Source organism: Physcomitrium patens, chromosome 11 (genome assembly GCF_059467195.1).
Source record: "Physcomitrium patens ecotype Gransden chromosome 11, ASM5946719v1, whole genome shotgun sequence".
NCBI lineage: Eukaryota > Viridiplantae > Streptophyta > Bryopsida > Funariales > Funariaceae > Physcomitrium > Physcomitrium patens.
In genome coordinates, this window is record NC_143420.1 from 989,539 (window position 1) to 1,061,627 (window position 72,089).

The 72,089-nt window shown below is 29.1% G+C and overlaps 2 protein-coding genes across 4 annotated transcripts; both read left to right on the forward strand.

Annotated features, from left to right (window-relative positions):
• Positions 1-20,040: 20,040 nt before the first annotated feature.
• On the forward strand, positions 20,041-23,592 carry LOC112288934 (uncharacterized). 2 transcript variants are annotated; one of them, XM_024533696.3, is made up of 4 exons: positions 20,041-20,771; positions 20,929-21,790; positions 22,285-22,443; positions 22,575-23,592. In XM_024533696.3, exons 2-4 carry the CDS (start codon positions 21,129-21,131, stop codon positions 23,287-23,289), a joined length of 1,536 nt encoding a protein of 511 aa, XP_024389464.1. In that variant the 5' UTR covers positions 20,041-20,771; positions 20,929-21,128; the 3' UTR covers positions 23,290-23,592. The 2 variants fall into 2 exon arrangements, with proteins under 2 accessions (XP_024389464.1, XP_090110147.1); XM_090254021.1 differs by lacking the exon at positions 20,041-20,771 and having other exon boundaries at positions 20,992-21,790; positions 22,294-22,443.
• A 17,534-nt stretch (positions 23,593-41,126) lies between these two features.
• Positions 41,127-43,632, forward strand: LOC112288935 (uncharacterized). Of its 2 annotated transcripts, none has more exons than XM_024533697.3 (3): positions 41,127-41,972; positions 42,133-42,288; positions 42,720-43,632. In XM_024533697.3, exons 1-3 carry the CDS (start codon positions 41,395-41,397, stop codon positions 43,507-43,509), a joined length of 1,524 nt encoding a protein of 507 aa, XP_024389465.1. In that variant the 5' UTR covers positions 41,127-41,394; the 3' UTR covers positions 43,510-43,632. The 2 variants fall into 2 exon arrangements, with proteins under 2 accessions (XP_024389465.1, XP_024389466.1); XM_024533698.3 differs by having other exon boundaries at positions 42,136-42,288.
• The last annotated feature ends 28,457 nt before the right edge of the window (positions 43,633-72,089 follow it).

Consider the following 72,089-nt stretch of genomic DNA (forward strand, 5'->3'; position numbering starts at 1 on the left):
TCTATTTTTTTATTAATTCTATTTTTAATTTGTCTTTCAAAATAACAGACCAATCTATATGTTCATTGTTTAAGGGACTTTTCATATTTTTAATGAGATCTATAGATGCATCATTAGTTCTCTTTTGCAAATATAATGCTATACATAAGAAACAAATAAGCCATCTTGCAACTTCAAATTTATAAGTAGAGATGTTAATTATTGAAGCTTTATAGTTTTCCTTTCCAACAAATAGATAGAGTATAATTTTATGTTTAATGGATACTAAAATTTTATTCAATCCTCAAAAACGAAATATAATTTTGTACAAAGTATTATGGAAGTAGAAACAAAACTAAAATTCTTTCCTTCAATAATACAACCATAGTAATCTTCTCTTATATTTAATAAAACATCTTTTATAACATTTGTTTGTGCTTTCTTACTCCAATTAACTTTTGATACAAAATTCGTCAATTTTATTCTATTTAATGATTCTTCCTCTTTGTTAGTCCATTGATATTGTTTGACTATATTAAATTGAAATTCCATAGTTCTTTTTCTTTTTGCTATCCATCTACCTCAATATTTAGCCATTTTCTTGATAAAATAACAAAATTTCAAAAGACAATATAAAAATATTTCTATTTTCATATAAATATTAATAATTTATAATCCAAAAGTGAATATATTATTATTAATTATTTTAGTTATAGTTGATTTAGTTGTAACCAGTTTAGTTATAATCATTATAACCATTATGGTTGTAACTATTTTAGTTATGAAAATTATCTTATTATCTATTTTAATAAATACTTTGGTTATTATTTTTTATAATTTTACAAAATTATGGTGAAATAATTTAATATTGGTTGCCTTCAATATTTTGATTAATTTATTTGATAGACAAATATAATCAAAATATTTTAGTTTTTTTATATTTGTGTTGAGGTTATAAAAATATTAAATTATTTCGTCAAGTTTTAAAAAAATAACATAAAAATTTAATAAGTTAAAAAGAAATAATATTTAGCTTATTTTTTTTGACTAAATATGTTAACCATTGATAGTTTTGGTTGAATATGTTTATTTTCTTCAATCATTTTCTGGTCATTATTATCTTGTAAATTATTTTCTAAAAATAAATAAAACATGATTTTTCTCTTGTTTCATAGTATGGTTTGATTTTATTTATATTAGCCCTAAAAATTATATTTTTAGGTAACATTAAATCCACTATTCTATTGAAATATACAAAATTAGCCATATAAGGTCCTATCCATTTGTATTGGAATTTTCCTTTTTTCCTTGTTGAAGTTGTTTTCAACCATAAAATAAATTAATTTTATTTATATTGATTCAATTTTTAAAGATTATTTTAACTTTTTTATTGTAAATTATTCCACCATATGTGTTGATCAACATGGTTTGGTTTTCATTCCAAAATTTTTTGAATAATTTGATTACTATCTTTTCTAGGTCAAAAAAAATTTTCATGTCAGAATTTGCACTGTAATTGAATTCATAATATATTTTCTTCAACTTGTGCTTTTTATAAATCCATCTAACAAACTTGACAAAGTCTATTTTTCATTACAATTTGCACATTAAAAGCTTCAATTTCTTTTCTAATTCAATTTATATGTTCAATAGGCAAAAGTGCTTTTGTGCCACAAATTAAAAAAAAAAGGTGTATGTTTTGCTGTGACTTTGAATGCAATACAATATGCCCAAAGTACCAAATGAAGTTTAATATTCCAATCTATTTGATTTACATTAATTATTTTAGTAAATACGGCTTTAAGAACTTTATTAGTTAATTCAACTTGTCCATTTCCTTGAAGATAATAAGTGGTGGAATTTTGATGTTGAATAATAAATTTTATTATCAATAATCAATTGTTTCATTAATAGAATATATTCCTTGATCACTTGTCAATTCAATAGGACAACAATAACATGTAATGATTTTTTTATATAAGAATTTTGCTATTGATTTAGCTATATTATTCTTTAATGTTCTTGCTTCTATCTACTTGATTGCATAATCAGTTATGATTATAATATATTGATTTCTTATTAAACTAGCTAGTAGATCTGTTGATTCTACAAAATCAATATTCCATCTTTAAAATATTTCTAGTAGTAATATTGGATGTAAAGGATTTTTGTATTTATTTTTTTTAGTCATTGATTTTTGGCAAATATCACATTTTTTGCAATATTCATTTACATCTTGTCTCAACATTGGCTACCAAAATAAAGCATTGAGGATTTTGTATAATGTTATTGTTGCCAAAAAATGACCTCTAATAGGTCCTTCATATACTTCAATAATAATAGCTTTTATGATAGGTTCTACTAAAAACATTTATTCTATTTCATTTAAATAAGTTTTTAATAATTTTTTTATTTTGTCTAGATAAAAGTATTGACTTTGTATGGCAATTTGTTATCTGATATTAACTAAAGTAGTCGTAAGTTGTCTATTTTTCAAAAAGTCAATGAAAAGGTGTTATCCAATCAATAAAAGATAATAGATAGTGGTCCAAGTTAATTTATTTGGACCACAAATAAATTCGTGGTTGAAAAAATATCTATTGCATCCATTAGAACTTCTCTAGTGGTTATTTTGGACAAGCAATCTACCATGATATGTTGATGCTCTAGTTTCTAAATAATTTTAAAATCATACTCTTGCAATAATAACATCTATCTTGCTACTTGTTCCAAAACTATTAGTCTATTAATTAAATAAAATAATGCTTGGTAATTAACATAAAATATAAAATGATTTACTAGCAAATAATATATTTTTTTTGGAATTGAATAAATCATTCCAAATGCTTCTCTTTCTATTGTATTGTAAGTTCTTTCAACTTAATTTAGTAACAAATTTGTATATTAAATTATTGAGTCTAATTTTCTTGTAATGTTTTGAACCAAAACTCAACCAATTGCTTTATTTGAAGCATCACAATGTATATGAAATTTTTTTATCTCAATGTGGTGTGATTAAAATTGGAGTAGTTAATTTTTTTTTTAAAACTTCAAAAGCTTATTGATATTTTGTGGTCCATATATACTTTATATTGGATATTGTTAAGTTTTCCAATAGTTGTGCTATATTGGTAAAATTATATACAAGTCTTTAGTGATAATTAATAGAATTTATAAATTCTCATATCCTTTTAAGATTCTTTGATGGTGATAAAGGAATGATAGCTTATATCTTTGTTAAATCTATTAATAGTCCTTCTTTATAAAAAATATGATCTAATAATATACTTAAAGTAACTACAAAGATTTATTTTGTTTGGATTAAGGTTGATTCCATATTCTCAATATCTTTGAAGGCACTTTTATAAATGTTTCAAATTTTTGACTTGAGTTCTATATATGCTAAAATCATCAAGAAAAACTTACATGAAATTAATACTTAATTATAACCACTAAATCTATCTAATATAAAATGTAATTCATGTTTGGCCATTGTTTCAAATATTTCATTAATAAAAGGTAATAGAAAAGGATCTGTTTTTATAATTCTATCAAGTTTTCTATTATTAATACAAATTCAAAGTTTTTCAGTCTTTTTTGGAACAATGATCATTGGAGATAACCATTTTATTTAATCTAATAGATAAATAAATCTTATCTTGAATAATTTATCAATTTTTTCTTTTATTTTAACATCATATGTTGGATTCATTCAATAACTTACTTATTTAATTCGTCAAGCATTAAATTTAAGTTCAATTTGATGTTCAAAAATATAAGAATTCTTTTTAAATCTTCATAATTTCATAAAAAAATATCTTTGTATTCTCTTAATAATCTTATCAATTATTTTTTATAACCTTCATCATTTTTTTTTTTCTTATTTTCACTATTTTTGGTTGAGCTTTAGTCTCAAAATTCACTTCATTTATTTGGTTTTTCATTGATTATCCAACCTATGATAGATTTCTTTGCAGTTGCCACTATAGTTGGAGTTGTATAAAATTCTCTAACTTCCATCCTTGATTTATAAATAAATGATCAAGATAATTTATTAATTCTACCACTAATTCAATTGGTTTATGTGGTTTATTTTTTATTTATTTATTGGATTTTGTATCATTCTGTGATATCATTTCTACCATGTTATAATCATAATTGAATATTTCTATTAACCCAAATAATTTAATATCAGCTATAGAATATAATGAAGATATAGCTTGATAAATAATTTTTTTTCTTTATTAGTCATTCTCCTTCTCAATGATAATATTTCACGTGTATAGAATGTTTTGATGGTAAAAGATTTAGAATTTTTAAAGTATTTATTTTTTATTTCTATTTTTAGAAAAAAATTATTATAATATTTTTAGTCTAATCTTATTTAGACTTTTCTTGTTTAAGCCATGGTCAACCTAGTAACATGGAATAGCTTTGAATTTTCTTTTCTATTTTCAAAATTGTTATTTTAATGTTATAAGTAAATTTTCCTACTTGCATTTAAAAATCTTTGATAATTCCTATTGGATTCACTTTTTGTTGATTGGCCATTTTTATTGTAAAAGGTACTGATTCAATCATATTATAATCTAAATTTTTGTATAATTCACTTGTAATAATATTTACTTTTGAACCTCCATTCAATAATACATCTTGTATAATTTTATATTTAATTTTAATACTTATCATATGTATTATTGTATCATAATTTTAGCTTATAACATAAGCTTTTAATACACTTGGTTCAAAATTACTCTTAAAAAGAAGTACTTCCATCATTTTTTTTTTTTTTTTTTTTTTTTTTTGCAATATGGAGCTAATTCCAATAATTATCTAATAGATATATTTCCTTCTATTTGTTCATATTCTTTTTCTTTTCATATTATTTAATTAAATTTGTACTTGATGAATTGCTAAACTTCTATCTCTATATTGTCAATTATACGTATAATCATTAATTTGGTGTGTATATATATTGCAATTTGTACAAAATTTCATGTGACACTCAAAAAAAATTGTCATTTATTATTTCAATTCCTACAAACAACACGTATTCTAAATCCCTTTGATCCAATGCTTAATTGAGCCATCTCTTCTTTTCATTCCCTCAAGTTTTCTTTAGTAGTTTTTTTTTTTTTTTTTTTTTTTTTTTTCCTTCTACTTTTCTTTCTTTCTTCACCTGAATTTTCACTTGAATCTTTAGATTCTATATCATAAGATCTTTCTTCTCTATATATTCTCAGTTTAAATTTCTTTTCTGATTGTAGAGCTTCTTCCAAAAAATTAGTTGATAATAAGGCTACATATTTGCCTATTCTTCTTTTTAATCCATTTAAGAACCAATTTTTTTTAAATAGGACATAGAATTGAAGAACAAGTTTATTAGCTATCTGTGTTATACTTTCTAAGAGTTCTTCCACATCCTCATTCTTCTTTTGCTTGAAATATAAAAGATTATTGATAACTTCTCCATCACTCTTCTTTTCTTTGAAATAAATAATAACTCTAAGATTCTTCTATAAAATAAAATATTCTATAGGATAACAAATATATCACTCAAGTGCCTTTTATTTAAGTGTTATTGAAAAAAGTGCTAATTTATCTTCATCTATTATTTTTCTATTAACCTAACAAATATTATTAAATTCCTTGATGTAAATTTTTGGATCTCCTTAGCTCTTAAATTTAGACAATTTTTCTTCAATATATCTAGTAATTAATGCCATATTTATTTTTTCTTTTATTTATAATGATATGAATAAATTAAAAAAAAAAAAAAAAATGATTCTATACTTAAATTTAATTTTAAATTCTTGTATAATTGAAGAACCTCTTCTTTTCTCTTTTGTATTGTCTTCACCATTAAAACCTAAAGCTTCTATTAGGTTTTTCAACTTAAATTTTGGAGAAGTATTTTTTCTTCTATTATAATTTTTTTTTATAGTTCATAATACTTGTAGTAAAATTAATAAGATCTATTCAAGGACATCACTCATTTCTACTAAATCAATGTTATTAATTTTATATATTTTATAAACTTAATCATCAAAGATAGTAATGTATCTCCAAAATAGTCTTCAAATGAATACTTAGATTCTTACACATTGAAAATATTAATTATTTCTTCTATGTTTTTATATAGAAATTATTTCTATATTAATCTTAAATTTTTATGATTCTTGGATTTGCAATAGTCAATAATTCAACCTTAAAACTATCTTCAATTTATCTGTTGATTTTATTTTTTGATTTTATTTGCCAATTCTATCTTGTCTTCTTCAACCTAATCTTTATATATTTATATCTTCACTAACTTTATCTTGTCTTTATCTTCTTCAATCTAATATTCAACTTTATTTTATTAATTATAATTTTTAAGGTTAACAATTGTCTTTAGAACTCTCTCAATAATTTTGTTGCCTGAAGATCCTTCTTAGGTCTTTTGATCCACTCAAAAAATGACTTCTTTGTAATCCAATCACTATCTTTTAAGAAAAATTGATCCTTCAATGCTTGAAAAATTTCTCCTACGAACCTCCAAAATGTTTTATAATCGACTTTATTTGATTTCTTGTCTCTTGTACAAAAGCTAATTCAAATAATTGAACCATTTTCTTCTCAAAAACAAGCTTCAATTTTATTTCTTTTACATAACATCTTAAATTCTTTATAATATTCTTTCCTTAAAATTGACCAATCTTATCTACAACTACTTCTAATGCTTTTTTTGTCATGCATTTTTTAACATGTTATTGCATGAATAGAGCAAAAGCCTCAAATATGCTTGTAGAGTTGGAATCAAAATAAATACCTTGTCCTTTGCTTGTAGTTCTACTTCTAATTCCACTTGAAGCACCAATTGAAATACCATCCAAAGTCTTTCCTTTCATTCTCTCGCCTTCTTTTTTCATAATTTCAAAAAAAAAAAAAAAAAAAAAAATCCCAAATATCTTCCATATCAAGCTTTTATATCAAATTCATCAAATTATGTTATATTACGTGAAGTTTTCTTAAAACTGTATCAGACATCTTATTGTGAAAGGAAAAATAGAACTTGATAATCTAACAACTTAAATAAAATCTGAACCAAAATTTAATTAAATTATAAAAATGCTAATAAATCTTTAATTATATCCAAAATAAGTCTCAAAACTTAAAGAAATTATAAATTAATTTTAATAAAATATATATAATAAAAAATCTTTAAAAAATATCAAAAATAAAAATCTTAATTGAATCCTAATCAAATCTTGATATAATCTTCAACAATCCCTAATAAAATTTTAATTCAATTTCAATCAATTCCAAATGAAATCTTAAATCTTAAACAAATCTTAATCAAATTTTTAAAAAATATTAATCAAATTTTAAATAAATCCTAAAAAAATCCTAAAAAAATCCTAATCAAATCTTAAGAAAGTTCTAAGTCCTAATCCTAGGCCATATCCGAATAAATTCTTAAATCCTAATCTTAAACCAAATCTTAATAAAATCCTAAATCTTAAACAACTCCAAGAAAATCCTAAGTAAATTTCAATTAATTATTATAGTTATTTGAAACCTCGATAAATATCAATTGATTCATATATTTTAATTAAATTTTTATGCAAAATTTAATCAATAAGAAATTAATAAGCATACAAAATTTGAAAAGAATTAATTGCAAGAAAAGTTCTCAAAATCTCTCGGTCATTAGCTGCATTTCTTCTCTAATTTGAATATTGATCTTTCATCACCAATTTTTCTTTACTAAACTATTTAATTTTAAAAAAAAATGGATTATAAATAGATATTTAAGTATTAATTTCTCTCACTAAATTATGCTTCAATTCAATTAGCAAATATTGTTATATCTTGGAATAATTCATTGATCCTAAACCTCAAATTTTTGAGACCATAATCTATAAAAATCCTCATATACTTCAATCAAACTACTAGATTGTATATAATTTTTTCATACATATTTACAACAAGTAAAACAATAAATTTTCAAAATTTTACTTTTATTTATGTATAAAATTTTTAAAACCCTCAAATTTACAAACATATTTTTTATTATTCCAAATCTAAATCCATCAAATACAACACTAACTATAATAATCTCAATATTAATTCAAATGGCATAAAACCAACACTTAAAACTTTTTTCTTAAGTTCTCTCTCAAATTTTTCTCTTTGATTTGTGAAAGAATCTTAAAATTATTGTAAGTATTTAATTTTGTACCTTAGAATCTAATTTCGATCCAATTGGCAACTAGTCCTCTTTAAGTATTAATTATTATATTTTTTAGATAATTTTTATTAAAATAATTTTTTTTACTTCCTCCTACATATGTTTATATATTTTATTTTTTTAATCTATCTTATTTTGCCTTATTTATAGCTCTTATAAAGTAAATAGAATTTATTTTTATAAAAGATAATTCAAATACAAATATATTTTATTACTTGCTTATTATTTATTTATTTATTTATTTTTATTATATATTATTATTTACATTCTTCTATAATAAAATAATTTCTTGTTTCTTTTACTTAATGCATATATAACTATATGACAACATATCATATATGGCTAACTTCTTTGTTAAATTTTTAATCTATCAATCAACTTCAAACATGTATAAAGTCAAAGCCATGTCTGTAAGGATTTTTTAGGAAATTTTGTCAAATTAATCTACTTTAATTTATTTCTATTTATTCCTATTATTTAAGTAATCATAAGAATAAATATGTATGTCTATGATATTATTCCACCTTTTTTGAAAAGAATTTGACAAGGAGTAGTAATCACATGTTGATGAAGTTCAAGATACCATAAATTGTATTTGTCACATGCTCTAATCTTTATTCTCTTTGAAGATAGTTGATATGTCCCCTTAGCCATTGATAATGTCTCATTCTAGATCAAGAAGATAATTCTATTATTTAATTATTGTTGAGGCCTTTGTAACTTCTTTCAAATAAAACATTTGTAATACAATCTCAAGTTGTTCCTATCTCTACTAAAATCACCAAACATTGGAAATTTCTTCTAAAGTTATGATATCAAATACATTATATCTTGCCATCTATTTTTAAAAAATATATATTTTTCTTAAAGATCTTCATCTCTATTCCATCATCTTGAAGGTTGTGACAATTATAATTTTTTATTTGATAAGTCAACAAATGATAGCTCATAAGATGAATTTGCTAATTATTAGTTCTCTATCTTTTTAGCGCCATAAATATACAAAAATTATAAACAAGGATAGAAGGTAGAATGCTATCTTCTCAAGATCTTATTTCTTTTATAGCAAAGATTTGCTAGTCTTCATCTTAATTTTGATAGATGTTGTCAATGAAAAGCATCAACTTTCTTTGCTGCCTTTGTAAGATTCTTTATTAGCTCCAATGCACATTCACTAATATCTTATTAATGCCAATAAAGAAGAAATTTCAACCTATTTTGGCATTATGTTGAGTCTAAGACTTCTTCTACTTCAAACTTTTAATTATTATCTATTTTTATAGAAAGAGGTGCGATATATTTTCTTTCAATTATTGACTTTTTTATATAGCTTAAGAAGTAAAATATGAAATACATGATGGATCTTTGTAGAATCAGAGGAATATAATTGATAAGAAACTGAATTAATTTGTTTAAAAATAGAAAATGGTTCAAGTCTATGATAATCTAATTTGTCACAAAGGTAGGTAGTCTTCATATTACAACAAAGTAATCATACCTTGATGCTAACATGAAATTAAGATTGCTCCTTGCAATAGGCATCCACATTGATCTTTTGTTATTCTTGAGTTTTTTTAAATTATGCCTTTATTGTTGTATATAGATCAAATTAATAATTTACCAAATTTTCTAAATTATACAATTATTAACTTTTAAATAGTCAAAAATATCAAATCATAGATTATAATCATAATTAATAAAAAAAAAGTATTTGTTACATAGAAGAATGTACTATATTATTATAAGCAAAATCTACAATAGTAAAATAGTTGTTCAATCATCTTGTTGGTAGATAATAATAAACCTCAAATACTATTCTAAAACTTAATTTATTTGCTTTGATTATTTATTGATATGAAGATATAAAGCTAAAGATAGTTATATATCTATTTTTAGAATTATAAAAAATATTTTGTATAAATCTTGATACAAATTGAGCCACTATATCTAATATAATATCCTTAAGTAATTTATAATGGCAATAGATGTTGTCAAAGAAAAATTGATTTGTTTCTTTACGAGTAATAGTTTTTGTATATAATAAAAAATATACCATCTTATTATAACGAGCTACTATCACAAATATAGAATCATAAGAACATGAGATTAGAAGATCTATGACAAAATCCATAGAAATAAAAAGCCATGATTGCTTTGAAATAGGTAATAATTGAAAAAGTCCATAAAATTGATATGAGTCATCAAATCGACTCACTAGTTGTTTTAGAATAAAAAAATGTATTGAGAGTGCTTAGAACCACAATATATGGTGAATAGTATAGAAATCTTTATACAAATAGAAAATTAGAATGTTAGTTGTAGAATTAGAATCTTGATAAGTCTTAGAAGCAATTATTTTAGTTGATTTAGTATTTTTTTATTTATTATTGAATATTGATGGTTATTCATTGAGTTTAATATTTATATTGGCTTTTTATCTATACATATTACTTATAAAAAAAATTATAATTGTTAGTTAATAGTTAGAAGAAGCATGAAAAAGAACTTCATGTCTTTTTAGTTATTTATATAAAAAGTAGGATTTATAGTAGATTTAAATTGATTTTATTACTATAAAAAATCATCAAGATAGGAAATTATATTCTTAAACTGCTATTAGTATTATAGAACCATTATAAAAAAAATTAGAATGTATTTAGAATTTATTTAGAATTTTTTAGGAATTTTTAGGAATTTTTAGAGTAATTTCTAAGACTTTGATAAAAATAAATTTTATCACTTTGAAAGCCATTATGAAGAAATGGAGTAAGATTTGAAGGCCAAAATATGGTATTTAGCTAATTAGATATTTTTAAATACCATGTTGAAGTCAAAAATTTAAAATTATTGGTTTTACTAATAGAAAATAGGAAGACCAGTAGCTAATATAATCCTTGTAAGAAAGGAGGTGCACAAGTCCCATATGGATTATAGCACCTTGAAGGTAGTTAGGAGGATAAGACTAAGGCCTTGTGGCCTCTCTTAGACACCAATATATACTACTTGTGAGCCTTGGTGAAGCTCAAACTCTTAAATTATTAAACAAGTTATCATTGAGATAAAAATTATTTACTTATTTTTTTATTTACTTTTTATTTTTAAACCTTCATAATTTATTGATAGTAACTTGGATTTACATGTTTCTTATACTATTAATATGATAAAAAAATAATATTTTTAAAATATATTTTTTACTTTTATTTTTTATTTTTTATTAGATAAAAATTCAATGTACAAATTGTTATTAGATTTGTAGTATACAATTGCTTGATTACACTTGTTTCACTTGCTTTTATGTTTTGCTTCTTTTTTTCTTATTCTTATTACTTCCACTTTATACCACCAATTATAAGCAGCTTTTAATTGACACCATCTTATAATTGAGTTAAAGAGTGAATTTTATACTTACAATTGATAACAAAGATTTTTTTGATTTTGAACAAATATCACATGATTGTATAAATTCTTTAATTTCCTTCTATATTTGAAGCCACAAAAATATCAAGCTGTTGAAAAATCATGGCAATTATTTAGAAATTAGCTCAAAAAACTTGTTGTATCCAAAATATCAAGTTGTTGAAAAATCATGGCAAGCTTGAAGAACACATAATCATACTTTGTCTTTCAAAATAAATAATTATCTCTTGAAATAGAGTAGATTATTCTTCAATTTAAACTTAGAAGTATCATAAGACTTAAAAGAAGTATTCTTAATATTATAAACAAAAGAATCAATAGTCATATTTAATTAAATTTACTTCAAAAAAGTTAAAACAATAATTAATTTTGATTTCATTGCTTGAAGATGATAATTTTTTGACTTCAAAAAAATCATTCTTTGTTGATAAAAAGTTAAATTTCCTTCTTTGGATGTAAGATAAAAATGTCAAAAAATGATGTCTGATAAATCTTATTATTTTTTAAATCAATGAGTGATCTTGAAATCAAATCTTGATAAAGTCATGATTCAATAAGCTTAGCAATGATTCAAAATACATATTATCATGAAATATTCAAGATCATTGTGATTCTTATATATAAGAACTAGATTAAAAGTACTTTCTAAATAATGATACTATTTTTGAAATGAATCCACAATTACAAAAAATACTTTATTGTAGATCTCATGATTGATCTCAATTGTTGAAAATTTCTTAGAATAGAAGGCTATTTGATGGAGCTTGTTATTTTTTCTATTTGTAAGAACACGACACTCATAGTAAATTTTAATACATTTATTTTTATAAAAATTGCCTTAAAAAGTTGATGCAAAACTATATTGGTACATAAATAAATATCATCTTCAAAGCTTCAAAGTTATTCCAACTTCTTTTTTCCATTTAAGTTTGTCTTTACATGTTAAATATGTGAGAGGAGTCGCAACTTGAAACATTTCTTAATGAAGATCCAATAATAATTAGCAAATCTCAAAAAATATTATAAATTTTTTATTATTTTTAAAATCTTCTAATCTATAATAGTTTAGACCTTCTTAAGATCCATTATAAGGCCATTGTTTAAAATGATATATCTTAGAAAGTCAACTTGAATAGTGTAAAATACATACTTTTCCATCTTAGTATATAATCATGTATCTTTAAATTTTTATTACACATGACAAATATGAAGTTCATATTCTTTTATATTCATAGAATAGATTAAAATATTTTCTAGATAATAGACAACAAAGTCATTAAAAAGCTCACAAAAGACATCATTCATTAGATGTTGAAAAGCAACTAATGCATTTATAAATCCAAAAGATATCAAATTATATTCAAAATGCCTATACTTAATTTAAAATATATTTTTTCATTCATCTCCTTCTTTAATGCATACTAGATTGTATGTTCTTTATAAATCTATATTAATATAGATCTTTGTTTGATTCAATTTATAAAAAAAAGTTTTAAAATCAAAGATAAAAGATACTATTTTTTATGGTAATCTTATTGAATTCTTAACAGTCCACACACATCCACAAAGATTTGCCTTTTTTCTTTACAAATAAGATAAGAACTTCAGTTAGAAATTTAATATAGTATATGAAGTTCTTAGCTAAGTTCTTATTAATATATTTTTTGAGTGCAGCTAACTTGTTTTGTACCAAATAATAGATTGCTTAGAGTGGTGATTGAATTCTTTCTTAAAGATAGATAGAACACTCAAAGATATAATGCTCTAAAAGAATATTTGTATTCTGTTGTCAAAAATATTTTGATAACCTTCCTACTTGCTTAAAATACCACTTGAAGTCTTTTTCTATTGAAAATATATAAATCATATATAACAAAAGTTGACCTTTCTTTTGTAGCATTCATGAAAGCTCTTACATCAACTAATAAGATTGTATTTGACTTATGGATTTTTATTTGACTAGCAAAATCTTAGACTAAATTATGAAAAAACTTAAGATTATAAGACATTCAATCGAGTATAATACTTCTCTAGCCATAAAAATCCTAAAATGATTAGGTTGGAAGGAGATCTAATGACATTAAATTTAAGTAAATTATTAAAATCTTTAATTATTACATCTAAAGAAATTATCTTCTAAAGATAACATCTTTAGAAGACAACAAATGACCATCTATAATTTCTACATTCATGGATTTATTTTTTTTGATTAAAGATATTTTTTGTTTTTTTAATAAAGATTTTGTCTATAAAACAAGCTAAGATTCTTGAATCTAATAAAGCAAAGATTTTGTGATTTTTTGGTCCTAAATAAACTTCTATTATAAAATAAGGTGAAGGATTTGAAAAAAGAATATGAATTGTATTAAATTTTATATAAGATTCCAGCCACTCAGTTCTTACTATAGTTGGAGAAATTTGTTTTTTGATACATTGTCTTTTTTAGCAACTATGCTTTTCATTCTATGATTATATTGCTTCTTTCAAGAATTTCAAGTAGTGTGCTTAGGTTCTCCATAATATAAGCACAATCATTTTTAAGAATAATGAGTCTTTTCTTTTTCAATGAGAGGTTTGAAATATACCTTGTTAATTTGCATAGCTTGTGACCTTAATAACTATGCTTTTAAAAACTTAGAAGTTGTCTCTATGACTTGAGTTGTACTTTTCTAACCAAATCTTTGTTCTTGGCATCTTTCAAAGAGCCGATTGTCACATGCAATGGCTCAATCAATAACTCGTTTTAATAAATCTGCTATCAATATTATCGACATAAAAACTTTAACATTGTCTTTTAACCCATATTAAAATTAATTGATAAGAGTTTTGTCATTCAAATCTATATCATAAGCAAGATTTTAGAATTATACAACATATATGATGGCTGAACGTAATCTTTATTATAAACATATGGATTTGGTCTCTATTAATCCTTTCTTGATCACTTTCTCCAAATGTAACCATAAAGACTTGTAAGAATGAATTTAGTTTGTAAATTAATCATGAATATTTTTCTATCAAAGGTACAAACCAAAAGAAAGCACTCTCAAATAGAAGTACATCTATGAATTCAACTTGAGTAAATCTATCATGATATTGGGAAGGATTCAACCTTAGATAGAGCTTTACTTGCTATAAAAATCCTCAAAACTTTAATCTTGCTCTATCAAACTTCTTCGACATACTTATCCTTGCTTTACTCATACTTGTTTAAATAAAACTTCTTATATTCAATTATGAACTTAATCAATTTGCCTCTTTCAATTGTGCAACTTTTTAGCTTGGAGTTTGAACTTCATTGTTGACTTCTTTAATATGTATAGAATTAGTATTTCTATAATTATTATTAGAAATACATGAGATTTTGATTTTAAAAGTGTTGACAAGCTTGTAAAGATTTGTAATAGTTGCCAATCTATTCTCGCTTCTATTATGAGTGGCATCTATAATTTTTCTTTCTATAGTAAACTCAAATAAATTCACTAATTAAATTAGACAAGAATAATTTGCAACCTCTAATTCAAATAAAAATTTCCACAAAAAAGGATAGTCGACTCTTATTAAGGAAAAAATCAATGTTAGAAAATTAAATTATTAATTGAAAGGTAGATAGTTTGCAATCTTCAAAATATAACAATAAAAGTGGTATAATCTACTCACTTTCAAAAACAAAACAAGTACAAGAAGAATAAATTATCACTCTTATCAAATTGTCAAGAATATAAATTTCAAAGAACCAAAAGATCCATAAATTCTTGTGTCATTTCAAAAAGACTAGGCATCACTTGAAGATGTTATTATATTAAATTAAAATGACTAAAACAAGAGACAAAATGATTAAAGAGTCTTGAAACAAGATTTATGACTAAAAAGAGTTGACAAGACTATAGAAGACTTCACTCTTGTTTCCATATATATTATTGAACTTAGAGCTACATGGCAACGTTTTATAGGGCTTCCAACATGTGTCCAATGTACAAGACACATATGTTAACTTGTAAGGCAAGTTTCATATATGCATGCTATATCATTAGCTTGTACTATAATATATCCATACATGCAACACATGGCTAACTTATTGGCCAAGTTTCGAACCTACCAATCAATTATAAATATATATAAAATCAAATACGAATCTATGAAGCTTCTAAGAAGCTATGCCTTAAGATAATAACAAATCTACCTTTATTTCTCTACTATCTAGTATTTCTTATCTAAGTAAATATATATGTCTGTGACACATATTGAAACCTTAGTTTTGCAAATAGGATTAAAAAATAAAAATAAAAATAAAACATATTGAATTGATATTAGCCTTTTATTTAATTTGGGACTTGAAATCCTTCTCATTTCTTTACATTCATTTGAGTATCTTGTTTTAAAAATACACTCAACCTTTATTATTATTGTTGTTGTATATATATGATTTTATTTTATTTTTAAATATATGCAAATATTGGTTGATATTTTAGATATTAAAATATAATCCCAACATATAGTAACCAATATCTTTTACTTAAGAATCATATTTAAATTATTAAAAAAGATATTAAATTTAAAATAAATCACATTTCATATCACAAATCAAAATAAATCAATGATAAGTTGATCTTTGAATAATTGATAAGTAGTGGTTTAATGCTACACATGGTTGACATTTTGGTACAATTACTTTATTTATTAGTTGTATTTCATAACATTCAAATAAGTCGTCTTCTACTCAAAAGGTTGATAATAAATTCTACTAATTGGATCCTTGCCTCATTAAGTAATAATCATATTAAAAATAATAATAATAATAATAACATTAAAAAATAATAATAATAATAACATTAAAAAATAATAATAATAAATAAATAAAAACATTAAATATATATATATATATATATATATATCCACACACTTGTGTGTAGGAAGTTAAGGAGAGTGGAGCCCAAGTACAACATGCAAAGAATAATTCATTTATTGATGCAAGATTCCTTATTGCTTTGTGTGACAAGGCAAAGAAAACCCTAAAAGTTGACTTGGATCCACAAACGAGAGAATCTGAGGTGGACTAACTGCACCTCGCTGACTTACAAATTTCAGGTCCACGTCAGCAATGCCTGTGAGGGGGACGTGGCACAAATTATAGTGCCGTGGAAGCGGCCAGCGAGTGGACGCCAAGTGGACGACCGACCTCCCATTGCTCGCCCGACCTCGAGCATCGCACTCACTCAGAACTGGAAGCGGGAGTTTCGATATGGGACAATTCCATCTGTTCCCGAATCGATCGAGAGCTTCTCCATCGTTGTGGTCGTGTTCGGATTCTACCTCCACGACGCAAAGCGGGAAAAATTGGGTACCCAGGGGGATTCTACATTGGTGTAGTTGCTGCAATGTTGTTGTTTGAGAGATTGTTGGGCTTTGGGTCTTCTCAAGCCACCGTGATTGAGGGAGATTCCGAGTTTCATTGCGGAGATTCCTTGTACACGTTTGTTGATTTGTGACTCTTCGAGACTGACAGTTTCAGTCTGAGAGTGGATCGAATAGGAATTGAAGTTGGGGAATGAGCTGGAGAAATTTGATGTGTTGGGTGCTCGAAAGCGAGAACAATCTCAAAGAGCTGCACCGTTGCGTGGGTCCTTGTTGTGACCATGGAACTCTCTCCTCAACCGTTGCCTGCGTGGGTAGAGTCGGCGAACCTTGATGACTGTTGCTGGATAGACGTCGTGTAGATTCTGTCTGCCATGTTCTTATAAGGCAGGATCGTAAGTTCTCATATGAATTCTTGCGCGGATGGTTTTGAGTCAGTTTGTACTGACGAAGAGGCGTGTCGCTGAAGAAGCCGACGGGGCTGAGATGAATCCATCGAAAGCGTTTGAATGGATGGCACTCGATGAAGCGCGATATTGCCCTCAGTATCAAGACCCTGGTGCAGTTGCACAGGCAGCCGATCAGCAAACGATAATTCCTCGATTTCCATTACCTACAGTGTCCAGACCCTAGTGCAGTAGCACGGATAGCTAATCAGCAAACGACAATGACCGGATTTCTTCACATAGATCACACAATCATGTGAGCACAATGTCATGAAATCGAGGGGTGGGATTATGAATAATAGACGAATGGTGGTGAAGGGATCGAGACGAGATCAAGCAGAAGTGTGCATGTGTTAGGTGATCGAAGTCTAGCCAGAAGAGAATATACCCTTTTTGTTTGTCTTCATGGCATCCACGACATCAGAGATGAGATCTTCTTGACCCTGAATGTAGAGGACATGGGTTGGTCTGGCTATGGCTTGGAGGTATCATTGACTGCACTTTGACGAATGAGGAAAGAACGCGGCGTTATTGAGAAGTTGAGCATTGGAATCCAAGTTCTATGAGGGGAAGCAAAGAATACCTGGACCTCGTGTCCTTGTCCACGTTATAAGGATGTACTAGTGGTGGTACTGGGGGTGGCTAAAAGCAGATTGTGTATACTGATGGTGTAAAACTGTTGTGGGAGGGATATTATGCCGAAGAGACTGCCCCCAAATAGTGGCAATTTTATGAAAACGGTGAAAATCACACAATCCTGCAGTTGAACTGTCTGACGTGGGATAGAGGTCGTCGATCTGAAGGTGATGATGCCTGCAGCAATAATTGTTCACTATGTGAATCACGCTAATATAGATATTGCATCTCATGAGGGTTGTTTTGGTCCGTATTGGACCCGCTCGTTTGTCGACATGCTGTGCAGTATAGCCAAGGGTGATGCTCTAATCAGGTTTTGTGAAGTCATCGGAAGACTCACAGCTCGGGCCTCTGCGTAGCTTCATCAGTGAACAACTGGTTGGTAGCTTGCGGGTTGCGCAACCATCTTATGACTCATAAGGTGCGGGAAACTAACTTTTTCCGTTTCCTATGTAGTGTTCTGCATATACAAAATAAAAATAAAAATGGGCTATTTACTTCGACAGGTTTAGGTTGACGAAGTTAAGGTACAGTAATCTTGAGTGGTTTAAAGACCTTGTTTTTTGGCATTGAAAAAATGTATAAAAGATTTTATTCTATTTTTAAAATCATATTTTATCCACTTGTGTGCGTATAAAAAAATATATCAGTGTCCATTCTTCTACAGGTGTCTAATCATGTTCTTATATATATGTGTTTTAAAATCTAGAACGTGTGGCTCACTACGACTCCTCTAACTTCATTCGTGAACTTCATTGTCAGTAAAATAATTTGATTCCTTTGAATAGCCGATGAAAGGAGTTGTAGAGAATATTATAAATGCATTGCAAGGTTTTAGATGGTCTCCTTTCTCGATAAGAGGTCCTCGTCATTGATACGGGTTTTTCGGATCCTACAAGACAAGGCCGGTTTATATTTAACCAAGCCCACTAAATACCTGTGAGTTGGCTTCCTCAAGGTTGAGGCCTCAGAGTCCATGAACATAACAAGTCAGAAATCTGACTCGGAATCAAGAAATGCAGGAATTCGTCGCTGGGGATGACATGTAGCTTCCAAGTTCTGGTTGAATCCCTCGAGATTTGGACATTTTCAAGTTTTAGCGCTATTCAGATTACTGCGTATCACGGAATGAAGATTATTGGCTATTATTCCAGAGTATTACTTAGCTGACTAAGTCTTGACCCAGCTTTGTCAAAGGTCAACATGGGTCCACGTCGGTCAATTCCCTTCAATTCATTTGAAGCAAACGGAAAAATATATTCAATTGCAGGAGTCATTTGAAGCCGTATTTCGCGATGCACTGTTTGTTTTAAAATCAGCAACAGCAGTGAGTCTATGGAGTCTACGAAAGCAGTCCAACTTCGCAGTCTGAAGCAAAATCTATAAATAATATCGAAGAAGTTTTCCTGCTTGAGAGAATGAGATTCACGCCGTCCCGATGCAACTTTCGCAAACATGAAGTTACAGTAAACTTGTTCAAATTTGAGATAACTTGGCAGATGGTGGTGTCGGATGACGATGGTGAGGATAGGTAATTGATGCAGTGCGTTGCTCCTAGCTTCTTTGGTATTATTCCAAGAATTCTGAGGTGGTTCCAGGATTTCGCAAGCTTTGATCTCTCGAATGTAAATTCCCTTTCTGGCTCTGTACGCACAACGCCCAAAGTCGCAAGCATCCGACACGGCTGACCCTAGATCGCCACTTGGAACTAGGAGCTCCATTGGAATCGAGGATTACCTGGAATAGACAGTTGTCTGAGTGGAGCTAACAAAGATGGGCCCACAGGTGTTCAAAGTCAAGCATTGATAGGATCGCCGGCATGCCCATATTGGACTCATAACTCGTTGACTGTTGAGAACGTTTCCGCCATTTGACTTAACTTCATCACTGCTAGTGGAGTTCGACAAGGATTCCTTATCTCTGCTGGAATTTCTACGTGTAGAATTGAATGAACAGACCCAAGTAGTAAATAGGGTTCACCTATCAACTTGCCGCTGAAATTTAGGGTGCTCGTGTCGGTAGATCTTTCAGAGTGAATGGTGTGTCTGGATAACGAACTCTGCCGAGTAAAATGAAAGTTGAACAGAGTGTGTGAAGGTGATTTGAGGAAAATCTCGCCGCATGAGTCGTCGTTGAAGCGTTTTAGTCTGCATGGAGGAGAATTTCTTCGAAATTACGCTTACCATATCCGAAATGGTCACAAACCTCATAATTGGTATGGAGCTGAGGTTTGGAATACACTCAAACATGACGAGGGGGAAGATGCGTTTCAGAGATGCTGGCGCATTCGCAAGCCATCTGCGTTCATGCTGCAGTGCCACTTACAATACACGAAACAGATACCATGGATAATCTACAATTATAATACCGTGATGTCAATAGCTGGAAGATCTTTCTATGAAGTTTAAAGGATTTGTCGACACCTCTGGAGGTTTATCTACAGAAAAATAGGAGTATTTTCGTGGTGACCCGAAGGGTTCCTTACTTAACTTCAGAGATTTAATGGTTTTTTAATTGCATTTTGACAGCCGAGCTATTTTGTATAAAGAAAACACGTGGTTGGCACCTCCGCTGACTTGGTATACTAATTGGGGCTCGTTGACATACGGTCTGATTCGCAAGCATCCTTCTCCCCGACTTTCGCAAACACTGAGTGATGTTCGATGTCTCCTGACTCCCGAGCTGCGTTGTTGTGGTTTTTTGAGGTTAGTTATTTTTGTAAATGTTCTCATTAGCATTGCAAATGCCAGCTTCGGTGTGAAGATTGCATGAAAAATGAATCGCTCATCGCCATGTTTATGTTTTTAACATCGACAGCCGAGGTGAATGTTCTGAGATCAAACGCACTGTCTTGTTTTACAGGGAACCCTCGGGGCACCATCACGAGCCTTCGGCAATCTCGACTCTCTCTACACGTAACGAGCCTGCGGCACACTCGACTCTCCACACCATCACCGGTTCTCTTGACTGGGGAAGTCTAGCAACCCCTGACATCAAGACGTCTTGGTGAGGAAGTTGGATCTCTAGAGTAGAAATCTTCGTTCGGTTAGTTGGTCTTTAGTATGGATCCGGGTAATGGACCTAGCGGGTCCAGATCCAACGAACAATCTGGCCCAATTCCAGGTGTGCTTAAAATCGCTCCAGGAGCAGAATCATGGTCCATGCTAATCCAGTCTTCACCGCCACGTGCATCCTCGTCTTCATTAGCCTCTCCTAATCAAGATTCAGAGATGGATATGCGGTCTACTGCAACGATCATACCGTCAGCAGATACAGGGGGCCAACTGCAGGAAGACGATAAGTTCCGATCGTGTGTTAGTGAGCAGCATGACTGCCTAAAAGATACAGATGTTCGTAGTGCTGGTTTGAACGAGTCACAAACACGTAGTATATCTAGATTTCCTACGCAGGACGTACCTGATGTGTGCGAAATGGGGTGCCGAGATTTAATCGATGGCGAACCCAGCAATTACCGGCATCACGGATGCATAGAAGGGTTTGATGCGGAAGATCTGGAGCCATTTTCCCTCTGGGAGCTTATGACTACGCCAGTTGAAGGGTTACTAGATGAACGTTTTATTAAACCCTTCTGTTTTGATGACGGAATTAAGAATGAACTAGAGCCGCCTACCAGCGAATCCACGAACACTAAACGTCCCAAGCAGTCACTTACGAAGCGGAAGATCGACGACGTTGAGCCGGGAACTCGATCAACGTCTCCTGTGTAAGCCAAAAACTCGAAGCTCTTTTCGTGAAGTCTGTCAAGAAAATTGCAGTTGGGTTCACTGAAACCTAGAGCACCTTTGATTCGAGAATCTTAATATTAAAAAGAAGATAAAAAATAAAAATAAATAAATCTGTTGAATTTCACTTAAGTCTGCTGAACACAACTTTATGACATGAGAAGTTGCAGATTCCACAGATTTTACTAAAATTTCAGAGGACTGGACCCGAATTATCCGTCTCACAAATTAAATTAAATTGATTGTCAATCTCAAGTGTACACGTTTCTGGATATCACCAAGCATTTTTGTTTTAGGGTTTAGGCTGCTTCCAGATGTTGGACTTGTACGTTAGGTTTGTTTCCTTTTTGGAAGTTTCATGCCGGTTTGCGGTTTCAACAGGTTCATGAATTGAAGATTGTGAAGCCAGCAACGTTTTTATGTGATGCCGGACTGCAGTATAATGTACTAATGTTAAGCAGGAAATTGTGGGCAGGGACACCAGAGGACCTAAGTCGCCAAGTAGGCCATCAAACATCTCAGACAAGTCGGGGCGATACGTAATCCACACGAATTCTGATGTTGATATTATAGATGATGGTTATAGATGGCGCAAGTATGGTCAAAAGCCGGTGAAGAATAGTCATCATCCCAGGTCCGTTCTCATCTTGGACTCTCTGGCTCACTAACTGTGCAATACCAATAGTTCATCTCAATGATTAGACTAGGTTCTAGAAGTTGAGGTTCACTGATGCATCTATATAACCAGGTACCTAATTGCTGCAGGAATTACTATAAGTGCACCACGCCAAATTGTCTTGTAAAGAAGCAAGTGGAGCGCTGCACTGAGAATCCAAGCAACGTCATGACAACCTACTATGGCACACACAATCATCCTCAGATTAATTCAGCAGGTCAGCTTGAATGTGAGCCAACTCCCCATAGCAACATCAGCCTCGTACCTGGAGAATATGGGCCAAGGGTACCCCACAATTACTGTGTTCTGCCAGATCACGCGCTGAGGAGACGGCGGCTGAACCACCCACAGCAAGGTGGACCATTTCCTCAGAGACCAAACATCGATCTTAGGGGGCTCCAATTTTCCCCATTGAGCCCTCAATATTTTCTTTCCGAGGTGTTTCGCTCCATGAGCGGCAATTTGTATCCTCGGCCTCGTCCTCCTCTGGCTGACTCCAGGTTGGATCCTGGAATATTACTGGCTTTAGCTCAGATTTACAGCATGTGGCCAAGGGGACAAGTTCCAGGTTCGGCAGCGGCATACGATCTGCAGTCGAATAGCCAGTTGCCAGGGCCGAGTTCGCCTTTGAATGCAGGTCGGTTGCTAAGCATACAGCAACGGATTCTGTGGCTGCAAAACCTAATGGGAGAGGATTACTTGACCAACCGCATGGCTAGTCAGCAATCATCTGGAAGTGAAGAGAATCCAGAAGGCCCTCTGAATTCTGAACACGATTTGGGGAATCCTTCAAGTTCAATCTAACGCGCTTCAGCACTCAAATTGTAAATAAATGCCATTCTGTGACAAATATTTACTGGTAAATAATTGTTTTGCGATTCTACAGCACTGCTGATGGAGCTGGAGGTAGCTTAGCTGCAGGGTATAGTAATCCCCATGAGACGACTGTTTTGTTGAATATGTGCTCTCAGCTTCTTCGACTACTTTCATCTAGTTCATTACAGACTCACCCGAGGAACCAGATCTGTGACGTGGCGATTTATGAGTGGTCACAATATTGTATATATTTCAGCACCGTTGTGCAATAAGATATTCATTCTCAGTTAACGAGTTCATACCAACATGGTATTAGAGATGTGAGGCAGAGGGCAGTATGCTAGTGCGCTATGTTCCTAGTCTCAGAGTCTAGTGGATTAAGTGAGCACTGCTCCTTATCACCCATGTAGACAACAGTGTTGAGAGAAATCAGCAAACATGGCTGAACAGGGAGGTCATGGTAGTATGTCAGGAGATGCCAACAAACTTGTTTGTATTAGCAACTATTACATTTGGTAGATTAAGATGAAGGCTATACTAATGAGAGAAAATGTCTAGGATTTGATAGAAAACCATATTCAACCTCCAAACTTTCTAGCTTTAGTATTAGAAACACAACATACAGAACAGACAATGAAGAAAGCAAAGAATCTTGCCTTATCTGGAATTCACTTATCAATATGTGATAGTCTACTTAGATTTGTTGCTTTGTTCAATGATCCTTCTTTAGTTTAGGAAGGTCTATGCTAGAAATTTGCATTTAGCAATTAGTCATAGATACTAATATTGTCAAGTTAGGTATACATCCTTAAGATAGATAATGGCTCCATAAAGAAATATGTTAACAAAACAACAAATTTTGAAGTAGAAGATGTCTATAGGAGAAATGGTAACAAACAAATAGATATACTAATTCATACTAAATGGCTTGCCAAGAAGCTATAAAGGAATTGTTTACACCCTCAGTAATCTAGACATAGTACTAATATTTGAACAAATCTTATCTAAATTGCTTATAGAATCTACACAAAAAGCGTAGCAAAACATCTTACTTAGAGATGAGGAGAAACTAGCAATTTATTTCAACCCTACAGTACAGCTTCCATCTAGTACTACTCAAAATACTAGATTTAATATAAGACATTTATGTGGCCAATTTACAAAGAAAATTAGAGGAGTTTAATTAAGAAAGAATCAATTTTTTAGAAGAGGAAGAAGCTCTATTAGGAGAAGTTTTATACAACCAAATATCATCTACTACAATTGTGGCCAAGGTGGTTACATTATAGTTGAGTGCATGACATACTCATACTTTCAACAAAACATCAGTAGTGGTCTGTTTAATCAAATTGAATATGCCAATACTATAAAAAAATTGGATTTAGTTTTAACTCAGATTAATTCTCATTTTAATTATTTAAAGCCATAATATATGGATAGTAGACCTTTATATTATGTATCAAGGTCAATGGCCAATTTTACTTAGATTGGAGAAAGTAATTCAAGAAATAGTTATAGAATTAGAACCGCACATGGTGAAATTCATATTATTCACAGTGTAGGAACAACTAGTAAATATATGAGCTATGCAAATTCAAGTAAAAGAAATATAAATTTTTTTAATACATACTAAGTCTTATGAAGAGTCTTTTGTTTGTAATAGCCATTGGAGATACTAACAACACAGTTATCTTCACAAATTCACATTGCTAGATCCTTGATAGTCTAAGAAGTAAATAAATTATTATTGTAAGATATTAAGACTACATAGAAAAGATTAATAATATAAATACGTGGCACAAGAGATATAGATACCTTAGATGTTTTGGAATGAAGCACTTCCAGCAAAATAATAAAGTAATAGGCCTACCAAAAATTGAAGTTATCAAAACAGTCTATGAAAGTTGCTTTATTGGCAAGCAACATCATCAAAGATTTTGGAGATGGTTCAAAAATAGAACTACTATATTTGCATAACTTATACATTTAAATTTAATAAGGCATTTTCTACCAAATCATAAAGGAGATTTAGGTATTTTCTTATGTTCATAGATGATTTTTTTCTTTATGGCAAGCAAAGACAAAACCTTTTCAAAATTTAGAATATTTAAAGAAGAATAAAAAGAAAGACAAGGCACAAAATTTGTACCTTGAGAATAGAGAGATGTCAAAAATTTACTTCAAAAAAATTTAGTACATATTGCAACAATCATAGCATTCTATGCTACTTTACTCAACCACTAATTCTATACCAAAATGGAATAGCTAAGAGAAGAAATAGAACCATTAATGAGCAGTCAAAATCTATTACAGAAGATTGCAACTTATCAAGTTTTCTTAAGCCAGAAGAAGTAGCTACAAAAAACTATCTAATCAATAGAAGTCCCACCAAAGCAAATAGAAGAGTTATTGCAAAAGAAAAATACTCAAGTATTAAGCCCTACATCTCTCATCTTAAAACCTTTGATTATATTGCTTACATGTACATTTCAAAAGAATAATATAAAAAAAAAAATAGAAAAATTAAAATATGTCTATTTTTAAGATAAAATGAATAAAATAAAATATACATGATTAATAACCTAAAAAAGAAAAAAAAGTAGTCTTAACAAGAGATGTAGTTTGAAACAAAACAAAAATAGGGTACTATCATCTTCTACCAATAGCTCTAATATTTAAGGATATCTTTCCAACATTTGTACCTAATACTAGCACACAATCCAATCTTCTAAAGCTAGATCAATCAAACTCACCAAACCAACTTATAAGTCCAAGTTTATTTAAAGAAGAGTATATTCCAGATAATTTCTTCAGATCTTTCAAAAACCTTAATGAACTAGACTCATCATTTATATTTGATAGTTCAATAAGAGATGTATCCTTAAATGAATGCATAGGCCCAACTAATTGTTGATATTTTACTAGAAAAAGAGCATCCTTACAAAAATTAAAAGACTATTATTGAACCTTAGCAAAAGAAAATTTTGAACCTTCTTATTATGAAGAAGTAATAATCGATGAGCATTGGAAAAAAAAGAAATAATATAAGAAATTATGTCAATTCAGAGGAATTTTACTTGAAAAATAGTTGACCATTTGCTTAATAAAACACCTATTACAAAAAAATGGATTTACAAAATCAACCAAAAAAAAAAAAAAAAAAAAAAAATCTATAAAATCAAAGTTAGAATAGAAGCTCAAGGATTTCAGCAAATAAAGGAGATTGATTACTTTGATACCTTTGTATCCATTATGCGATAGTCAACCATTAAAATTATATTATTACTAGCAGCCAAAAAAAAATAGGCAGTTAACAAGATAGATGTAAAAACTACCTTTTTAAATGGAATCTTAAACAATTAGGTATTCATCAAAATTCCACCAAGTTTTAAAGGAGAAAGTAATTCAAACAAGGCATGTAGACTTTGGAGAGACTTATACAAATCCAAATAAGCTCATAAGGTGTAATATTCAAGGATTGATGAATAGCTAATTAAATAAGGTATGCAATGCAGCATAGCATATTCTAACTTATATTTTAAATATTAAAATAACAAAACTATCATCATCTTTCTATAGGTAGATGATCTGCTGATTATAGGTGATAAAAATAAAGAAATTAGACATAAACAAAAATTCTTGTCCTAAACTTTGAAATGACAAAATAAAAAATTACAAAAGTATATCTAAATATTGAGTTTGAATACGAACCTTTGAGAATCTGGCTGTACCAATAGACATACATAAAGAAAATCCTCAATAGGTTTGATTTGAGCAACTACATATTTAGTCAAATCCTTATAGACAGTGGATTACAATTATAACAGGAAATAGATATTAAGCTTGGAATCTCTCCAAAAAAAAAAAAATACCTTTGTACTACTATTGATTAGGGTCATTCCTACACAAGGTTATTTTGTATAATATAAGAGAAAGAAAGTCTTATTTTGGATGATATTCAACGAAGTATTCTTTCTTAAGACTATTTTTATTATATTTTTCTTTCTTATCTTAAATAAGAAGCACACTTTGGTAAGTATAATATCTTTAAAAAAAATACATAGTTATCTTATTAATGTGGCTTTTTTATTTTATTTTAATTCTTTAGAAATCACATTATAAACAATAGAATGTTAGAAAATTAATAAAAATTTAATTAGTGAACTTAATATAAATATACCAAAAAATTTAATAAAAGAATTTGACGACCTTTTTTTATATAACTTTGTAGAGGATGTTGTATAAATAAATATTGTTATACACAACACATCAAGTGCTACAAACCAATCACAAAATATATAATCTAAACCAAATACAAATATACATCCAATACAAATTCACGTGAAAGATTATAAATCTACATCAAATTAAGTAAAGCTACCTTTCACCACAAAAAGAGAATCTAAAAGTACAAGTGTGAAGATAAAGAAAATCTTAAAGCTTTCTTAAATGGCTAAATCACAATAGCCAAATAAATCCTTACAACAAGTTCTATCTCTTTCAAAAATCACTCACAAGACTTGACTTGACAAGAATGTCAAATTAAGGGTTTTTTTCTACCTTAGTAGTTAAATCTTATTTAATATGAATAAAATCAATTAATAAAAAAACTATCAATGGATGAAAAACCACTAATCAAACTAAAATATATATATTCAATGGAATTTGGCATCCAATGCCATATTATGTGACATGGTAATTAGATGAAAGAAGAAAGAAAATATTTTATTATATAGAAATTTAAATGAAAATATTTTAAGAGATATATCATAAAAATATAGATAATAAAAAAAGATGTAGTAAAAATTAATAAATATTAATACTACCTTCTTGTAGAAGAGACTTCTATTTACTTTATAGTCACATAAATAAATCAAATAAAAGTAATAAGAAAAATTATTAATATAAGCATCTATAAGAGGGAGTTAAAAATATATTTTAATAAATATTACTTTAAAATATTAAGAATTGATATCCAAAGAAGACCGGTTATGAACCAAGATCAAAATGAAACCCTGAGGTATAAAATTGACCACCTACAGTGACTATAAGATTTTTCAATTAATTAAAGAGTGAAGTTTGAGAGCACACTTTTGAAAAGATTTTTGAAAGTTGACTTTATGAGATTTGAAGGCATGTTGAGGTTTTGAAGGCTATTCATGAAGAAAGATGTATTTGATGGATTTGGATTTTAAAAATTAAAAAAAAAAAAATCACAATTTTGAGGATTTAGTTAATATTATAGCATATTTATAAGTAAATAATTGTCAATTTGTCATTGTATTTGTCTCAAATAAAGTTGTAAAATTTGATATCAATTGAATAATTAGGTTGATAATTATGAAATTTTTTGTGGATTGTGGTCTCTAGTAATTAAAATTTAGAGATAGTGAGGATTTTTGCAAACTTGCAACATCTGCTAGTTTAATTGAAGTATAAAATGGTGATAGATATTTAGACTAAGAATTCTACACATCAGCCAAATTTTGAAGAAATTAAATGGTTCAAATATATATATATATATATATATATAGATATATTAGAATATCAAAATCTGGATTTGAAAAGGAAGGCCTGCCAACATCTAAGTGATTTAGGAGCTTTTTCTTTCAAAATGATAAATGATTTTTTTCAAATTTTGTATGCTTATTAATTGCATATGGATTGAAATGTGAGTAAAATTATAGTTATGATCAATGGTTCAATTAATATTTATTAAGGTTTTAAAATAGCTATAATAATTTATTAAGATTTACTTAGAATTTGGTTAGAATTTAGTTAGGATTTCATTAGAATTTCATCAAGGTTTGATATGGGATTTAGGTTTTGATTAGGATTTAATTAAAATTTTATTAAGGCCTTATTAAGATTTTATTAGGATTTACTTCATATTTTATATAGGATCTATTTAGTATTTTTATTTTTAATATTTTTTTAGAATTCTTTCTTATTTTTTTAAAGATTTTTATTTTAGTATTTATTTAAATTTATTATTATTTCTTAAAGTTTTTTATTTTTTTTTTTCTTTAGGATTTTTTAATTATTATATTTAAAAATTAATTTTTGATATTTTATGTTTTTTTTTATAATTTTTTTTTTTTGGATTGGTTAAAATTTGATTAAGATTTTTAAGAATTACTTAAAATCTATTTAAGATTATATTAGATTTAATAGGATCTTGTTGTTGCATTTTCTATTTACCTTCCACAACTAGGTGCTTTGTGCATTTTCAAGTAAGAATGTACGTTATGTAATATCGTAAAAATTCCAAGAAGGTTAAATTTAGATAGATAAAATATGGTTGGATTAACCATGTTAGATACAAATGAATTAGAATTAAGGTTGAATTAGATTAGTTTGAATGAATAATTGAAATTGGATGAATAATTTATATTATATAAAAATATATTTAGATGAAATTTCATAGTTGAACAAATTATTATACTTAAATGAAAACTTATTTAAGGATGAATTTTTTATTGATGAATGAATTTAATTGAAATAATAATAATAATAATAATAATAATAATAATAATAAATTTTAAATTAAGATTAAAAATTAAATTGATAAATAGATTTTTAATGCATGAATTTTTGATTGACTTATTATTATAAGTATGAATTGGTAGTAGACTCTTTGATTCACTACTTGGGTAATTTACAAAGAATAAAGAATGATTTGATTGGGATTAATTAATAGCTATAATTTCAAAAAATTACATAGTTAATTAACTTTTTATAAATTAGAATAATTTTTTAATTAGTGGAGGTTTATTTTAGCTTACATAGACTCCAATAGATGTAATTAATAAGCAATTGGATTGACTTATTTACATTTAGGAAATTATCCAAGTTTATGGTAATCCAACTTTATAGTAATCCAACTTGTTATAAAGGCAAATAGTCTTGATATTATGAAAAAGTAATCATATCTTATTGCCAATGTGGAATTGAGGTTTTTTCTTTTTATAGGCATATATATTGATCTTTTTATTTTTAGAATTCTTCTAGTTGTATCTTCATTGTTGTATGTAGTTTGGATAAATGACTCACCAAATCTTTTGTCACATGTTTATTAACTTTTGAGAAGTCAAGAGCATCAAGTTGTAAATAATAACCATAATTAATAAAAAAAATATATATTTATTGAGTAAAAAAATATATTATATTATCATAGAATTTTTTTCAATGATAAAAGAATTGTCTAATCATCTTATTCGTAGTTTTTGTTATAAGTAAAATATTGCCCTAAACTTAATTTACCCACTCTGTTTGTTTATTGATTTGAGAATAGAAAACCAAAGATAATTTTATATCCACCTTCAAAATCTTAAAAAAAGCTTTTCAAATCCTTAATACAAATTGAATCCATCTATCCAATATAATATCCTTAGGTAGTCCATGATAGCAATAAATATTCTTATAAAGGAAAAGCTTAGTTATTTCTTCATCTATGATACATTTTATATATGATATAAAATATGCCATCTTAATAAAATGATGTACTATCACAAATCATTAGAACTTAGGATTGAAAGATCTATGATAAAATCTATAGAAAGAAAAGATTATAGTTGTTTAAGAATAAGTAATGGCTGAAGAAGTTTGTAAGATTGATGACAAGGAATTATTGATCTTGAACAAACATCATGTAACTATACAAAGTCTTTAATTGTCTTCTATATTTGAGGCCACCAAAAATCTTTAGATATTGATTCCAAAATTTTGTTATATCCAAAATGTTGTGAAATTAAAAAGTCATCATCAGCTTGAAGAACACGTAATCATGCTTCATCTTCCAAAACTTATAAGTACTCATTAAAATAGAGTAGGTTATTTCTGAATTCAAATTTTAAAACATCATAAGGTTTGGAAGAATTTTTCTTAATATCACAAATAATAAGATCAAAGGACATATTTTATTGAACTTGCTTAAAAATCTTGAATTAATAATTAATATTAATTTTATTATTTATAAATAAAATTACTTTGGCTTAAAAAAAATATATTGATTAAAACCTGCATCTTTTTCTTTTGATGCAAGATAAAAATGTCTAAAAAAGATGTCTTACAAATCTTATTTTTTTTCTTGATCAATAAGCAACCTTGAATTCAAATCTTGATAAGGACATGCTCTAACAAGCTTAAAAATGATTTAAATTATGTACTAATATAAAATATTTAAGGTTCTTGTAATTCATATACATAGTGATTAGACTAGAAGCATCTTCTAGATAATATCACTATTCTTGAAACAAATCTACAATTGTAAAAAGTTTTTTGTTATAAATCTCTTAATTGATCTTCGCTACTAAAATTTTTCTTGAATGAACAGCTATTGAATGAAGGTTGTTGTTAGTTTCTATTTGTATCAATACAACACCCAAAGCAAAGACCAATGCATCCATTTTCATAAAAAATAGCTTAAAAAAGTTGACACAATATAAAATTACTCCAAAAATAAAAGTTATTTTTAAAGCTTCAAATGTTGCTTCCACTTCTTTATTTCACTTAATTTTATCTTTATAAATTAAGTAAATAAATGAAACTATAACTTAAGAAATTTTTTTGATAAAGATATGATAATAATTAGAAAATTTTAAAAAATAGTGCTCATCTCTTATTATTTTTGAGACCTTCAAATGCATAATAGTTTGAATTTTTTTAAGATCCATCATAAAGCCATTATTTGAAATGATATATCTTAAGAAGTCAACTTGAGTAGTATAAAATACACACTTTTTCAACTTGGTATATAATCCTACATTTTTAAGTTTTTGTAACATGCAACAAAATATGAAGTTCATGAAATCCTTCCTATAGAAGTAGCAATTAGTAATTATAATAGCTTTATGATATTTAATATAATTAGATCTCTTTCTAATCTAGTCATTTTAAGTTTATTATGATTCAAAAAATAAAATCCTCAAATAGATTAGATTAATCATAGTTTTAATTTTTTTTTAAATAAAATTAAGAATTTTATCAACCAAATAGAAAGTTGAAAGTTTAGTGCAACCAAATCCGTATTTATAGGTATAAGAGCTTTCTTAAATGGTGCAAAAGAATGATTGTTGTATATTATTTATGCAACACCTATTTCTAATGGTGGAAAGACTTCAAGTAGTATTCTAAGCCAATAGTAAGATTATTAAGATGTCTTTGAAGAGAAGAATGTAAATATTCTTTTAGAACAAGAGTACTATTAAAAATAGATATCTTTTATCTTTGATTCATTAAAAGATTATTAAAATTCAAATGTATTGAGGTATTGAGAATTAGAGTTTAAAGAACTAGTGAAGATTGCTAAAATGTTTAGCAATCTTTTGCTTTGATTGAATTAAAATTATATATAATAGTAGTAAATTTTCAACATTTATACAAAGTTTGAGAGTTGTTGAACGATAAAATTAAGACATATTAGCACTAGAAGATTGACATTAAGGTTGAAGGAGGCTTATCAATACTCGGCAAATTTTAAAATTTATCTTCTATACAATAAGTTTGATCTTCTTTGAATTATTTGTGCTTGTTTTCAACTTAGTCATTGAAAGATTTAAAAATTTTGAATCAAAATCTCTTATTAGATTATTTTTTATTGAGATTTTAATCTACTATTGGATTGAATAAGAATTTGTTTAACATTTAAGATTTGATTAGAGTTTGATTAAGATTTTGTGAGTCAATAAATCAACTCATGGATTGTGTGAGGACAAAAAAATGTAATAGAAGTGTAAATGATCAAGTTTTAATTGAAGAAGATTAGAAAAAATGCTAAACAAAAGCAAAATAGAGTTAGTAGATAAAACGTAATGATGTATAGAAATTTTAGTAGAAAATCCCAACTTTAGAAGCATCTTAGAAGACATCAAGTTGATATTTTTTAGTATCTTAGGAGTATGTAAAAAGAATCTAGAATATTCAAGATTAGATGGCCATATACGGTATAAATATGGCCTAGATACATAATAGATATGGTAGTGGATTCTATATAGGTATGGATACAAATGCAAAAAAACTATAGTATTGGATACAGTATACAGAATATAGAATACAAAGCCTATTGTATGATATAGTATATAATATAATATACAATACAATATGCATTGTAGAATACAATATAATATATTGTAGAATATGCAGTAGAATGTAAGGAAGAAGTGTATAGTAGAGTATGGGGCCAGCGTAAGGATTATTTGGGCAGTGTGTGTCATCGGACGGGTCCCAGTGGCAGTTCTCAAGCAAGCATAATCCGAGCATCGGGAAAACTCCGCCGCCGTCGGAGCGGCTGACGTAAGAGATCCCTACCCAATTGAACATCTTTCTTTTTTTTTCCTCTTCAAGCGTTCGTGTGCGAAGTGCGAGCTTCGCAGACGTTTTCTCCCTTCTTCACTGTGGTGCAACAACTGTCTTTCCTTCTTTATTTGGCCTTGTGTATTGGGTCAGAGCTGCGGTGTAGCAAGATTATTGCCTACGATTTTTCCTCGCTACGGTGCAGCAAGAAGATTCAGGCGTCAACCGCTCCATCGACTGGATCTTGGAGTGGCCGTAGTGTTTTGTGCTGCGACTCTATTTCGGCTATTCGAAAGCGCTGCGGAATGCCTTATTTGCGGTTCTTGCCTTAGGTTCTTCTTCTGATCCTCCTTCCAGTTCGAGGCGGAGAAGCACGGCTTGAAGCATGGGCCGCCGACATTTCTATTTCCACTTCCAAGAGGACAAGAGGGCGAGCGATGTTGGTGGCGGCTAGATCACCAGGGTGCTGACGCGGATCGACTTACGGAATTTTTCCCCTGGTGGTGCCAGTATTGACCTTGCAGTGCAAACGTCCAAATTAACTTCAAATTACATTTTGCCCAGCCTCTCTATTAGTCACATTCAGATTTTTTTAGTTGATGGTGGTTGGGATCAACCTAGAAAACATGTCTGGACAGAATCAAGACATGTTGTAATTGGACAATATAACGAAATTGGAAGGGAGGCAAAATCGACCCCAGAATTTAATATACTACTTCCTCTTCATTCACATAGATTCACAAGGACGCTGTAACTCCCTCATGATTCCATTGCGATTGTCACTCACCATATGCCGTACTCGCACATCGATACATATCTGAGTTCACCTTCCCTCCCTAGTCGCGTCTTTGGACTCAGTTCTGCATTGAAGCGTGACTGCTCTCTGGGGTTGCCAACTCAAGTCGTCATTCAAAGCAACCCTTATGCGGCACATGTCAGGAGCAATTCAGAATTCACACAAGTTAGGGTAAAGATGAATTTAGATTAAAGTGGACGGATTCTTATTTTAGATGAATAAAAGTAAATTGGATGAAAATTTATATGGATGAACCTGTATTAAATTGGATGAAAGTTGGTCAATGCAAATTGGTTTAAGTGGATGAATTTTCATTTGTAGATGAGAAATCACTCTTGGATGAGAAATTATCTTGGATGAATTTTTATTTGCTACACAATTAAATAGGAATAAAAATTATATTAAAATCATAAAAACATATATTAAAAAAATAAATAGATAAATAAATCCTTTCAAAGTGTGTGTTAAAGTGTTATATGTTGGTTGTATTTTTATTTGTGAATGTGTGAGGGTGAATTTTTATTAGTTAGAAAACTTAAGGATATTTAAGTAAGAAGCAAGAAGGCATTTTATTTAATTAATTCACAAGTAACTAGTAATTGTGGTCTAGAATACATCTCTACCAGAGAAATTTATCCACTTCTCAATTGATAAGATTGGAATTATTTAAACACTAGTTATCTAATAATGAAAAAAATAATAGAATTAATAAGTAATTAAATTGTTGTAAATTGGAATAGGCTCTCAACTAGTAAGGATTTATTATAGTTTACAAGTTTCATTAGGATTTGATTTAGGATTTAGGATTTCAGTAGAATTTGATTAAAATTTGGTTTAGGATTTAGAATTTGACAAAAAAATATTTTATATTTTTGTAGAATTTATTTATTATTTCTTTAGAATTTTCGTAAAGTTCTTTATGATTTCTTTGTATTTCTTTTATAATTTCTTTACAATTTCAATTGGATTTGATCAAAGTTTGATTAGGATTAATAAGCTTTAATTTGGATTTATTCATGATTCTTTTAGAATTGTCAAGACCTTGTTGTTGCAATTTTTGTTTTACCTTCTACAGCCAAGTGCTTCGTGCATTCTCAAGCAAGATTTCGCTTATTATGACAAAGCATCTAGGAAGCTACTAAGAAGCTTATTCATTAGATATTATCAAATCTATTTATTTCTACTCATTTCTATCTAATTCCTTTAATTTAAATAAATATTTATATTTGTAATACATCTTGCCTTTGCATATATCATCTATAATAGATATATATTAATTATAGAAGATATATATTATCTATAGTAGTTTATAAAGGACTGTATGGCAATGTGTCAAGGACAAGAACTCGATGAAAAAACAATTCAAACAAGTGAACCTTCACTCAAAGAGAGGTAACAAAATATATATAAACAAGTATATATATTGAAATAGAAACTGGAATGGCTATTGCCAAAAGACAAGAAAACTAAAGACCCTTGAAACTAGACTAGAAGTAAGAAAAGAGTTGACAAGAGTGAAGAAGCCTTCACTCTTGTCTTTATATATACTATCTAACTAGGAGCTACGTGGCGACGTTCTATAGGACCTCCAATATGTGTTGACTTTGTAGGACACATGCCTTGACTTACAAGGCAAGTTCTTCTACGTGTGGGCCACATAGTTAGCTTGACCTTCAAGCTAACAACATGTGTGGCACATGGCCAATTGTTGACCACGTTTCTAATCCAAAAACTCAATTAAAGACACCTATGAAGTCAAAGCATCGTCTATGAAGCTTCTAGGAAGCTTCCATATTAAATATTATAGAATTAACTTATTTTTACCTACTTTTACTTACTTCTACCTATTTGTATATGTAATTACTAGTTTACATGATTATGTCTGTGACACAATGTCTTATAGGCCATATGACAAGTATCTAACTTGCAAGACACGTCCAATTTCTATGATGTATTTCTAATATATACTCCATATGGCCAACTTGTAATACAAGTGGTTAAGTATGCAATATGTGATCAACTTGGCAACAAAGTTGAAAACCTACTAATTACTTATAAACATGTGTAAAGTCTACAAAACTTATAAGAAGCTTTTCAACAAGATATCATTAATTTGACCTACTTCTACTTATTTCTATATAATTTTATTTATCTAAGTAAATATACTAATGAATATGGCTATTTGTTACATGAGGTAGTACAAATAAGTAATTAACTATAATTATACATATAAACATGTATATATAAATCTTATCTTCAAGCTTACAAAGTCTTTATTTGTGATTTATTTATTTGTTTCTTAATTGGATAGTCACTTTATTTTATTTTATTTTATTTTTTATGTTTTTATGTGTGTATTTATATGTTTATATATATATATATATATATATATATATATATATGTGTGTGTGTGTGTGTCTGTGTATTTGTAGCTTATGAGCCTTCTAAAAACTTAATATAACTATTTAGCAATTATGTTATGTTCTTATTTTTTTATTTCTTAAATAAAACATCAAATTAATAAAAGAAAACAAGTCTATATGGAACATAAAAAACTTAATAAGAAAAAGTTAAGGATTATTTTTAATATAGATTATTCATATATATATATATATATATATATATATATATTTAAAGAATTTGGTATTGGTATTTATATTTTTTGTATATTACTTATAAATTTATAGAAAAAAAAATAAAAATAAAAAAATAAAAAAATTATACTATAGATGTTTTATAATATTGTAAAGTTGATTTAATTTATATAATAAATGAAATAAAATAAATCTAAATTTATTTTAAAAATACATTAAGAATAATATAGAGCCTAAAATAATATGAATATTAAAAAAAACCTAAATTTGACTTGTTAAAATGTAATTTATATAAAATCCAATTATAATAATGATAATGATTATTATTATAAGTTAAAATTTATTTTAAATAAAATATATAATATTTCTATTATTAATTTTTAAAAAATTACTTATTTTATATTTAAGAGGTTAAAAATTACACAGCAAGCATTTGAATCATTTTTATACACAATCATCTTAATTTGAATCATATTTATCTATAAATATGATGGTGTATATATATATATATATATATATATATAACCATTGAAAGAAATGAAATGAAGTTAAAACAATCAATTTGAATCATCCATAAATGTATTTATTTAAACCAATTATCTTTTCATATCCTCTTTTCATAATTACATGCTCTAGTTTCTATCATCTTTACAAATCTGTTGATATTCTACAAAAAATAATAATGATAGTTTATTGTGTGACATTATCATGTGCCATTTTTGTCAGTAAGTAGATTTTTCTTTAAATTTTTTTGATATAATCAATTTCTATCTATTCATATCCTCTTTTCATAATTGCACTCTCAAGTGTCTATCATCTTTACAAATCTTTTGATATTCTTGGTGAAAAAAATTGATAGCTTATTGTGTAGTATTATTGTGTGACATTTTTGTTGTTAAATAGATTTTTCTTTAAAATTTATTGATATTTTCATTGGGAAAGTAATATGTCTTTTAAACTATTCCTCGCTCATGTCTAAATCCCAATCCGTCAAACAACTTGCATGAACCAGTCAAGCCTAGAGTAAGTGGCATCTTACTTCTACTTTTACTTTTTCAAAAAAGTCGAAAGGCACTGCGCTCCCTTGTCATGGCCGCCGCCACCGTCACGACCTCCGCAGCAGCAACAGAAGCAGGCACACAAGCAAGCATAGAGGTTTGCGAGAGCTTCCATCATCTTGTCCGCCCGGCGATTCCCTGCGCTTCAGTCCTCGAAGCAGTGGCCCTCCATGTGAACGCCGTGTCTGCTTCTCGTTTGTGTCGTGAGGAAAAGAATTGGCTGCGACGGTCAATAGATCCTGTAGTGGTGGTTGGCGACTGGGCTGGTTGTTGGGGGCAGACACAGAAGGGAGGAGGAAGAGAGGGAGGATGAACGTAGCAAAGCACATGGACATGGGCTTCCTTTCAGCCGACGCCACAAAGTAAAGTAGTTGCTTCATCCTGCATATGCCTGATCCCGAAGTGTGTGTGACTCGTACGATCCCCACTTCGAGGCCTGCATGGCTCCACTTGCACAAGCTCTGGTGGGGAGGCACCTCTTTACTGACTCGCTCCTTCACTGGCCTCTGTCAGAGTGGTTGATCTGTTCGACACTGAGAAAGACAAAGATCTGGTATGTGGCGTACCGTGCATCTGTATTTTGAGATTGTTTATCAGATAGCTTGTACCAAAGACAAATGTGTCGAATTGGGATAATTGGATCGTAACGAGCTGAAAACCCTTTGCCTGCTGAAATAATTGTAATGCTCATGGAATTGATTATTTTATGGATAGCGCGCCACCATGAGCCCGTCTCGAAAATCAGAAAAAAGTACAAAAAAGCCTCAGGTATAGGCCCGTACCGAAAGTACTGGAATGATTGTGACCTGAGCTAGGTATGGTAGATCATCTACAAGCAGTCAGGCTGCTTGCTTCTGCATCCCCCCTACTGTTATTGATATGTTTTAATGTTCGTTTGTCTGTAGATGTGAAAAGAGAGAGGCGACATCAGGATGGTAGAGTTTATTTCAGGTTGATTCGCGTCTTTTTGATGTCACGAGTGATGCGACGAGGATTCCGCGGGAAGCTATTGCCGATCAGTTCTCCAAGTGGAGCCATGCAGGCCTCGAAGTGCGGTATATCCAATAGCAGCTACTGGGCCGGGCCAGGACTTCTCTCGAAAGTCAGTACTCTCCATTGGAAGAAGATCCTTTTTCTCGTAAAGATCCACTGTACTTACCCACGATGTATCACAGGGGCTAGGCCTACTGCTAGAACATTGCATCACATGACCGAGGAAGACGTAAACTATAACAAACTAAGCGTCAACGGTGACACATAGCATCCACCAATCTTTCATCTGTGCAGCATTTCATACAAATTTCTCTCATACCAAAACAGGGACAAAAACTTTTTGATGTATGAAAACCCAAAAGCTACTTTCGTCACTTTTTATTCTCCTTGTTTTGTCCTCGTCGCAGAATGGACACTTTCTTCTACAAAATGGCATGAAAATTCTTCGATGCTACAGGCAGAGCAAAATTGACATTACAGAACTGTAGGAATTTGATGGTAACACTTACTGTGTTTTTTCTCCTGGACAATTTATTCATCCTTTCGTGGAGATAGACCTGAGCCTCAATGATCTGCACAGTTTCGAAGGAATGATTGCAGGCTTACTATTTTTTTTTATCTGACAATCTGAAATCCACCACGTTGCAGATGTAGAAAACTTTTTTATTTAAAGTCCCAACGCAAGAAAAGTAGTTGAAGCTACTTTCTGATCCATCGATGGCGTGCCAGTTTTGGGATTCAAATTATTTTTCCTTAAAGTTTAACAAACATTGTACCTACACTCAAATATCTAGTTTTCTTTTTTTGATTTTTTGATTTTTTCCATTTATGTGTGTGCATGTATATATATATATATATACACACACATATAGAGAACTTGGTGAAATATTATTAAGAATAAACTATGTTAGATGTCGAAATATTTTTAATGTTATTTACCAAAAATTCAACATCAAAGTGTTACTGTCCCTGTTTTGGTATGAGAGAAATTCCATGTTAGTCGAATTTTAGGGAATGCTATGAGTCTTTGATATAATATCAAATGTTTTGATTCATCAATGGAAAAAACTATGTCAATTATGACTGATTCAATGTTGATATAACAGTGAATCTACTAATATTACGATTGTTTAGTAGAAATGACCTTCACTTTTATTTATTTATTTATTTATTTTTAAATCACTTAAATGAGCAAAATTCCAAAACCAAATTCATAATAAACGCAAGTAAGCTTCAGGGATAATGAGACACATTTAACATTAATTCACCTTGTGCTATCACACACACTAATAGCATACCAAATTCTAGAAACTAGTCAAAACAAAAGTTTAACTGACTGAAGTCTATATTATTACAAATCTCGTTTGTATCAAGGTTTTGGATGCGAACGCTGGATTAAGATGAGTATGATTTGTGTGAATTTAATATGGTGAAAGGAAGGAACTGTTTTCGTGTGGAAATAAACAAACGAACTATGGGAAAGGGGACATTACCGAAGTAAGGAAGCGGCTTAGTGAGCCTTACAGAAACTGGGGAGCCTGCCAGAGACTGTGCTATTGCACCATCAGCATTTCACAAGGTTAGGGCGGTTTCATAATTCTCACTTGGGTGGTTTCATTATTCTTCCAGGCCAGCTGAGCGATACTTCACCGTCGCCTTCACCGTCGCTGCTGCGTCCACCAAATCATCACATGGAACGCCGCCTTCAGGACCGGAGATCTAGCATGCGTGGCGGTAGTGGGTGCAAGAAAAATGTGGACCTAAACGAATAATCTTGAATTGATTTATATAATATTAATAAATATCTCTCACTGTGGGTGTGGGTTTTTACGTATGCGTAGACATGTATGTATGTATGTAAGTATGTATGTTTTGTACATATATGTCTATTTATTCATAATATAATGTAGATGATGTACAAGCTATGGCCCACACTCCCGATCCTCGGAGTCCCGTTCCTCTACCGCCACACCCTGGAATGGATCCGCGTGTAGTTTGACTAGCTGTGACTCGGTCTGTCTAGGGGGTCGTGTGAGGATAGAGGTTTGGTGATATACGAAAGAGCGCTGTGGTTTTCCTGTCAATTTTGGAAGATGGTCCAAGTCCTGCGGCCAACACTCCGTTGCAAAGCTCGAGAAGCGTTAGAAACTACTACAGCAGGTGAGGCTGCAGCATTCTGCCATCCTCTTCAGTACTCCACTCCAGTGCATCGGTGTCTAGAACCTGTTTGCCAGCGACTCAGGAGCAATAATTCTTCGTTCGCCAGAGGTGCTCTTGGAAGCGACGTCGAGAGCTTCAAAGCAGCTTGTGCCTCTGAATAGGACTGCTTCTTGGCAAGTAGGTAAATCGCAGCTGGATAATGTTGATGACAGACGAGAGTATGGCGCTTGAGGAAGTGAGGAAAGAATGTAAGGAGACAGATGATTGCAGCGACAGCATGAACCAGTCAAGCCGAGAAGGTGACGAACCAGAGGCAAGCTTAGAGGAGTCTACCGATCAGGCGAACGTCTGGGCGCAGCAACTTTTCGAATCGCAGTACTTAGATTTGAGCGGCGCTTCTCCAAGAGGATTGATGTCCCCCAAATTTTCTGAGATGGGAGGATTCGCTGACCTTGGGACTCTATGTGCGTCGCCCTTGTTTTCCGATCAGTTGAAGTTTCTCCAGAGCTGGAGTCCCAAAGTAATCCCCAACACTGTATCCGCTTGGGGTTCCGGGGGAAAAACTGCCTCCACCTCTGAGATCGTTTCGACATCTGAAAAGAGCGCGGAGAGCGACCCATCTAGCAGTGATTTTATGATTACCAGTGACTCTACTGGCACTGGCTCTGGAGATGAGGCCAAGACGACCCGCAAGAGGAAATCGGTGGAGCGTGACGAAGGAATCGATGGTTCCGACGGCGATGACGTAGTGAAGGAGCAAGAAACGAGCAATTCATCGTAAGATACTATCTTAATCGAGTCGTTTTTCCCTGGCTTGGGAGAAGGTGCAGCAGTTCCGAGATGTTCCTCAACTGTGCTGTCAATGAGTATGTATGCCTTTAATCCTAGTCCATAATTAAGACCTCGTTCTTGACTTCGAAACCGTTTAATTGTTTAGCAGATCAATGGAGCAAGGGCAGAAAATGAAGGGACCCAAAAGGCCGCGGGAGCCAAGATACGAATTCAAAACGAGATCCGAAGTGGATGTAATAGACGATGGTTACAAATGGCGCAAGTATGGTCAGAAGCCCGTGAAGAGCAGCCCACATCCCAGGTATTACTCACACGTTATCTCTGCCAGTTGTTCACGAGGAACTTTTACGTCACAATAATTGGAGCAAATGTAGGATGCAAGCAGTACTATAAGAGAATTCCACAAAACTTAGCAAGCGCATCAACAAAACCTTCTGTAAATAGGAAGAATAAAATGAACCCAGTACGTGCACGACCATTCATGAGTTGGTTTCTCTCCGAAAACGGGAATGGTTCATGTTACTTGCGCAAACACAGGGGAATGGGTTGATCAGTAACAAGCCATAGTTTCTGCAATTCCGACAGTCCTGAAATATGGAGTCCTAGGTTAAGGGAAATGGTTTCGAAGCTGAAATTCTCCAGCTTTGTGTAAATGGTGAACTTGTTGAATGAATTTTTCTCTTTTCAAGATAAACATTTTTCTGAAATTTGATGCATTGTGATGATTTGCAGGAACTATTACCGGTGTACAACTGCAAATTGTCCCGTCCGAAAACGGGTGGAGCGGTCCATTGAGGATCCTGGCCTCATTGTCACTAGCTACGAAGGAACACATACCCATCCCAAAATCAACCGCCCGAAGAATTCCTCTGGAGTAGGCTGGACTTCTAACGAATTTGAGGGCCCACAAGATCTCTGGAGCCAGGTGCAAAATGGAATACCTGCGACGACTTCAGGTCTACCAGATCTTGGACCACATCAGGACAATTTGGCCCACCTTCCAAATCTCGGCAATTTATTTTCAGCTTGGCCAACGCTTCCATTCAATCTTGCCCAACCACCTCCTAGGCTGCAGGACAACGTGAGCATGATCATGGCATATCAACTCGTGAGATTACAATTTGAATTGCAGGCTAGGATTCAGCAGTTCATGAGTTACAATGCAGCTCAGCAGGGCCTTGCGGGAGGACTTTCGAAGAATCCGTTCACCAACAACCCACAAGGTCTTCCCCAGTTCCCTCTGCCAGACCTTTCAAGGTTATTGCAGAATTACGCCGACCTGGCTGCTGAACCAAAACAAGTTCCAACTCCAGAACCCCTTAATCCAAGCAGCCTCCTTTCTAGACGCCTGAATGCAGCAAGGCTCAGAACAAGCTCCCTGAATCCAAATACGCAAAAACCTAATACGCTAAGAAATTTGGCCACGCAACAATCCATGGAAGGACCTCAAGATGCAGGTCCAGATCTCAAGCGGAAACTTTCTGGTCCTGGTCTACCCCCCCGGCCATCCCGGAGTTCGTAACAGTTACGGTGCTTAGTCTTCAAATTAGACGAGTTAGGAGCAGCAGAGGATTGTACATAATTCTTTTTCAATCATAATGAAAAAAAAAGAAAAAAAGAAGCAAAATTTTCAAAGAAAAGAAAATCTCTTCACTCTTGCAAATTGGGTCTGCATGTCTATTTTTATTCCAGATGTTTTTGAACATCTTCTTATATTGGCCCATCGAGAGTTATCTTCTCTTCCAGCCCAAGTTCCCGCGAAGAGGTGGGTCTGTCGATCAAACATCATCACCCAATAACTTCCGATTCTCATCAACGATGTTAAGTGCATGCGCAGCGCAGCTTCAGATTTCTTATCTTATTCATGTGTGAGCTGGTCAAGTCACTCAGGCGCCGTGCCACTGGTCGGCTGATGCACGAACCCGCCCCTAGCTTCGTAAAAAGCATGGTTTAATCCTCAAAAAGCCAACCGCTTCACAAGATACGATGAGCGAGGCCAGGATTGTCACAACACTGAACTTCGTCGAAGTCGCCTGCATAGAGACTCTCGGGAAATGCAAAGTACTAGACTTCAAGGGAGGTCGTTCCGCATCATCGCATCACCGCATCCTCCTAGGGTCACTTTTGACCATCAGACGTTGCCGCGAGATCTCCGCGACAGTGCGCGCCATACGCTCTGAGCTGGCCGGCGCCCAGATGACCGAAAGTCTGCGCATCAAAGCAGGAAGAAAGGAAGGCCCTGGCTCCCGTGGCTCTGCTGCACCGCGACCGCTTTGACTGCAGCTCCAGCTGCGTCCACGCTTTGAAATGTCGCAGCAACTGTTTCCAATGCTTCCTACAACACTGTCGCCTTATTATAATTATTGCTATTATTCTAGCTCTCTCTCTCTCTCTCTCTTTCACTGTGTGCGTTGCCACAATGTAATTCCTGCTACTGTTCCGTTTCCATTATTTCTGTAAGCTTTCCTTTGCAATTCTTGTCTCTAATGATGGAGCCAGTGTGTGCGCAAATGCAACTCTGCAAGATTTTGAGGGGTGGAGTGCAACACTGTTGAAATGTTGGTCACTGGTTATTGGGTTCACCTTTTTCGTACCTTTAGATTTAATAGAACTGGTAATTTTTTGAGTCTGAACACAAGTGGGTCGGAATTTCTGTTATTAGGGAGTCAATAGTGTTTGTGATTCGATTTGTTGTTTGCAGTAAAATCAATCAGCTCGTGGAAGTGTTAGTATTCAATTTTGGTGTTATCAAGAAATCTTAAAAAAGAGTAATAAGGAAATAAAAAAAGAATAATGAAGTGTATAAGAGAAACTCAAGGCTTACACAAATGCATTGGTTAAACAAGAAATTTGTCTTGTTTCAATTATGTAATTGTTTCCTTCAATTTTCCAATTGATTAGTTTATCTAGTAAAAATATTCACCATATTGTGTTTATTTCTTCTTGAATTTATCACACCATCTATGGATAGCAAGGATTATGCTCCAAGCATCAATTTGTATGTTTCTTTCCATGCAACTTTTTAAAAGTAACAAACTTATATGATAAGTTTTAATAGCCATATTGCATGTATATAAAAATCTAAGTATCTATTTTGCATTGAAGGATTTCTTCAAAACTTCTTAAAAAAGATAATATTTACATAACATGTTTCTACTTAATTTTATATAAATAATCTAAGCATCTATTACATTATCCTTTCTTTTTCTAATTGAGAAGTTCGACAAGAAGCAAGCAAAGTGCTTTAATAAAGTTAATAAAGTATAAGATTTTATTGAATGGTATTAGCAACAAAATTTAATCTAAATTTTGATTGAAAATGGTTGATAGTTCCCTTCAATAATTGATAATGCCATATACTAAAATAAAAAGATTAGTCAATTATTTGATTATTATTGAATTCTCTATAAGTATCTTTAAATAATACATTTTGTATGATATTAAGTATAGTATCTACCTTTTTTTGTATCATTTAAAATCCAAAGTTTCTTTTAAGATTATTGAGCTAAAGACAATATATCTTTCTATCTATTTGAATAAAAAAATATCTTTCTTGAAGATCTTTGTCATAATTTTGATATTATTTAAATACCACAGATATACATATTTACCTTAATAAAAATTATTAGATAGGAGGTAAATATAAGTAGATTTGATAATATCTTGTAGAAAAGCTTTTTAAAAGCTATGTAGACGGAGATTTAACTTTATACATGTTTGAAGTTGTTTGATAGGTTGAAAACTTAGCCAATAAGTTGGCCATGTATTGCACATATTGAGAACTTGTGGTACAAGTTGGTCATGTGGCGTAGTAATATAAAACTTATGTTGCAAGTTAGACATATCATTCACAAGTTAAACACATGTTGGAGATCTTATAGAACATTATCATATATCTTTTAGTTAAATGGTATATATGGAAGCAAGAGTAAAATCTTTTTCGCTCATATCAATGCCTTTTATATTTTTAGTCTTCTTTTAAGAGTCTCTAATATTTTTATCTTTAGCAATAGCCATTCTATTTAATATTATACTATCTTTCAATGTTTATTTACTATTTTTGAGTGATATAAGAGTGTAATGAGGTTTTTATTATTTGTAATTCATGTCTTTGATAATTTGTGCTAAAAGTCTGGCTAGCTTCAATACAAGGATTAGTGGCAATATTTTTATTTTTTAAAATAAAGCTCAAGGCAGATTAGATCTATTATTGAGTTGGAAACAGTTTTGTGCAAGGGAGATTAAGTTATATGTTGCAAATTTTTCATATGACTAAACAAAATAGTTTAGCTAGAGGGTGCTAGAGTAACTAATGAGTCTTAGTTTTATTCTATATTGCTAAAAATTTGTTTAAAAAAGAGCTTTTGTAAAGATGTCTACAAATTGAAAATATATAGAAATATAATCTAAGCTAATTTTTTTACAGTTTATAATTTCACTTATGAAATGGTGATGCTCTTCTATGTATTTTTTTCTTTCATAGAATATATAATTTTTTGCTAATTTAATTGCTAGTTTATTACCTTTATGTAGGAATAAAGAATAATGGATTTAAATACCTAATTTTTTTTTTTAATTATTGTTCTTAAGTGATATTAAAAGAGATGAACTCTATAGGAAGTCTATCTCAGTAAGAAATTTCTTAAACCATATCACTTCTAATGTTTCTATAGAAAGATCCATGTATTTTGAGTTGGTAGAAGGTTTTTTAATAGTTTGTTTTTGTTGTTGTTGTTGTTGTTTTTCTTTTTTTTTCTTTTTTTTTTCAAGTCATAATTACTTCAGCTAATATAAAACAGTATGTGCATGTCGATTTTTTTTTTTTTGTTTGGACATGAAGCTAAGTTTGTATCTATGTAGCTATGAAGATTTTGAAAAATACTGTATTGGTTGAATAGCCCTAATTTAATTATAGTTTTGATGTATCTTAAGATGTATCAAACTAATTTTATATTTGGTCTTTGAAGTTTTGATATAAATCTTGAAACTATGCTTATTAAATAAATTAGATTAAAATTGGTGATAGTTAAAAAGATGAGTTTATCAACTATTTGATAATATTTATAAGGATCTACTAGCTATGATTTTATATTTATAAATATTATTATTTATGTCAAATTTATTCATGATATTAAAAGAATATTGGTCTTCTTATAGAAAAATACAAAAAGATAGAATTTTGAATTCAATGCTTAGATATTTTGAGATAAGTCCTAGGTCTATTATATCAAATATTTTATTTGATTCTTGTTTTAACTAGGATATAATATTTTGATTTTTTCTTATCAAGAACAAGTCATCTATGTAGACAACTAGTATAGTTTTGTTATGTACGTTGCTAATATGATATAAGTTGTGGTTGCTTGTATTGCAAATTATCCTAAGTAATTACAAGAAGATATTAATACAATCATACCACATGTGTGAACTTTGTCTTAGTTTGCATAAGGCTTATTTTTATTTAAAAACAAGGTATTTTATTTATTTATTTATTTATTTTTGTAAGAATCCTAGAGGTTATTTTATGTATACTTTATCTATAAGATGGTTATTAAAAAAAATTATTTTGACATCTAAGTAATATATTGAATGTTATTTACTTATTCTTAGGATTTTTATAATTGACAACGTAACATTTGGAGCAAAGACTTCATTAAATACTACCCAATATTTTTTTTCATATCTTCATGCAAAAGGTGTAACTTTTTATCTTAGAAGGTCTTCATTTACACTAGTGTTGTATAATAACATAGCTATTTGGTGAAAGAAAAAATAAAAGATTATATTATAAAAGAACTTAATTGAAAATATTGAAGCAAATTACCTTAGAAGTATAGATAATAGTCAAGGTGGTAATAAAACTAATACTTGTAATGCTGCCTCTTTACAAAATAGATTTCTTCTTATTTTGTATGGCCATAAATGAGACAAATCAAAGTAGATAAGAAAAATAATTTATATATTTTTAGGAAGGAATTAAAAATATTTTTTACAAAAAATCACCATAAAAAATCAAGAATTAATACTTAGAGAGGATTGGTTCTGAATTAGAATCAAAATCAAATCCAAAGGCACAAAATTGCATACCTACTACACTTTTAGGCTACTCTAATTTATCAAAGAACATTGTTTGAGAGCAAACTAAGCAAAGGTTCTTTTGGAGTTGTTTTTGGATAACTTGATTTTATAATGGCTTTGTAAATGCTTTGCAAAGTTGGGATTTTTTTGAGGTAATTTTATTTTTGAAAAATATAAAGGATTTATATTTTAGAAATTTTTAGGAGAATGATACTAGATCTACAACTAAAATTTTGTGGTTGTATAATTATAGCTATATTTAATATGTATTAAAAGATTGAGCTTGATAAAATGGTGCATTTAATGGTTATTAAAATTAAAGTATATTTGAATCTTAGAAATTAGAGTTTAAAAGATTAATGAGGGTTTTAAAGATTTGGAGCAATTTATAAATTAAATTAAGATAAGATTTTGTATGCTAATAGGAGATTTAATTATTTACAACTAAAAAAAATTATAAAAGCATTTGAACAATGGAATCAAGAGATATTGGTGCTAAGAGATTGACATCAAGGTTAAAATAGGAAGTCAACCAACACTTAATAGATTATAAAAATTATCTTTCATTTGGTATGTTTTGTCTTCTTTAAAATTATTATTCTTATTTTTAAATAATAGATTAAAAAGTGTGAATATTTTGAATTGAAATCAATAGATAAATTATTGATTATTAAAGTTTTATTGTACTTTAGGATTTGATGAAATTTTAATTAGGATTTTAATAGGATTTGATTATGATCTAATTAGAATTTAGGATTTAGAATTTATTAAGGATTTATTTATAATTTTATTAATATTTCATTAAAATTTGGTTAAGATTTGGTTAAAGGTTTTTTAGAATTTTATTAGAATTTATTTAGAATTATATTTGGATCTCATTAGAATATGTTAAGATTTTATTAAATGTTTTGTAGAAGTACATTAGAATTTTATTAGGATTTTATTAGGATTTATTTAGGATTGCATTAGGATTTAATTAGGATATAGTTAAGATATTTATTTTTAATATTTTTTAGGGATTTTTTTTATTTCTTTAATAAAATGTATAATTTTATATTTAGAATTTTTTATAAAATTATTTATGATTTTTTAAAAATTCTTAAGGATTTTATTATTTTTCTTTTATAATTTATTTAAGACTTCATTTGGATTTTATTAAGATTTAATTAAAATTATTAAGATTTAATTGGGATTTATTTAAGATTCTATTAGAATTGTTGGGACCTTGTTATTGCAATTTCCAATTTATCTTCTTCAATCAAGTGCCTAATATATTTTGAAGCAAGACTTCACTTAGTACAACATTGGATTTGAGTTTAAATATCCAACAAGCATAGATGATGTATTTTTCCAAAGATAAAGTACTAGATTTTTTTTTTTTTTTTTTTTTTTTTTTTTTTAAACAATAGATTCTAGTTCTTATATAATGATTATATTACATTTGAGATTTTGTAGAGCCTGTTTGATAAAGAAGTTGTCTCATTTTATGATTTTTGATTCTTTTGTTGTGTGTATATAAAAGTATTTTGTAGTTACATATAAGAAGTAGCCGTCAAGTTTAATGTTTTGCTATTAGATTTTAAAAGAGCATTTTGGAAATAAGAATGATATTGAATTAGATTTTTTTATGGATATGATCATGTTAATTTGTAATTTATCACTCAAATATATGAGAGTTCAATTAGAATATATTCTTTATACATGAGATAAGAAAAGATATTGGATAGCTGAATTTGAAGGATAGTGGTAGAGAAAAAAGAAGGTATGATATTCAAGTAGATGTGAGAGTCAAGAAATACTATTAGAATATCAATTGCTAAAAAGAAATTCTTTGTTTTGAAGATGTTGACTTTAATTTCATCAAAGTGGATATCTCTAGAAATTAAAAAAATTCTTCTTAGTATAGGCAAAATATATATAAGCTTTTGACTTGTTATTATAACCTACTGATATATTGTATTGGATATTATATTGTAATTTGTGTCTGTTTTTTACATATAAATAAGTTCAGCATCTAAAAACTTGAAGATGAAAAATGTTACATTTTTTACTTGAAAATAATTCTAATAGAGTGATGTGATAGAAAGATCAATGTGGAATTTTATTAGAGACATAATTAGTAATTTAAGTAGCTTCTTTTTAGAGATAAGATGGCTTTTTAATTCTAAATATTAGGATTTGTATTGTCTTATATTAATACTAATTTTTTTGTTTAGCTACTCTATTCTCTTGTGGTATTCTCATAGCTATAACTTATCTTTGAATATCATTGTTTAAGTAATAAACTTTAAAATTATTAGATAGATATTTACTTCTATGGTTTGTTCTAAAGTAAGATATCTTGAAACTTCTTTGTTTTTCTATCACAATTTTGAAGTTTTTGAAGGTATCAAAAGTTTCACTTTCTTAAAAAGAAAGTATACTTAAGATCTTTTTAAATAATTATAAATGAAGGTAATGAAGTAGGAAGAATTTATTAGAATTCTAATTAGAAAGAAACCACAAAGATCAAAAAAGAATAATTCAAAATATTAAATAATAAATGTGAGACTTACCTTAGGTATAGGAAGATGGTGATGTATCTCTAAAATGCAAGTTTGGTTGTTTGTCTATATAAGAGGTGAAGTTGTTATTTTTTTAATTATATTACAATAAAAAAAATTATAGAAGGATTAAAAGTTTAAGTGTATCAAAATTTTATTATTTTTATTTGAGAGATAGTAGCAATATTAATTGAAAGGTTGTTATGTAGAAAAGATGCACAATTGGAAATGGAGGTATTGAGTCTATATAAGTTGTTTCTTTTTTTTCTTGCTACTTATGAAGATAATATTGTGTGGATTTTTTTTTCCTAAAGATCTCACAGCTTTAGAATCCAAAGAGAGTATAATATCCAAAATATGCCAATTTTTCAACAACAAGAAGATTTTAATCATACCAAGTACTTAAAAAAATTTAATTTAATATTTTATTTTTATTCTACTTTGTAGTTCTTTGCTCAACAATTAGATGAGTCTTTCATGTGGTTGTTATAGTAAATATAGGTCTATCTACTAAGCTTTTTTAAAAATTTGGCTATTACTAATAATATAAGTACTTGCCCGTGAATCTATTAATTAATTGTGAAGGTGATTTAATCATGTAGCTTTTGCTATGCAAACTTCTAGTACTTTTATTATGGCTACATCTTAAAAAGAAAAAGATGATTTTTAATGCTTTTAGATAGTAATTTCTATCAAATTTATTGAGTTGTTTTGACACCATTGTGGTGTTTTGGATCTTAAGCTAATTTTAAGCTTTCAAATCTTATTGTAGAGTTTTTTGAATTTACAATTATCAGTCCATTGTAAGGAACTATTACATTTGTTGTAGGTGCATTTTTTAAACTTGTTAGAATTTGAATTATAGTTTTGAAATTAAAAGGATTGTAGTCTAGATCATTGAAATGAATAATTTAAGCACTGACATAAGAAATTTTTTCTTCTTAATTGATTGTTGACTTATTTGCAAGTGATATTGTAATTAAATCTTGATGTGTATAGTACTTTGTGATGTACTACTAGAGCCTCTTTGGTATCTTGTTGTGTTCTATTTTCAATCCTTATCCTATCTTCTTATAACAACAATTTTTTAAATTCGTTGAAAGAAAATCTATTATCTCTTTTCAAGATCATTTGTCTAAAGACTTTTCAACTAGTAAAAAGACTTGTGAATATTTTATTAACTAGTATGTCAACAAGTATTATGATTTTTTTGTTAGCCAATTATTCAATAAGATTGTTCACAATCCTTAGGTATTCTTTGATAATTGTTTTTTTAGTCATGCATATATTATAAAGATGCAATTTCAATCAAATCTTACAATTCAAAGAATTTCACTAATATATATCTTTGATTTTGATTTAGATGTTTCTAACATTTAAAAAATTTATAATCTAAAGAAGAATTGAATCTTTTATTGTAAGAACAATGATCCTTGTGGATTTTGATTGCAATTTTTTGATGGCTAGTATAGATGTGGTAGTCATGCAAAAAAAAAAAAAAAAAAAATTACAATAGAATTTGTTATAGTTGAGTAAGTTCATATTTGATCAATATTTAAAGACAATACTTTAATTGCTGATATGATGGTATGATTGATGATGGTCCATAGCTTCTTTTTTTGCAAAAGTATCTTGAGCTTATAGAACCACAATGGTGTAATTAAAAGCTCGTTGTAGTTTTGAACTTTTGAGTATATTATTTTAGTCAAAAGAGACTTCATAATAAAGATAAAAATAAAAATAAATTAATAGATATAGTAGAATCTAAAATTGCTCTAATATCATATTGCAATCAGCCAATTATTGATGCAAATATTAATAATAATATAATAGAATAGACATAATAAAAAAAAATTTAAGAAGTACTATTATACTTATATGATTAGAGTGCTTGGACTATTTAATTAATCATTAGAATTTTAACTCTAATAGATAAATTATATGGATGAATTACCTTTATAAGAACAAAAGATGTCAATAATATACATAGGAAGATACAACTTTAGATTTTTAATAATATTGATGATATTTTACTTTATTATATTGACAATAGTGAGTTATATATCTTCTATTTTAAGCTACAATGTCTCTAAGAACATATCTTTTAGGAATTTATCTTTATTATCTTTGAAATTAAAGACATTGATTGTTTCTCCTTGACATCAAAGAAGATGGCTACATGGGTTGCAACTCTTGAGCGAAATGTGATTGTCTTATATTTACAAAGTTCATGTATTTTCAACTAATCATAATGCTTATAATTATTTCAATAGGCCTATTTGATTGACATGCATAGATTATTGTGTTTTTTCTTGAGAATATCAAATAGTGGTAAATGATGGATAATTTTTGAACTAGATAGTAGTTTTATAAAGAGATTGGTGCATATTGTAGCAATAAAGGAGTATTAGAGCTATGTAGTCCAAGCAAGGATCATAGAGTAAGTGTAAAAACCACACAACCTTAGAGGTGTTAGTGACCATGGCCATGTACTCTCCTTCTATGCCGGATAAGATAATAATTTTTTGTGGTAAAGAGTTCTAACTAATTACTTTATAAAAATAAATAAAATATTAGCCAATGGTTGATTGATGCCAATTAATATTACTATTCCAATTAATATTGTTAAATATAGAAAGAAATCTAAGATTGAAATTTTGATGGTATTTGATGTAGTAACCAAAAGAGTTCCAAATATATCAAAACATGTGTTTGTAAGCCATAATGTATGTCAGTCCAAGGTTTTGTATATATTAAGTCGAAAATTATTGGTGAATATTAAGTGAACTTGTGTACATAAGGTAGCCTAGTTCAAAGTGCAAATTACTTTTGCATAAGAAAAAAATAAAACATTGTATTTTGCCTTTAATGGTATTAGCACAATCGATAATAGATAATTTGTTGTCAAAGATGATGGAAGTCAAAACTAATCAAGCATTATAGGATCCAAATTCTATGAGCTTTTGTTAGAGATAGAAAGTTTAAGTAAAACAAAGCCAACCTTAATTTATATTAAAAGTAATCAAGAGGCTAGCAAATAATGTAATTTATAAAGAAAAAATAATAAAAATTAATATTGTATAATAATACAACTATGTAGTGAAAGATAAAAATAAGGATTCTATTATAAAAGGACCTAATTAAAAAATATAATAGCAAAACATAGATTGAAGATAAGAAGGTATTAAAAACTTTTAATGTTAATACTATTTTTATATAAAAATAGATTTTATTTACTTTGTATGACTATAAATATAAAAAATAAATTAGATTAGAAAAATAAATAATACAAGCATCTTTAAAAGAGATTTGAAAGAAGGTTTTAGCAAAAATTACCTTAAAAAAATTAAGAATTAATATCCAAAGAGGACTAATTATGAATTAAAATCAAAATCAAATCTGATGGCACAAAACCATTCACCTACAAAACAATCCATGGTTTATATGCTAATTAAAGAATAAGATTAAAAAGTAAACTTAATAAATATTTTTTTAATATTCATTTTCATTGATTTGAATGGATATTAAGTTTTTAAGAGCTATTTAAGATGAAAGTTGTTTTTTATTAATTTTTGATTTTAAGAAATAAAAAGAAGCTTAAATATTTGAAGAATTTATAAGTATTAAAGTATATTTATAAATAATTTTTTTAGATTTTTTGAATTATTTTAAATATATTTTATAAATTTTAGATCAATCAAACAGTTCAATTGAAGGATATAGAAATTTTATTGGATTGAGATCTTATATAGTTAAATTTTAGAATCAATAAGATTGTTTATAATCTTACAAATTTTACTAATTTCATTGAAGAAAAAATTTATGAAAGCATAATGAATTTAGATTTCTACTTTTTTATAAATTTAAAAAATAATTAAAGAGTTCAAGAAGGATTAATTTTTATTAAAAGATTAATATTTAGGTTGAAGAAGGAGAATGGTCAATATCTAAGAATATTAGGAATTCTTTTTTAAATTGGTAAGTTCAATTTTTTTCAAACTTTACATTTTTATTTTTTGCTTTGTCCATTCTCAAGCAAGAAAATACATTATACAATAGCAAACATGAAACTTTGTTGATTTTCTTATACTACTTTTAAAGATATTATTCTAATTAATCTAATATTTTGTATAACTGATTGACTATACAATGGCATAAAACAATTATGCCTTTTAAGACCTACATATAGATTTTTTTGTCAAAGAGGTCTTTGGAGAAGATAGTCTTGATAGCTATCTAGTAGATATAAGAATCTTTTTGAATAGTAAGAGAAAATATGAGGTATATCAATTAGATGTAGTGTATAAGAGAAAAAATTTCATTAGAGCTAAGACTTGGTATTTGGCTAAAATTGTAAGCAATAAAAAAAAGCTTTAAATCTATCAATTTGATAAGTAGATTTGAATTTGAATTTGAAAATCTAACATGTGATTGAACAACAATTAAAGGTGGTTTAGAAATATTTTAGCTTTCATTCACCGAAAATAAGTTCAACTCTTTGAAAATTATTTATTGGTGTTGTTTAGCTTTAAGAAAAAAAATTGTTGGTAGGTTTACAATTTTAGAGAAATAATCAAAAGCTATATGATGAAAAGACATTTGTTACAATTTTTTGATAGAATGTATGCAAGGTCAACAAAAAGATGGATCATAATTCTCCAAAGGATCTTGTAGTAAGTGCATTTTTTTGTTCAACCAATTGAATTGAAAAAGTAGATGATTTCATAAACATGTTGAAGATAAAAAATTAGAAACATTAACTTGGTCATGGGAGAGGAAATTTTGATAAATATATTAGCTAAAGTAAGATATTATTGAAGATAATATTACAAGATATAATAATTTCCTCTATATTAATTTATTAGAATTTGTATTTCTTGCTTATGAAGCTATAGCTGTGCAAAATATATACAAAAAATTGATTATCAAATTTTATCTGGATTTCATTTGAGATTTTAGCAAAGGCTTCAATGCTAAATATTTGAATATGTGATATGTTAAGCTTATTGTTGTGCCAAGGTTTAAATGGAATAGTTTGATGAAGAATGGCTTTCATTAGGCACTAATTCTTGAAATATGTTATACTCATTCTTTAATATGATTTGATTAGTTGAGCCTTATAGAACATATATTGAGTAATATTAAGTAAAGTATAATTTTTTTTTCTACTCTATTTTGTTGTAGTGTGTAAATTGTTGTAAGTTGCAATTAAATGCCATAAGTAACAAGGTATTATTCAAAGTCAAAAGAGAGATATTATCCTCTTTGATGAAAGCAAAGGGATTTTAATTTGTGCTTGGTTTGAATTTCAGCTAGAACATGGAATATCTTAAATATGATGAAGCATTCACTTTTTTTTAAAAGAGAAATTAAAAAATGTACCAATGAAAATTATTTATAAAAGTGCATAGATAAAATTGATATATTTTTTTTGTAGATAATTTAATGAAATATTAAATTCTTTTAATAAAGTAGAATAATAAAAAAATTATTTAAAATTAAAAATAGATTCTATATTATATAAATTTAATAGAATTCACATAAGGCAAAAAAATAATCTTAATATAATATAATGTGGTTTAAAATATGACCAAAAATAGTTTCTATAAAATAAATATCAATGCAATATAAAATAGGACTAAAACCAATTTGTGCATGGTATGGTGCAATGATGTCAAGGACATAAATCTCAAAAAACTTCTTTAAACTAGGGAAAGAAGATCACTGTTTTATTTAATCATTGTTGGGGCCTTCGTAACTTTCTTCAAATAATATATTTGGAACACTATCAAGAGGTGTTCCTACCTCTAATAAAATCACCAAACATCAAGAATTTCTTTCAAGGTCGTGATACTAAACACGTTGTAACTTGCCATCTATTCTAAGAAAGACATGTTATTAAGAATCTTCATCTCGATTACATTTTCTTGAAGGTAGTGACAATCTTAATATCTTATTTGGTAAGTCAGTAAGTGAAAGCTCTTAAATTGAATCTATTTTTTGTTAATTCTCCATCTCTTTAATGTCACAAATATACAAAAACTACAAACAAGGATAGAAGGTAGAATGCTATCTTCATCTAATCTTGTTTCTTTTATAACAAAGATTTGTTATTCTTCATCTTAGCTTTGATAGATGTTATTGATGAAAAGCTTCAATGTTCTTTGCTATATTTGCAAGTTTCTTTGCTAGTTCGTATGTTTATTCTTTAATATCATATCCACACCAATAAACAAGATATTTCAACCTATTTTGGTGTTGCCTTGAATCTAAGGCTTCTTCTACCTTGAACTCTTGATTATTATCTACTTCTATAGAAAGAGGTGGCAGTTGACTTCTTTCAAAGTTATTCATTGTATTATATGCCTTAAGAAGAAATACATGAAATATAAGATGGATCTTCATAGACTTCAATAGATATAATCAATAAGAAATAAGATTGATTTGTTCACAAATAAGAAAAGATCAAAGCATATGATAGTCTAACTTATCTCAAGATTGAATAGTCTAGATATTATAAAGAAATAACCATACTTTCTCACTTACATTGAATTGTGGTTGTTCTTTGCAATAGGCACCTGCATTAATTTTTTGCTATTCTTGAGCTCCCTTTAAGTTTGCCTTCATTATTGCATGTAACTCTATCAAATGATTTATTAAATCTTCCATCACAAAATTATCAATTTTTGAAAAAAATAAAAAAATAAATTATGGATGATAACTATAATTAATAAAAAAGTATTTTTTGAATAAAAAATATATCAAATTAATGTATACAAATTCTACCAATGGTAAAAGAATCCTACAATTATCTTGATGATAGTTGATGGTACACCTTAAATATTACTCCAAAATTTGATTCATCCATTCTGTTTATTTATTAATTTTGAAGATAAAAAGTCAAAGAACTTTATATCCAATTTTAAAATCTTAAAAAGGATTTTTCAATATCTTGATATAAATTGAGTCCTCCTATCGAATATAATATCTTTATGCAATCCGTGATAGCCATAGATATTATTAAAAAAAAAAACTCTGCTATTTTTTTTTACATATAATAGATTTTATACATGGTACAAAATAATTCATCTTGGTATAATGATCTACTACTATGAATGTAGAATCATATAAATTTGAGACTAAAACATTTGTCATAAAATCCATAGAAAGAAAAGACTATGGTTGTTTTGAAATAGATAATGGCTAAAGAAGTTCTATAAGGTCAATAGTAAGGAGTTTTGGATCTTGAAAAAATATCATATGATTGTACAAAGTCTTTGACTACCTTCTATATTTGAAGCCACTAAAAATCTCTTAATATTAGCTCCAAAGTCTTGTTGTATCCAAAATATCCAATTGTTAAAAAATCATGTCAAGTTTAAAAAATACATAATCATGCCCTCTATTTTGGAATGTATAATTGTCCCTTGAAATAGAGTAGATTATTTTTGAACTTAAACTTGGAAGTATCATGAGATTCAAAAGAATTATTCTTGATATTATAGACAAGAAGATCAAAGGACATATTTAATTGAATTTGCTAGAAAAAGGTTGAATTGATAATTAATATTGATTTTATTATTCAAAGATGAAAATAATTTAGCTACAAGAGAATCATTCTTTGTTGATCAAAAGATATATCTCCTTCTTTTGGTGCAAGATAAGAATGTGTAATAATGGCATCCAACAAACCTTTTTGTTTTCCAGATCAATAAGTCATCTTAAAATCAAATCTTGATAAAAATAAGTTTGTTGTTAATTCAAAACATATGTCAACATGAAGTACTTAAGGTTCTTATGATCTATATATATAGAAACTAGACTTAAGATGCCTTCTAGATAATGATATCATTCTTGAAATGAATCCACAATTGCAAAGAGTTCTTTGTTGTAGATCTTATAATTAATCTTGATTATTGAAATTTTTTTAGAATACAAAGCTACTAAATGGAGTTTATCATTTATTCTTATTTGTGATAATAATGCATCTAAGATAAATTCTAATTCATTTATTTCTATAAAAAATACCTTGAAGAAGTTAACACAATATAAGGTTGATACAAAAGTAAATTCTTTTTTTAAAGTAATAAATGATACTTCAATTTCTTTACTCTACTTAATTTTGTCTTTATAAGTCAAACATGTAAGTGGAATTACAACTTGAGAAAAATTCTTGATAAAGATTCATTAATAATTGGCAAAGCCCAAAAAGTATTGCATATTTCTTATCGTTCTTGGAATCTTCTAATCTATGATAGTATCGACTTTCTTTGGATCTATTATTAGCCCTTTGTTAGAAATGATGTATCTTAAGAAATCAACTTGAATAATAAAGAATATACACTTTTTAAACTTGGTATATAATTGAGTATTTTTAAGTTTTTGTAATACACAATAAATATGAACTTCATGCTCTTTGATGTTCTTAGAGTATATTAGGATGTCGTTCAAATAACAAATGACAAAATCATCAAGTAACTCATAAAAGACATCATTCATTAGATGTTGAAAAGTAGCTGGTATATTTGTGAGTCCAAAAGGCATGACATTATATTCAAAATGTCTATACCTTATTTGAAATGCAGCTTTTTATTCATCTCTTTTTTTAATGTATACCAAATTTTATGTTCCTTGTAGATCTCTTTTTTTATAGATCTTTGCTTGATTGAATTGATCAAAAAGTCTTGAAATCAAAGTTAAAGGATACTTTATTCTTGATGGTGATCTTGTTGAATCATTGATAGTTTACATATATCCATAGAGATCTATCTTTTTTCTTCACAAATAAGATAGGAGCCCCAGCTAAAAATTTAGAATGGCGTATAAAATCCTTAAGCAAGTTTTCATCAATATATTCCATGAATAGAGCCAACTCATTTTATAATAGACTATAGATTAGTCCAAATAGTGGTTGAGCTCTTTTGTGAAGATCAATGGAAGAATCATAAAGACAATGTTTTGGAAGAATATTTGCATTCTTTTTTTCACAATAATCCTAGAAATCTTAGTATTAACTAAGAATACTACTTGATGTCTTTCCACCATCAAAAATGGGCATGGCAATATTGCAAAAGATGATCTTTCTTATGTGACATATATAAAAACTCTTGCACTTACCAATACAGGTTTAGATGTACTAGCCATTCCAGTTTCTATTTCAAAATATATACTTGTTTATATATATTTTGTAACCTCTCTTTGAGTGAAGGCTCACTTGTCTGGATTGTTTTTTCATCGAGTTCTTGTCCTTGACAGATTGACAAGAGTACACCTACAATATCAGAGCTTTGTCTAATCTTGATTAAGAGTGGATTACCCTTTTTCTTGATAAGATATAAGCATATTAGAAGTTGCGGATTACCCTCTTCTAAACTGATATTGTCCTTATCATTTTCTTTGTCCTCAAGTCCTCTCTTCTATTTGTCTTGAGCGATATTATACGTCCTCTCTCTTCTAAGTGTTATCATGGCAAAACTTCTCAAAATAAAGAGTGCAATGGCACAAATGCAAGAGCAATTGAGGGAGTTAATGCTTGCGATGCATCAACTCAATTTACCACCACAAGGAGCAACAAGATTGGCAGGAAGTGAAGATATAGAAATGGTTGGAGTTGCTTCAATATCTGCACCAAACCATGTCGTTTTTCCTATAGTGGAACGCCATTTAAATATTAGAGAACCAAGAATTGTCCTACCCGAGAAGTTTGATGGCACCAAATCCAAGTTTCGAGGATTTATCAATCAAGTGCAACTGGTGATTGAACTTCAACCCCAAAGCTATCCAACTCCAAGATCACAAGTTAGATTCATTGGTACGCTTCTTTCAGGTTCAGCACTATCGTGGTTTTCATCTTTTCTTGAACGACGAGATCCAATATTAGATAATCTAGAGGCTTTTTTGGCGGAGTTTCGATCCATGTATGGAGAGCATGATGCAATTTGTGTTGCAACCAATAAGATCCATATATTACGACAAGGGAATCGATCAGTAACGTTATATGCTTCACAATTTTGACAACTTGTAACTGATATCAAGTGAGATGATGCTACACTTATTAGCCAATTTCTCTACGGATTACAATATGAGGTAAAAAATCAATGCTCAACTTACCTGATCCTCAAACATTGAGTCAAGCAATTGACTTTGCTGTGAAGTGCAACAATCGCCTTTTTGAATTTCGATCTGAGAACCGTACAAGTGGACCTCAACGTTACTATAATTCAATAGCAACACCAACACCTCTTCAACACATACATTTGGAAGTAGAGGATATGCAAATTGATGCAGTACGTTTCAAACCTCTTACTGAGCAAGAAAAGACTCGTCGTCGTCAAGAAGGATTATGTTTATATTGTGGAGAACCAAAGCGCACTGCTCAACATTGTCCAAAGAAACGACGCAATTACAAAATGAATAGTATGGCTGTGAAAGAAGACAATATGTCAGAAAACGAGTTTGTCCAGCTACAATAGCGACCATGTGGTTGGAACCTTACACAATATCTAGTAAAGGTCCTATTCTCTCCTCAGAGCCCTCTCCTTGTTTTACATTAAATGTTATTTTAGGACCTAAACATTACAAAGTCTCTGCCTTATTAGATTCAGGAGCCTCAGCGTATTTTTTAGATGAAGAATTTACTAAAAGACATAGCATATCTTTAGTAAAGAAAACTAAACCTGTTCATGTAGAAGTCATAGATGGTCGTCCATTGTCTTCTAGAGATATTACTTACAAAACCCTTCCTGTAGAAGTAATAATCAATGGTCATAATAATTTTGTAGTATTTAATATTATTAGATATCCTTCTAATCCAATCATTTTAGGTTTATCGTGGTTAAAAAAATACAACCCTCAAATAGACTGAATTTCACGAACTCTTACTTTCTCTAAAAATATAACTAATAGTGTAATTAATCAAGTAGAGAGTCATAAGTCCAGTTCAATTAAATCCATATTTATAGGTACAAAAGCTTTTTTACATGCTGCTATGAAAGAATCATCCTACATTATTTATGCTACACCCGTTTCTACTGGTGAAAAGACTTCAAGTGGCATTCCAAGCCAATATCAAGAATTTCAAGATGTATTTGAAAAAAAAAATGCGGATACACTCCCGGAACATTGTCCCTATGATTGCTCAATTGCCTTTCAAGAAGGAGCACAACCGCCATTCGGACCAATCTATAGTTTATCACAAAATGAGTTGGCTGAACTCAAGGAATATATTGAAGAAAATCTAGCCAAGAATTTTATACGCCATTTTAAATCTCGAGCAGGAGCTCCAATTCTATTTGTGAAGAAAAAAGATGGATCATTGCGGATGTGTGTTGATTATCGAGGACTCAACAAGATTACCATCAAAAATAGGTATCTACTACCTTTAATATCTGGACTTCTTGATCAACTGAATCAAGCTAAGATCTATACAAAAATAGATCTTCGGAGAGCATACAATCTAGTAAGCATCAAAGAAGGAGATGAATGGAAGACTGCGTTTTGAACTAGGTATGGACATTTTGAATACAATGTCATGCCTTTTGGACTTATAAATGCACTAGCAGCTTTTCAACATCTAATGAATGATGTTTTTTGAGAGTTTTTGGACGATTTTGTGGTATGTTATCTAGACGACATCTTGATCTATTCTAAGAATCCAGAAGAACATGAACTTCATGTTCGTCATGTGTTACAAAAATTAAGAGATGTAGACTCTATGCCAAGATAGAAAAGTATATTCCACACTACTCAAGTCGATTTCTTAGCTTACATCATTTCAAATGATGGACTTATGATGGATCCTAAGAAAGTTCAAACTATTATAGATTGGAAGATCCCAAAAACAGTAAGAGATGTCCAATGTTTTTTGGGATTTGCCAACTACTATCGGATCTTCACCAAAGACTTCTCTCGAGTTGCAGCTCCATTTACACGTTTGACTTGTAAAGACAAACTCCAATGAAATCAAGAAGCGGAAGTTGCTTTTGAATCTTTAAAGATATCATTTGTTTCTGCACCAATCTTGTATCGTGTTGATTTTTCCAAAGCATTTTTTATGGAAATAGATGCATCGGACTTTGCTCTGGGTGCGGTTTTATCACAAATGGGAACAAATGACAAACTTCATCCAGTAGCCTTTCATTCAAGAAAATTCTCAGCAGCAGAAATCAATTATGAGATCCACGACAAAGAACTTCTTGCAATTGTGGATTCTTTTCAAGAATGGCGTCATTATCTAGAAGGCGCTTCTAGTTCAGTCACTGTATATACGGATCACAAGAACCTTGAATATTTTATGTCAACATGCATATTAAATCATTGCGAAGCTCATTGGAGCATGTTTTTATCAAGAGTCGAGTTCATCATCACTTATCGATCAAGAAAACAATAAGGTTTATCCGATGCCTTGTCTAGACATTCTTATCTTGCACCAAAAAAAGGAGATGCAGCTTTTGAGCAACAAAGAATGGTTCTCTTGAAGCCGGAGCATTTTCATCTTCGAGCAATAAAATCAACATTGACTGTTGATTTAACTTTTCTTAAGCAAGTCCAGTTAACTATGTCTTCAGACCCTCTTGTTCGTGATATCAAGAACAATTCTTCTAAATCTCATAATCTATCTAAATTTGAATTCAAGAACAACCTACTCTATTTTGAAGGATGCCTACATGTTCTAGAAGGAGAAGCACGTTTATGTGTTCTTCTAGCTTGTCACGACTTCCTAGCAACAGGACATTTTGGATATAATAAGAATTTGGAGCTGATATCTAGGGATTTTTGGTGGTCTCAAATGTGGAAAGTAGTTAAAGATTTTGTACAATCATGTGATGTTTGCTCAAGATCGAAAACTCCTCGTCATCGACCTTTTGAACTTCTTCAGCCATTACCCATTCTAGAACAACCATGGTCTTCTGTTTCTATGGACTTCATCACGGATCTTCTAATCTCAGGTTCTTATGACTCTATATTTGTGATAGTAGATGATTTTACTAAGATGGCACATTTTGTACAATGTACAAAATCTATCACAGGTGAAGAAACAGCTAAGTTCTTTCTTGACAATATCTATCGCTATCATGGATTACCCAAGGATATTATATCAGATAGGAGAATTCAATTTGTATCAAGATTTTGGCGGACTCTTTTCAAGATTCTTAAAGTAGATATAAAACTATCTTCGACATTCTATCCTCAAACTGATGGACAAACGGAGCATGTTAATCAAGTTTTGGAGCAATATTTAAGATGTACCATTAATTACCAACAAGATGATTGGACAACTCTTTTGCCATTGGCAAAATTTGCTTATAATAACACGGTACATTCTTCTACAAAATAAATACCTTTCTTTGCTAATTATGGTTATCATCCACGACTTCATATTTTTGACTTTTCAAAAGTTGATAATCCTGCTGCGAAAGATTTGGCAATTCATTTATCAGAGTTATATGCAACGATGAAGGCGCAGTTAAAAGAGGCTCAAGAACAACATAAGGTCAATGCGGATGTCTATCGAAAGGAACAACCATCATTCATCTTGGGTGATAAGGTATGGCTACTTCGTCATAATATCAAGACCACTCGTCCTTGTGACAAGTTGGACTTTTGAAGGATGGGACCATTTTCTATTTCTGCATAAATCAATCCAATTGCATATCGTTTACATCTACCGGAGTCAATGAAAATCCATCCAGTATTCCACGTGTTTCTTCTTGAACCATACAAGTCAGTGGACATACCAAGAAGACAACAAGCTCCACCTCCTCCTATAAAAGTGGACAATAATGAAGAGTTTGAAGTAGAAGAAGTCCTAGATTCAAAGCGACACTGAAATAAATTAGAATATCTTGTCCATTGACGCGGATATGGTATTAGTGAACGCACATGGGAGCCAATAAAGAATCTTGCAAATGCATCAAAGGCGGTGGAAGCTTTTCATCGACGATATCCATCAAAATCAAAATGAAAATCTTCTTTATAAAAGAAACAACATCTAGGCAAGATAACAATCTACTTTTAATTCTTGTACATAGCTTCGTTGTAGTAGTGACGCTCAAGAGATGGAGAACCAATAACCAGTGGATTCAACTCAAGAGCCTTCATTTGCTGACCTGCCGGACAAGACATTACGATTGTCACAACCTTCAAGACGACGTAATCGAGATGAAGATCTTCAAGAATGACATGTTCTTCCTCGAATAGATGGCGAGATACAACACGTTTGGTATCACAATTTGGGAAGGGACTCCCGATGTTTGGTGATTTTGCTAGAGGTAGGAACAACTCCTGATGGTGTTCCAAATATTCTATTCGAAGGAAGTTACGAAGGCCTCAACAATGATCAAATAACTGGGTGGTCTTCCCGCCCTGGTATGGGACACTACCGATTGTTGAGAGGTCCTATCAATCATCTTCGAAGAGAACAAAGATCAAAGTATGTGGCGAATATAATTTGTCGCATCATAGATTTTCTCAACATATGATGACCGCTCCTCGTGGAACTCGTCTCTAGAAGGGGGGGGTAATGTCATGGCCATAATCATGTAAGCTAATAATTACATATACAAATAGGTAGAAGTAAGTAAAAGTAGGTAAAAGTAAGTTAATTCTATAATATTTAATATCGAAGCTTCTTAGAAACTTCCTAGACACTGCTTTGACTTCATAGGTGTCTTTAATTGACTTTTTGGATTAAAAACGTGATCAACAAGTTGGCCATGTGCCACACATGTTGTTAGCTTAAAGATCAAGCTAACTATGAGGCCCACATGTAGAAAAACTTGCCTTGTAAGTCAATGCATGTGTCCTACAAAGTCAACACATATTGGAGGTCCTATAGAACGTCGCCACGTAGCTCCTAGTTAGAGAGTATATATAGTGACAAGAGTGAAGGCTTCTTCACTCTTGTCAACTCCTTTCTTGCTTCTAGTCTAGTTTCAAGGATCTCTAGTTTTCTTATCTTTTGGCAATAGCCATTCCAGTTTCTATTTCAATATATATACTTGTTTATATATATTTTGTTACCTCTCTTTGAGTGAAGGATCACTTTTCTGAATTGTTTTTTCATTGAGTTCTTGTCCTTGACATTATCTATAAAACAAGTTGAGGCTCTTGAATCTAATAAAGTTAAGACTTTGTGATTTTTTGGTCCTAAATAAACTTTTATTATAAAATAAGATGAGGGATTTGAAGAGAGAATATAATCTTTATTAGGAGTCACGTAAGATTGCAACTGCAGGGATCTTAATGTAGCTAGAAAAACTTATTTTTCAACACATTATCTTCTTTGGAAATCATGCTTTTCATTTTGTGGTTGTGTCATTTTTTTAGACAATGTTGATTAATGTGTTTAGCTTTTCCATAATATAAATATAAGCCCTCTTAACATCAATGAGTCTTTTTGTGCTCTATGATATATATAAAATATATTGTATCAATTTGCATTGGTTTTGTCTTTGACAAATAAGTTTCTAAAAACTTGAAAAATTTCTATCATTATTTGACTTGTTCCTCTTCAACCAAGTCTTTATTTTTGATGTCTTTCAATTAATCAATTATTACATGCAATGGCTCAAGTAATAAATTATTTCAAAGATTTTTTCTTTGATATTGTCAATAAAAAATCTTTAGCATTGTCCTTCAATCCATATCAAAATTGATTGATAAGGGCTTTGTCATTCTAGTCCACATTGCAAAAAAGATTTTGGAATTTAGCAGCATATATAGTAGCTGATTGCGATTCTTGCCATAAAGATAAGAGCATCATCCTTGCTACTCTTTTTCGATCATTTTTTCCAAATATAGCCATAAATAATTCTAAAAATAAATTCAAATAAAAAATTACAAATATTTTTCTATTAAAGCTGTAAATCAAGAAAAAACACTTCTTGATAGAAGTGTGCCTATAAATCTAACTTGAGTAAATCCATCAAAATATTTGAAGGAATGCAACCTTAGATAGAGCTTGACTCATTGTAGAAATCCTTGAAATTTTGATCTTCTTCCATTAAACTTCTTACACATACTAATCTTTGTCTTTATCATACTTATAGAAGCAAAATTTCTTAGATTTATTTATAAGGTCAATCTATTTGCATCCTTCAACTACACAACTTCTTGATGTAGACTCTAAACTTCTTCTATAGGCATAGAAATAGTACTTCCATGATTCACATTAGAAATACATGAGATTTTTATTCTTAGAGTGTTGACAAGCTCATCAAGATCTACAATAGTTGCAAATCTATTCTCACTTCCACTGAGTATAGCATCTATAATTTTTTCTTCCATAAATAACTCAAAAAAATTCAAAAAAATAAATTAAGAGAACATAATCTACAACTTCTAATATCAAATAAAAATTTCTATAAAGAGGAATAATTTATTATCTTTAAGAAAAAAATCAATGTTAAAAAATAAGATTTTTTGTTTAAAGGTAGATAGTCTATAACCTTCAAAATACAACAATAGAAGTGGTATAATCTACTCACTTCTAAAACAAGATAAAAATGATAAGTTAGCACCCTTATCAAACTGTCAAAAATATGAATCTTGAAGAAAGAAATCCTCAATATACCCTTATATCATTGAAAAGAATTAGAAAGTCACTCAAAGATGATATAGTATTAAACTAGAATGGCTACTGTCAAAAACAAGAAGACTAGAAAGTCTTAAAACAAGACTAAAGACTAGAAAAGTATTGACAAGAGTGAAGAAGGCTTCACTCTTGTCTCCATATATTTTTTTAACTAGAAACTATGTGACAATGTCCTACAGGATCTCCAAAACATGTTGACTTTGTAAGACACATATCTTAACTTACAAGGTAAGTTTTCAATGTATATGCCACATAGTTAGCTTATTCTGCAAGCTACCAATATGTAGTTAACTTCTTGATTAAGTTTTTAATCTATCAATCAACTATAAATACATGTAAAGTCAAAGTCTCATCTGTGAAGCTTTAAGGAAGTTATTTTAGAAGATATTATGAAATTAATCTACTTTTATTTAATTTTATCTACTTCTATCTAATCATATAGGTATTTACTAGAGTGCGTATGTTTATCTATGATAAATGATTACTTTTATCTTTTCCATTTTTTTCTTGGTTGTTCTATTTTTTTTAAATGATTTTAGGTCAAGTTTCTTTACTATGAAATGAACTTTTGTGTTTTTTGTTCTTCTCACATTTACATTAAAGTATTATTGTATAATATGTATTTCATTGAATGTGTTAGATTGTGATATTGGCGGTAGCAAACTTTTAAAAACATATTATTTAATGAATATATATATATATATATATATATATATATATATAATCTTGCTCATATATATGATCTTATCCATGATTATATTTTTATAGCTTATATGTATTGAAGTTTTAAAATATAAAAATCTAAAAATATATATTAATAAGATATTCTTGAAATATGATATTAAAAATAAATGATGAAAAATATTTTTTTAAAATTTTATTTTAAAAAATAAAAAAATATTTATTTACTTATGCAAAAGATGTAATGGCAAAGGTCTTTATTTAAAACAAAATTTATATCATTTTAAATAGAATATAAATATATGTAAAAGAGCTATTTATTTATAAATCTTTAAAAAAAATTATGTTTACTTATTAAAATAAAATTATTTTATTTCATCCTATGAATAAATTTTAATAAATTAATAAATTAAAAATTCTTACTAAATATTTAAAAAATTAATTAATATTTTTTAAAAAATAAGATTAGATATTAGCCTTAATTCTAATTTTGGTTAAAATGACCACCACAACCATATCTTATCAATAGGCAAATTTTGATAGAGGAGAATTAAAAGCCTATGGTTACGACATTGCCTTAAACATGTAGAAAGGGCAACTTGTAGTCCAACCTTTGCCTTACTAAAAGAAAAGAGGTGACTTGTGGTCTGTGCCATATTTTAAGAACAAGTGGATTTTGGTCTAACCTAGTTCTACCTACTTAAAAACAAGAATAAAAGTGGACTCCAACAACGAGAGTGGGTTTGAGTTTCTCCCTACATACTCAATCAATAAAAAAATGCAAGAAATGTAATTTTGACTTTATCCTTGTCATATTTGCCTTAATTAATTAAAATCCAAAAATATTATTATTATTGGATCTATTTGATTAAATATATGTACTTGAGTTGATATCAAAATTATTTTTGAATGATAATTTTGGACACTTTTGAAAAAAAAATAAAAAACAAACAAATACCTAATATCTATATAGATGATAATATTCATCTACAAGGTGGTACCAATTGACATAGTCAATGATAGCAAGATTATTAAAAATTTAGCCAAGTCTAGTAAATAAAATTAAACAAAGTAAAGTACTTTCTAATTGGATCTAAATCTGCATGTTGTTCAAATTGGTATTGTAGGAGCAAGTAGTCGAAAAAATAAGGACTATAGCTGATTTTTATTTAAAAAATCATTAACTTTGTAGATCATTTTTTTTTCTTTTCTTTTTTTATCATTATTTCATGTTTAACTATATAAGACACATTTTTTAGTGAATATTATTTGTGATGAATTATTTAAATTTTTTAAAAAATTAATAGAATTATTTTTATATTCTATCAATATAATATTATTGATTCTAATTTTTTATATTATTTTTTGATATTTGAGTAAATATAAATATAAAATATTAAAATTAATATTATTAAAATATATCTATATACAAGAAATAAGACTTAGATTTTGTCTTCAAAATTTACTTTATAGATAAATATCAAATCTTGGCCATATTCAAGATGTTTTATTAGGCTATTCTTCAATGGTTTGACCATCAAAAAAAATTCCAATCTTTGATTTTCTCTCACACTATTTTTTTTATGATGCTCTATCATGTTATCCACCTATGATTGATCTCAAGGCTTATTGTCTTTACTTAGTTATGTATATAACTTAACATTATTAAATAAAATTAATTATGATTTAAAAATTTTGGAATTATTTATTTTAAAAAAATATATGTCTAAAGCCAAAATTTAAAATTAAAATTAAAAAAAAATTAAAAAAAAAACTCTAAAATGTTGAGCAATCTTCTTCTTTAAATTTTTTGTCAAATTTCCAACATGAAGATCTCTTATTTTTATTTTTAGATGCACTTAAAAATAATATAATTTTAAAAATTTAGGCCATCTCTTAGTATACTATTTTGTGGCTTGATCTAGTTGATAGTTCTTTACATATATCTAATAAACAAACTGTGATTAGTTTTACAATGTGCAATTATTTGATTGCACTTATTTTAGTTGTTTTGTGTTGTTCTTTTTTTGTTCTTGTTTGTTTCTTCTTTCACTTTATACCACTAATTACAAATTACTCCTAATTGAGACTATCTTATAATTTAGAAATAAAGGGTGAGTTTTACCTTAACAAAGACTTTTTTCAAATGACATTGTTTAATATCTAAAAGAACACTTTCTTTGCTATCTGTATCTATGTGCCTTGAGGTCTAATTTTGTCTTTATTTTATAAATTAATTTTCTTAAATATTAATTTAATTTTTTTATATTAATTTTTAAAATAATATTTTAAACTTAAACCTAAAACAAATTGCATAGGTTATATAATTATTATACCTTATATTATTCTATATATAATCCAATAAAATAAAAATAATAATATAAATAATAAAAACATAATAGATTAAATTTTTACATCTTTGATCTATGAGCTATGATTTCCTGAGAAAATCTCTATTGATCTTATAACCAATCTTTTCTATATCTTCATTCACCCATTTACCTAATAGTTGTGTTATCATACAATAATGTTCTTTGTTATATATATATATATATATGTATATATGTATATTAGACTCATTCTCTTTCTTTAAAATATTACTCAACTTAATAAATATATATTTATTGGACTAAGAAAGAGGAGAAGGAAGAAGAGGGATTTCTTCTTTGAAGCATTAATATTATGCCCATTTGAGCTTTAGTGGCTTCGTTCTATTCTTAATGACTTAATTTCATAGCCCTAAATGTGCTTTTGGTATAATTGTGATTTTGGTGTAATTGGGGTTTTGCTAACCTCATTGTAATTCCATCTTTGAATGTAGATTAATTTGTTTTACAAAATCTGGATAATTTTTTATTTATTTATTTCATTCTATAAGTTGATTCTAAGTATTGTCTCAATTTAGGAACAAATTTTAATAAATATTTTTATTCTTTTTCTATTTTATTGGTTTATTATATTGGTTGCAATTAATTAAAAAACTCAAAAAAAAAAAAATTAACCTCCACCAGCCTTCTATATTTAAAATTGCCTCTGCCGACCCTCCTCACAATTTATAAACATTTGGGGCTTGGTACTGGAAATTATTTGCTGTTATTGCTGCCTTCTTGCCATTTTCAGCAACTATCAAATGACAATCAACACTTAAATTTTTACTTGTTATTTTATTTCTGTTTCTTCTATATTTTGTTTTGTAAGCTCTATATTTACGTTTTTATATCAATAAAAAAATTATATCAATAAAAAAATTAAAAACTCTATAAAAATTATATAAACATTTATATTTTAAATGCTCTTATATAAACTTTGAATAAATCATTACAGTACTACACTTATGATTTAATAATCAGGCTCCCTATTGCATTGTAAGAAAAGTTATTGCATGTAAAATTGTTTTCCAACGTACGACAAAAACGGATTGATGTTCCGAACATGACATGGTAAATAAAAATGGAATTTAATAGATTAAACTCAAAGGTGGTACACAATTAGCTGGAAAAAATTTATGTCTATATAAAATATTTATACACATACATGCAATTTGGACCAAAACTTATTTACATATATGCAATTAAAATTCTCAAAATTAATATGAAATTATGAAATTTTAAACAAAGACAATTACTTTTAGATTACAATTAAATTAATTAGCATCATAGGCCTTTAGTATCAATAAATTATATTATAAAAAAAATTCTAATGGAATTTGCAAGAGAGACCTGATTTTGTACTAAATTTCCCAAGAAAATTCAATGCATATATTAGTTAATAATAATTAGAATAAAAAAAATAAAAAATCACTTATAGCCGTGGTTACAATGAAACTCACATTTTTTCATTCAACAAGTCCATTGACTTAGAGCTTGTGCCAACAGTAAAAGAATTTTAAATATATTAAATATAAATTTATTAAATTAAATTTTTAGGTATTCTAATTTTAAAAAATATAATATAAAATATTAAATAAAAATTAAGAATATTTTATGACCATAATTTTAAAACTAAAATATTTTATTTTTTAAATAATAAATTACTCTTTATTAAAAGCTAGTAACATACGAATTTCAATTCAAAATTTTTTTATTCGAAATATAAGTTTTGGAATAAAAAAGTCTTTGAAATTTACTAGGATTCTAAAAAATATCTGTTAATAAAAGAAAATAAATCTATACTTATAATATATATATATATATATATATATATATA

What these genes read in the sequence shown, in the direction of transcription:
- LOC112288934 (XM_024533696.3), top strand. Translation starts at nt 21,129, where the DNA reads ATGGATCCGGGTAATGGACCTAGCGGGTCCAGATCCAACGAACAATCT. An exon ending in ACTCGATCAACGTCTCCTGT is followed by an intron (nt 21,791 to 22,284) that starts GTAAGCCAAAAA and finishes AATTGTGGGCAG; the next exon opens with GGACACCAGAGGACCTAAGT. An exon ending in AAGAATAGTCATCATCCCAG is followed by an intron (nt 22,444 to 22,574) that starts GTCCGTTCTCAT and finishes TAATTGCTGCAG; the next exon opens with GAATTACTATAAGTGCACCA.
- LOC112288935 (XM_024533697.3), top strand. Translation starts at nt 41,395, where the DNA reads ATGTTGATGACAGACGAGAGTATGGCGCTTGAGGAAGTGAGGAAAGAA. An exon ending in CAAGAAACGAGCAATTCATC is followed by an intron (nt 41,973 to 42,132) that starts GTAAGATACTAT and finishes TTAATTGTTTAG; the next exon opens with CAGATCAATGGAGCAAGGGC. An exon ending in AAGAGCAGCCCACATCCCAG is followed by an intron (nt 42,289 to 42,719) that starts GTATTACTCACA and finishes GATGATTTGCAG; the next exon opens with GAACTATTACCGGTGTACAA.